Here is a 72,089-nt window from a genome sequence, read left to right as displayed (position 1 = left end):
ACAATGCAGCTGTGATGAGACGAACACTTTCACCAGAATGAACACACTGGAAAAACTAGAAAGACGTAAATAGCAACTGTCCGGATACTACAGTAGAAATAAATTGGAAGCTGATCATAAGATCCAAGTGGGTATTTAGAGTTAGTGTAAATAGAAATACCAAATTAAGCAAATAACATGTAATTTTGAGATGAATTGCTCTATGAGCCAAGCACAAAACTTTGCACTGACTATGCAGTGTATGATAACAGGAGACTAGGGGAGACATTTTAAAACCTAAAATCACATAAGAAATTGCAAACCACAAAAAAGAATATTTTACTAAAAGTCACACATGCAATATGATCATAAACAGAACTGCAGTACGGTTACAGACAACTCTAGCTTAGGAAGAAGGCTTCCATTATCATGTAACCTGAAGGAAAACCAGATCATGCATCCAAGTTTCAGCTATACCAGATCCTGATTGAAGAAAATGTTAAAATCACCCGTATAAGCCTGCCTAAGCACAGGAAAAATGAACGCTTGTCCTAATTTTTGTGTTAGAATGCACTGCTAATTCCTTATTTACTGCTTTGGTTCTGGAGTATGTCCACATAAAATAACTTGCATGGCTGGGGCTAAACCAGTTACTCAAACACACAAAGACAACAAATGGGATGACAATAATGGATTTCTGCTTTATCTGTGATTCATGACAAGGGCTGAGCATGCATCCAGATGGAGAAATTATTCAGAGAAGACGAAAAAGACCCCAGAAAAGGAAACGGAGAACTGTATATCATCTTCATTTAAATAATGAAAGCCATAAGAATTAATAAGTGCAGCAAGCTGTTGGAATAAAATTGAGAAAAGAAACAGAGCTCTGCAAAATTTCCCCCACCAATTGAATATGACATAAATAATCTTAAAACGAACAATGACTTCATTTTTGTTTCGTTCCACACTTCACTGATTGTTGAATTAACGAATGCCTTAAAATAGATTTCTCCATGTGAAGCTGCTTTGAAAAGTAGCACTTGCAAGAAGAATTTTAAGCTAGCAAGGAAATCGCAAGTTTAAAAAAAAATGCAAGCCTTTGCAAAAATGTTTTGTGATAGTCTGCACTTTTGCTAGTAAAGAAAGCCATAATCCTTAAACATGACAAAGTTCAGGCATAAACCTGATTCTGTAAGTGCTATGTAACTCTGTGATGGAAAGGACTGTAGCAGGGAGCTTGTTCATGAAACACAAATGTGGTTTCAGCTATTTTTACTGGATTTCCTTATTTATATCTACAAGACGTTATAAACTAGTTGTTTTACTTTGCTCCACCCGACCTCACATGTATCAAATATCCAGACGTAGAGCCGTAAGGTACAAGACTCATTTTAAATTTGAATATGGGATGGCTGCAATCCCCATAATCCGAATTTAAGACTGAAACATTTCATTTCAGCAGTAGGGCACCCTTCTCCCCATGCGCCCCCCACAAGAGACCTTGTGATTTTTATTTTGTAATTTCATTGTGACTTTTGTGATGTTCCACTGTTTTTCTTAAAAGCATGGCCATGAGAAAAAAAAATTCATGAGAACCCCAGCTTCCATTTAAAAAAAAAAAGCAGGAGGAGGGAATAGTTGAAATAAATCTGCTCCAAAATTCAGGATAATAATATCTAAAACACCTTTATGATTCTTATTAGGTTACAATTTTTTTTTTTTTTTTAATATTTGGGACTGGAAATAGCAGAATAACTTTTGCTGTTGTTGCTGTGCCAGCAAATACATTTATTTCTAATATAATTTTTTCCAGTTACATAACAAAAATAAACAATGACAGCAAAGTGACTTTTCTTCGCCGTCACTCTTTATGCAGCTCTACTTGGGAATCTAAAATAATGGGCTTGTGAAATGCACAAAATAAGTTTGGAGGAGTATAAAGGGCTGATTTAAAAGAAGTGTAAGAAGAACTACGCATTTAAGGTAAATGTGCAATGTTGCATTCACTGAAAATATTTGACCGTGTCCTCAGGTTAGTTACCACTCTTCCTTAATTTATTTATTTATATCAGTTTCAAAATGAAACATTAAGATACCTTATCACCTATCATCAAAATAACTTTTTCTTTTTTACTTGTGATATAGTTTCCTCTTTTTATGTCCAGCTGAAAATCATTTGGTCTGAATTAGAAACTCATTTCAGTTTCAAGGAACCAGATCTTTCTTTTGACAAATTCACTCATCACTGAATTTCTTGGCCGTGTGGGGTGCTAAGTCACACTCCTTCATTTGAATATCTAATCTTTACATTATTACACGCTGCCATTCTGTCATACTTTTTTTTGTTAGATGCCAAAATACCCCAACAAAAAACCCCACCCTAACACCAAATTTCAATCCTGATTACCGTAAAGGCTGAGACAATATATAATTTCACACCCGTTTCTGTAGCTTGGGATGCTGCAATAGATTTAGACCCTTTTTTTGCGCGTGGAAAATGAGCGCTTTGAGGGCCACTGCTCCTTCCCCACTACCCCGTATGCCGCACGAGCTTGCGTTGTGGAGTGCTGACTGCTGGAAAATGGAGGTGTCCTACACGGCTGGGCTGCCGCAGCCCTGCCTTTTTTCCACTAGCCTCCTTTCGCAGGTAGAGACATGGTTCCCCTCTCGCGTGGGGTCCCCACGCCACAAGCCTGTTTCTCTGCCGAGCTGCAGTGGTTGGAGGCTTTGCATCGCAGCAAGCCCAGGCTGACGTCCACGCTGACGTCCACGCGTCCGCGCACACGGTTCCTGGCACAGGTGTCCCCTCACAACCTTGCCGTGAAACCTCGAAGCGCAGGGAAATGCTTCCAGCTCAGGTGCCGCCATCGGGGAACTTCTTCACGGTGAGCAACTCGCGGAGAAGGCCGCTGCAGGGGAGGATGGAGCGTGCTGCGCTAAAGGGAGGGCAGCCGCCATCCTTTCTTGTCAGGCATCAGTGAGTTTCTCTGTTTCCTAATCTGTGCCCTAACGCTCACAGTAGACACAGGAACAATCCCCACCTTTGTTTCTAATCGTAAACTAATGGTCTCTGGGGCACCAACTGCTCCTTCCCCTCCTGCGCTTGGGTACAACTGTCAGGAAAGCGCCACCTGGGAGGGGAAAATGCCGCCTCGCGGGCGGGGGCGGGCAGCGCGGCCTCTCGCGGGCCTCCTGCGCCCCCTGGCGGCGCGGCGGCGGCGGCGCCCCGCGGGGCCACCACCGCCCCGCCGCCGGCAGCCGCTGCCCTGGCCGCCGGCTCCCGGCGCCCAGGCTCTGGCCTCTTGAGGAGGCATAGGGAGGTGGGAGAATAAATAGGGAATGCGAAAAATCGGATAAAAAAGGGAAAAAAAGATTTGGTCTATCCAAAATTTTCCATGTGCCCCAGACCCCATTACCGGTATCCCCCAAATTCCCTTGCTCCTGCCGGCCTCCGCGCTCTGCCCTCAAGCCCCTGCAACAACAGTGTTGTTTCAGTTCTTTCCCCGGGAACCTACGCTGTCACTGCTGAAAAATTTCATTGTACGGCTTTCAGGCAGCAAAACGCATTTTTTTCCTACACAATATGTAACCTACAGTCTGCCTTGAGCATACAGTCTCAGATTTTCTACCAGGTCCTCAGGTGCAAAATCCACATGGTAAGGGAAAGGGTGCTGGTCTGCATCAGCTACCTGTTTATGTTTCTTAAGTTGATTAGGCTTTTCTCTGGTTTGCTTTTACCTCTCAGTTGTTTTGTTTGTTTGTTTTCCACTTACTGGTTGGATGGCATCCAGGCAGTTGTAAACTATAATGTCTTTTTGGATTATGGATGGTAAGATTTATTTTTTTTATACTCTCTTATTCTCAGCAAATATTACAGTTGTCTGTAATAAATGCTATCTGAACACGAGAAAATAATTAGCTCATATCCGCCTGCACTACTTCTAATTTCTTCCCGGCAGACAAAACAAATACACCAGTCCATATCTTAACAAAGAAGTTAGTTAGTTATCTTTAAATACTTTTGGAACATGTACTCAACACCATACCAGGCAGAAAATACACAGCCTGATTTTCATTTACACAAAAGCCAATTTATAATGCTCAGGAAGCCTTGCAAGGCCTAAAGCAGATGTCTGCACCCACTTAAAGCTTTCTTTCCACACCAGAGCTGTGTAACTGGATAGTTGTTCAGGACTTGCTGTTGCTGAACCAGGTAAGTGTGCCACACCTAACACTTGACTCAGGGCAAAACTATGGAGATGGCATGTTTGCATAAAGATGCATGTATTTTCTTTTGTGGCAATAATTTTCATACATTTGCAGACCTTCACTTTGAGTCTCGGAAAGCATGATGACAGTGAGCTATAAAGAGACCTTGTGATTTATTCTCTTGCAGTGGGCTCAACTTTTTGTCCTCTTTTCCTTCCACTGTTTGCATAGATCTAAATTGTGATTAATACAGAAGCCACCCAAATACAAAACCACACCCTACTATTGTAAATTGTGACTGTTGAATTACGTTGAAATTGGCTAAATAATAGTAAAGAATCGTTTGGTATAGTTAGACAAACTCATATACGCATGTACAGAGACTTACTTCTGTAGGTAACTGAGTAAAAATCATGAGCTTAAGGACTTATCTTCATATCGAAATCTTCATGATTTTGGATGCTATATTCAAGTGGACACAATGAGAGAAATGGATTCATCCCCTGAAAGGGACAAATACAGTCTCTGCTGGAGGATCAGAATGTCTCAGCTGGACTCCCTAGTGAAATGGGAATAAATCTCCTTCTAATGGAAACACTGACATCCAGAGCATGTGTTTGCCATAGCCCTGCCATCTCTGAGAAATAAAGACACATGCTTGACTGGTTGTTGAGTTTGAATTTCTCCTTGTTTTTCCAAGCCATATTTGGGGAGCTTTTCAGAAACAGGGGGGCTAAACCCCAGGAAAGAATATTCCAGTTCCATTAGTGTTAAAAATTATGGGGACTATAAGACAAGGATAAGGCATCTTTGCAGAGTAAAGTAGAGAGAGGACAGAAATCTGCCAGTATTTATTGAGGTAAAGCTTACAACAGGAGAACTTGAAGGTGCAGTTGCAATCTTTCTTCTTGTAAGGTGTCTGTTGGTATGAACTCCTTTGCATTCTTTAGCTTTCCTTTCCTTCAAGCACAAGGGGTACAGTTCTTCTCCTTTTTTCAGATGAAAATAGTGACAATAAGGAAGAAGGATGAGAAGCATGCTCTCCATGAGACCTTTGGGATCTGTTTGTGGAAGCTTTGAGGAAGAAGAGCCCTGCACAGTTGGTTCAAGAGAAGAAGGCAGCAAAAATCCATCACACGACAGACAGGCAGACCGACCCACTCTTTAATGTGGGTGAGTGGATATCATTCCATGAGAAAGCAATATTGATTGTGTCCTGAGGTAGAGAATGTAAGTACAAGGAGGCCTTCTCAATCTCTTGAATTAAATGAAAAAAATGAATTATGACAGAGCTTTTATGCACTGCTTCAAAAACGTGAGACCGCAGGGCTTCTGACCTACTATAAGTAGCAGGTCAGGAGATCCAGGTGCTAGGACCAAGTTTCTCTCCAGCATTTAGGTATTTCCTTTCTACCCATAGCATTCCTTTAAAAACATATGAAACACTGAAAATAGCAGAGTCTTTGTTGGAGTTAGGCCTCTGTTGCACTTGCACATTTAAGGTTATTTTCCAACATAACTTTTCCTCCCTCTTTCCTTCTTTGTCTTCTGACTTTTTGTTTTCTTCCTCATATATTGCCTGCTCCTTTCCAGTCTTATTCCACACAGTCCCTATTCCCAACGCTACTAATTAATTATTGTCCCAACTCCCTTCCTTCCTTGTTATCACCTCATTTTAGATCAGCCACTGTACTTACAAAGTAGATCTGTGGCAGACCCATTACTGAAACTCAGATGTCTCTTTAAGACCCAAGCTAGTTTTCAACTGCAAACTCAGTGTTTTCTCTTTCTTCTCCTGCTCCCCCACCTCAAAACAAAAGCCCAAGCAAATGTTACAGGTTTGATCCTGCTCTTCTGCTTCTGGAGTTCTTTTTCTTCTCTTGTTTTTTTTTTTTTTTTTTTTTCAGGTGTTGGCAAAATTTGAAGGTGCTGCCACGCATTTCATTGTAGAAGACTGATAATCTCCGAGTTGCATAGATCCTTCATGATAAACAATCACGGAATGGCAGCTCAGGGTAAAAGTAGCATTTTCCTCGGTATATTAGGAGCTGGGTGGTCCCTAGCCCACAGCTGGGTCAGGGGATACTCGGGATGAAATTTTTTCATACAGATTCTTTGAGGGATTAGCTGGTATATAATAATAAAAAGTAGGGCAGGAAGGGATCTTCAGAGATCATCTCCGTGGCTCAAGCCAAGATCAGTTTATAATTAAACCACCTCTGAAAGATGTTTATCTTTCTTGCTTTTAAGAGCCTCCAACAATGGAGATTCCACAGGTCTTTTAAAGAGTCTGATGCTTAACTATTCTTTCCTTAGAAATTGGCCCTAATGTCTAACCTGACCCGGACTGTAATTTTAGCCCTTTACTCCTTGTCTAGTGCTTCTGTCTCTTCTTGTAGCAACCTTTTGCCTATTTGGAAACTGATATTACATTGCCTCTGATTACTCTTCTCCAGGCTATTTTTCACATCCTCCTTGTGTAGACTTCAAGGGTTTTTTCTGCTGTGTGTATGTGTTTGGTGGAGGGGGAAATCTACTTTGCAACTATGATGGCTGATGAAAAATATGAATGACAGTAAGGGATAAAGGAGATTAGGAAAAATCCCTGTCCTTCAGTGGGTCCGCATCTTTCCTGAAGTGCAGTGCTCACTATCATCAGACACATTCCTTTAACTGAGATCTCACCAGTACTAACTGGAGTCAATAGATGACTTCATGAGTGAGATATGAAACTCCTTTTCACATACTCCAGTGTAACATTTTGGTTTTCCACAGCTGTGCAACACTGTTGACTGATGTCACTATAATGTAAGAGATTTTTTTTTTATCAGTTTACAGTAAAGTAAGACAGTCATAATTTATTTTGCATTCTTTCCTCTGCAACTTTTCTAAAATGCTGGCAATAAGGCTTATAATGACAGCTGAAATGTGGAGGTTCCACGCTGCTTGCAAAATGCACTTCTGCATATGCATACAGCATGTAACCGTGAAGTTACTTTAAACCTGGTACAGGTAGTTTGTGAGTTGTTAGTGGGCAATGAAGCTCTTTCTGTTTGAAAAGTGGGTAGAATTTCTCTAGGTATTGCCTCAGCAGATGGGAAAAAGGAAATCTTTCTAAAGAGAAAACATCTTTTAAAACTTTATTACCTTTTTCTGATGGTCATTCTGCATTTCTCTGCTCCCCTGCGTGATCCCAACAGTGTGTTCTTGCACCTGAAAACAGCACTAAGTATTCACCCCATCCAGCATACCCTTCTGCTCTCTGGCATCCTTTTCTCCTTCCATTAAGTGGTAATTTTAAAAGCATCCTTCCTGTAAAGTATTTCTTCAGAGAAACCCAGGATTACAAGTGGGCCACAGTTTCCTTGCAGTGCAGCCCTGGGGCTCATTCTGCAGCCTCAGCTCTACTCATTATCAGTGAAACTATCTGTGACTTTATGATGTGGCAGTTGCATGGAAAAAATGGCTAGATAAAGACAAGTATGTCTGCTACATTTGAAATATGCCTTCCATGCCCAGCAGTACTGTTTGATTTTTTTAAAAGTATTATTTTATAGATTTTATTATACATATATGCATGCAAACACCCACACTTATATATGTATATGTGTCCACTTGAAAGTACTTTGTTTAGTGAACTCTCCTCATTTTGCTATCAGACTAACGTAAGAAGAAAATGAATATTGTATTATACTCAGGCTTCAGTCCATCATCAATATATACATCGATATATATCATCAATGTAATCTCTCGGGAAGGAAAATCCTCTGAACTCCTACGTGTCATGCTATGGGGAATCATGCTACAAGATCCCCTATGGGGGAAACAAGTTGTAGCACCTTGAGGGGCTGGAGTGGTTGCACCTGCCTCGTGAAACAATAAGCCAGCTGCTGTTCTCTGAGCATAATGAGTTGTTCTGTCAAGATAAAAGATTCAGAATATGAAACAAACAGTATATTTTAAAAAGACATCTGTGTGTCCTAACATAACCCCTTCAGTGCTACCTGCTGCATGCTTCTAAAGAAGTGGGCCAGGCTAGGGATTTGTGTTGGCTATAGAGGCTTCATTTGATTTGAATTCTCTTTGCTAAAATCAAAAGCAAGTAGGATTTTCTAATGGTAGGGATAGGGTGGGCAGAGCAGCCTCTGTCTTGTGTGCAGGTACATGGGGCTTTGGAGTGAGAGAGGGAGTGTCACACAGGGTCTGTGGTTACTTGTGAGAGACGGGTTGGCAGGAGGGCAGGGGTGGTCCCAGGCTCACCTGCAGGACAGTCTGTGGTGCTCCAGGGGACACTCACAGGGGAGCGAAATCACCTACAGTACCCCACACCACTCACCAAGAGAGATGGTGAAGGCAAACACAAACAGGAGAGGAATTCGTAAAGAACGCCTCCATATGTAATAGGTGACTTGTATCTGCAGAGTCGGAATGATCACCAGGAGCAACACAAATCTGCGGCAGATGTATTTACAATTTGTACTTGAAACACAGGCCTGGTTGTTCTTACTTTGCATGTATGTCAGAGCGCTTCCTTATGTGGAATTACTCAACGTTTACAAGTCAGGTGTGATTCAAGCTCTGAATAGATCAGTGGTTTAATTTAAATTAGCAGTGACTCTGACGAAGCAGCCTTATAGTCAGCAAGAAATGACTATGCCCTGGCCAACCTGTTCTCTGTCAAATCAAACAACCCAGATTTGGCCTGCTAGTATAGATGAAAGTGTATTTTGAAACAGAAATGAATGTGTTAATTCTGGAAGAAAAAAAATAATTGCTCTTTTTAGTGAGTATATGAACACTTGGCATATTGGTTTTTTTAAACCAAGATGATGCAGAAGTAAAGATGATGCCGCAGACAGTAGAGGGCACTGTGACCTCAAAAATAAGCTCCAAACTGGGCCACAGTTGTACTTATTTGTCAGCACAGTTGATGGGACGCAGGCAAGCGCGTTATTCCAGCTGAAAGGGGGCCCTATTTGTTTCACAGTAGTTCAAGAGACTAGAGTGGTGATGGGAAAAAGTAAGGGGGGACAGACTGATAGGTAGTGTAAAGCCATGATGCCTACAAATGAACTATATTTCCACATGGAAAATTGAAAGAAAGCGATGAATTCCATCAAGTTGTTTGACACTGTGGCACATCTTAATGTTTTGGGAACACAGCCTTTAAAGCCTGATTTGGGTGCTGTTATTAACAAGGTTTCAGAATGTATAATGAAAGCACACAAACAGGATCATGATGTGAGACAGATTATCGAAAAGTTAAAAAGTTGAGGAAGGAGATGAGGAAGACATAAATTGTTGCTGTTAGTCACCAACAAGGACTTTATAAGGGATTTTTCAAAATTTTTGTGTGTAAAATTTGTATTACCTTTTTAGTTTTGTGTGGGTATAAATTAAAGGGTTTGTAGCCTCTGTGTAATTTTTTTTCCTCTTGAGGTGGTCTCTGGGAAAAAGACAAGAGTTACCAAGAAAGGATGCCCCGCAGCGCTCGAAGCGACCGTGTTATTCACTTCAGTTTGTCACAAAGAATTCACCCTTGCTCAGTCATACACAGGAAGCAAACAACATTCCCCAGCCACAGCTTTGTTTGTCATTTAAGGGGTGTTTGATGTGTAGGACCGTCTTGCCCTTGGTCCGATCTGCCATTTTGCTTCATTTGCCAAAGTTACTTTCTGTCACTGTCTGTGGGTAATTAATCTGCCTCTTCTCTGCCTTCATTAGCCAGGGCAGTAAAGGATATACTGAAATCCCCACTGACATGAATATCAGGGTAAGCAAAGGGTGAAACATAAATAAACTTGCTAACATCTGAACAAGCAAACTTAGACCCTGCCACTGTTTCTGATACAGCTGTCCGTAAGTATTTCACAGTGGCCCACAAGCTTCTCTCACTCTCTTGCCAAAGTAGATTTGCTAGTAAATCTCCAGCAGCGTAGGTTTACTGACTGATATAGCAACGTATTTCAAGAGCCCTACTGTTTCTCACATCTAGCTGCTCTGCCAGTTGTTAACTGAAAAACTACTCTGTGAGCACTTCCAGATCATTTCTCCTCTCATGTTTCTGTTCTAAGTCCATTGCTGGCTTTCCTGTATTTCCACCATACATGGTGTCCATATTCTCAATCTCACATAGAGGGCATCTGCCATGAAATAAGAGTAATAGCTCAGCCCATCTTCCTATGATCCTGTTCTGTTGTTGTCACTTAGCTCCTGCTTGTCGCTGCAAGCTGTTTGCTCCATCTTCTCTGATGCATCTTTTGGCAGCAGCTGCTTAGAGACACACCAGATAAATACTGACTCCGCAAAAAATGAAGCAAAACCATGGTGGCTAGTAAATGAGGTCAGGGTAAGCTGGATCCATCACTTCAGCTTGTAATAGTGAGTTCTATGGTCCTCAGATAACTTGCTCTATAATTTGCTCCTCCAAATAGAAGCATAACGAGATGCAGTTGCTGTGGCTGTGAATCATGGCATCTATGCCAAATTAGCATGACTACTTGCTGTGGCCAAATGCCACGCAGTGAGAACGTGGAGCGTACAGCAAGAGATCCTCATTTTGAAAGCTGTAAGGAGATTATATCGTGCAGAGGAGTTAAAAGTCCTCAGAACGGTGAAGAATTACAGAAACATTCCAGGCCCCAGTTGGGAGGAGATGATCACACTCCATGTTATAAGAAGGGGCATTGGCAAATCTCCCAAATCAGCTGCTCAACAGGGCAAGCGGAGGGCTGTGCTGCTTTGATCGTTCTGTCTGCAGCAAGGAAGGAAGGGTAACTGGAGATATGTTAGACCTATGAGGTTCCCAGCGTAGCTTAATTTTTTTCCTGATATTCATAATATTTCTTGTTCCTTTTTCTTTAACCATTTTTTTCCAGAGCTGCAGGGAAGCATTTAAGGTAGCGTGAAAATGGTACTGGAAACTGAAAACCAAGAAATCAGAAAAAGTCTGGTGGAGAGTAATTGGGTTTTCTGAGTCACTAATGTTCTTCAGTGTTATTCTGGCAGCAGGCAGTTTGAGACTTACAATCATCTTTATAGAAATGAAGGAGGTAATTTCTGTGTCAAAGAAAGAAGGGTCTTCAGGACCTCTCGTTCTAAAAATGCGACTTTTTTTGTTGCCAGGGAAGGCAATCTGGGTAAATTGTTCTCATTTGTTTCTAGTAGAAACAAGCTTTTGCTTGTATGAGAAGTTAGCCCTACAGACATAGATGTTCCAGTTCTATATAGTTTTATACATATATAGTTAAAATGCAACTGAAATTTTAAAAGTGAGAGAAGATAGATGTGAACAGAGATGTGCAAGTAGAGATCGGATTGCTGTATTACTAACTCACCAGGAGCACATTTTTCCCTCTTCAGGATACAGGCAATGCATGTTTAAAGGAGTTAACTCAAGGGGGGATGTTCATATCCTGCAGAAAGAGAGCTGGCCCCCACAAAGCTGTTAAATAGGACAAGATACACACTACAACTTGTTTGCCACTACATTCTGCTGTTTTTTCCTGGCAGATTCCCCCATGTACAAACTCCAAGGGTGATCCTGCTTCTTTACTTCTGCCTTGACAGACTCCTTAGCCTTCTGCACTTCTCTTCAGCCTGACCTTCACAGGAAGAGGTCCCAACTATTTCTGATCTCAAAGTTCTTCCCTTAGGTAAGAATTTGTCTGCTCTGTGACTGAAGCTCAAGCAGGATTAATAATGAGTTAAGTCAGATATGGCCACATGGCATGGAGCTCAAAATGCTCTAACTGCCTGGCTAGTTACCTGAGGCTCTGAGCTGCGCATTGCTGCAGTTATGTTGCTGTCAGCACTTAAAATGGCTAGTTTAACGCTAGGTTGGGTACATGTAATCAGGCAGCAGCCACACAATTGTTTGCTGAAGAGATACTTTCCAGATTATGCCTTCATTGCATGCTAACCTTGGATTAAATAAACCAAGGGAAGGGAGCCTGAAGTTCCATAACTTGCTACAATGCAGTCCTGCTATTATTAAGTCTGCTGCTAAATGTGTGAAAGTGTGGGGGATCAACACAAACTTTGCAGAAGCAAAGCCCTGTGGTAGGTGGCAATGGCAGCCTTGCCACAAACTCTGCAGAATATGCTCCGAGGCAGTGCTACTGGAACAAAGCAGAGCAGTACAAGAAACATTATTATAGATATAAAAAGGGAATTCTCTATGGGCACTCTTACCCAGATTACCTTGGGAGAGAGAAGGGGTTAGTATTGGTAATAAACTGCAAAGTGAAGGTCTCACTTGAGGCAAGAGGAACAGTGGGAGAACTGGCGGCAAGAGACAGTACAGAAGATGAGAATGAGTGGAGGAAAAGCAAGCAAACTCTGGACTATTTGGTGACGAGGTGTGCATGTCCAGTGCCTTGAGGAATGAACACTGCTAGAGAATATGTAGGAACTGCAAAGGCAATGTGTTTTACTGGCGGGGCCTGATACCTGAAGACTCTGAGTTATCTCCGTTGACAGCGTGTCACAGCCACCATCCAACTCAGCATCCTGAGGTTGCTGATATCTGGCAGAGTGATTTGGAAATATGAAGAGACAGCCTAGAGATCATGGAAAATGTGTGGTCAGAGGGATAGGGAAGACCTAGCAGAAACAGGAATGTTGTGTTCCGCGATGTGCTTTGTCCTGGGACAGCAGAAAACTGCAGAGCAGTGTCTTACGGATTTTGCTGTCCCTGGACAAAAGAAGTTAGGCTAAGCTGATTAAGACGATGTCTCTCCTATGGCCTAGTATATATCCTTCAGCACCCTCAAGAGTTGAGAGAAATCACATTCACTTTCAGAGTTATCACATTTCCCCCGCCCCCCCCCCGCTTTTTGTTATAAACAGCAAGGTATGTGCTGGCTTATTGGGATCACTCCTTTCGCTGTGATGTGCAGGATTAGTAATGAGCTACTCTGTATGAAACATGATGTTGGAAATAAACATAGCACTTCTGAAAAAATATGCAGCTCCTGCGATGATATAAACCCAAGGTTTATTTCTTACTACTTGTGTCTCTTACAGATTGAAGCAAGTGTCATTTTATTTTTAGAGGTATACTGCTCTACTGCAGCTCTTTTGAAGTGGCGTCGACGGTTTTCTTTAGCAATTCATAGCTGCTGAATATGGGCACCTTTAAGTTCAAATGTGATGTTCCGTCTTTGCATTGTTGTAACAACTTTTAAAATCTTTGGAGTTGTTTAGTTTAGTAGTACGTGCCTTTGTAATCAGGTTCTATGGGTGGTACCTTTTGAAATGATTTGCCTGAAGAGTTTTAATAAAAGAAAACAGCCTGAAGGTAATTGATTTGCTGCAGGATGGAGCAGGCCTAGTTAATCTCAGTCGTTGAGCCATCCCACAGCAATCGTTTGAACCTTAATAATCTCAGCCCTTCAGGTTCATAAGTGTTCCATGACTCTACTGATTTTGGCAAAAACTGAAAATAGGTTTCAGGAGTTAAAAATCAGCAGAACATATCATATTACTCTTTTTCTATGCCACTTACACGCAGAACTCCTTAACTATCTGGAGCCTTTACATTTCAATCACTCAGCCAGCAACAATAGACTCCTTTAATTACTAAATTTATTACAAGGCTGCACGATTAAAATCAAATATGAAAAAGAGCAGATTGTGGAACTTTTTCTCTTGGAAAGCAAGTGGGAAAATAGTATGGAGTCTTCAAACATTCAAATGGTGTTACTTTCATGTTTTCATTCATATTTACTATATAATAAACACAGATAAATGTTTCTTGAAATGTTAAACTGCTACAGGTAATTCACATTGGAAGAAGGACCTGTGTGCTCAGGAGACTGGCTGTTTTGTGTAACTATATAAGCTGGCCAAATGAAAAATGAAAAATACTACTTCTTCCTTGAGAAGGAAGTACTACTACTTTTTTGAGATCAATGTAACACATGCCCTTTGCAATTATCTCCCCAAAACAGCTGGGGGTAGAAGGACCATTTTCCCTCAACAAGCAAAGAAATGTGAAGCCAAGAGTACCTGTGGACACACAGGCCCTCTGTTAGTCCCACAGACTTGTTTGTTTTATCCAACTGAACCAACTTGTATCTTTATACCCTTATTGCGGTAACAACCTTCCTACTACCACAAAGACAGCGAAGGCCGTCCTCTTCTCATGTGTTCGTTACCTCGGTAGCTGAATCTGGACCAAAATTACCTTCCTGTGCTAATAATATGCCAATTACATATTTATTAAACATCTTTTAAATACTATATTAGTACGGTATTTGCCGCATAAGGCTCAAACCTTGTGTTTCACAGGATAGGATTCATAAAAATAATTAGGAAAAGAGACGAAAATGAAGAATGTGAGTTGTAAACATTTTAGGAAGAGTCACACACCTGTTGTGTTGGAGGAAAGGGGTGGAAAGGCCAGGAAAAATAAGGAAAGAGTTGAGTGGAAAGATGATGCCAAGAAAACCCAAATGGGTAGAAAGCTTGGGAGCACAAACACATAGAGAGAAATGAAGAGTGCACAGGGTCGAAGAAAAGCCTGAAGACAACAACGAAGAGCACCTGGGAAGCAAGGAATACGTGCGGTCAAGGAAGACCTTCCAGGGGAAAAACATAACAAGGGGACAGAGAGGAAAGAGTGAAATGGATCCCTTTGGAGAGGTTGGAGTTAATGAAGAGGTTATACTCTGCTATATTTAACCCATATTATCAAAAAGCAGTAATTAAATGAATAGATCCCTATCATCCTATCAACACTGTCTGACCACTGTTGTGTGCTGAGCAAAAAAAGCACGCGCAGGAGGAGGAAAGATAGTTTCGCTGCAGCTGGGACTCGTCTGACAGTTGTGTCGTACATTCACGACGTACATTCCTGTTCAGAGGAGAGCCGTGCCAGCTGCTAGCGCGGCAGCCACACTCGCTGCTGCTGGGAGGCGCTGAAGATGACCGCTCCAGGGAGCCGTGAGACGACATTTCAGCTCTCGAGGCTCCGCGTAACACAGGGCCTCTGCGCAGCAGGGCCTCGTAACCTCTGCGCCCAGGGAAACGTTTTGGCTGGAGCGGCGCGTCGCTTGTGGCCTTGCCTGGCCGGGAGCCGCCCGGGGCGGCGGGCAGCCCTGCCGGAGCCCGCCGGCCTGCGCCGGGGGCCGCTCGGGTGTTGCCACCTCGCTGGCGCACGGCAAGGCAAACCCGCGTCGGAACGCCAGAACGGGGAGGAGGAGGAGGAGGAGGACGAGGAGGTGTTTTCTGTGGCTGGGAAGTCCCTGGGACACCTTCTGGCAGTTAAAATTTTGGGAATGGGGACGACGACGACGACGACGGCACTCCAGAGAGATCCCCTGCCTTTCTGGGGCGGGCTTGATTTAACCAAGACGACGTTTACAAAGCGAAACGGCTTAGGAACGGGGAAGGGAAAGGCAACGGAGCCGAGCACCGGAGGAGGGGACACGGGGAAAGAAAACAGGACGCGACAGCAGCGCAAGGGCAGGGGCAGGGGCGGCCCCGCCCGCGCGGGGGCCGTCCCTCAGGGGGAGGTGAGCGGGAAGAGCCCCGCTCCCGCCGCCGCCGCCGCCGCCGCCTGCTCGGGGCCCGGGCCCGGGCCCTGCGGCAGGCCGCGGGGCAGGCAGCACGTGCGGCCCGGTGCGGGGGGAGGGAGCCCGGGCTCACCGCTGCCGCCGCCGGCGGCGGGCTCCGGGGCGGTGCGTGCGTGAGCGGCGGGGCGGAGCGGGGGAGGGGGGGCGCTGGCAGCCGTTACCCGCCCCGCCGGGGAGCGCCGCCCCCGCCCCCACGTGGCCAGCCGGGCGGAGCAGGCGGCGGCGGCGGCGGCAGCAGCGGCGGCGCAGCCCGGCGGAGTAGTGACCGGCCGCCCCCTCGCTCCGTTACTACGAGCCCGCCGGCGCCGTCTCCGCCCCGTGGCCTCCGGGCCCTGCCCGGGGGGTGGGGGAACCTCCTCGCTGAGGACCGCCCCCCTCGCCTCCCCTCCGGCGCGGCACACCGGCCCCGGCGGGGACTATGCGGAGATGGTCGTCCCGACCCGAGGCAGGAACAAAGAGTCGCCGCCGCTCAAGCCCGGGCAACAGCAGCACCAGTCGCCCGGCGCCAGCCCCGGGAGCGGCCGCGGGCGCCCGCCGCACTCGCCCGGCAGGCAGGTCCCCGGCGGGGCCCGCGCCATGCGGAAGGGAGGCGGCGGCCGGCGGGGAGCCAGGAGCGACCCCCAGAGACCCTGCAGGGAGGGGCCGGCGGCTGAGGGGGAGCGGGACGTGCTGGGCCGCGGCCCCCTGAGGCTCCTGCGCGTCTGCAGAGACCGGCTGCGAGGTGAGGTGGGGGGTGAGGGGAGGGAGCCGCCCCCCTTCCCCAAATCCTGCCCCTTCCCCGCGCCCTCTGCCCCGCTCGGCCGGGGGGGCAGCCCTTCCGCCCGGGGGAAGCGGGATGGGGCTCGGTCTCGCCTCCCTGCCGCCTTTCCGGGCGCCGGGAGACTTGCCCGGCACGGGCAGCGGGAAGGCGCCCCTGGCACCCGGCGGCTTTTCCCCGCCGCCTGGGGCAGGGGAGCGGCGGGACGTCCTTCCTCGGGAGGGCGGCCCGGGGGCGGCGGGGCGAAGCGCCTCGGCCGGGGAGCGGGCACCCCCCTGGCCTGAGGGCGCCTGCCCGCGCAGGGAGGCGGCGGGCTGTGCCCGGCGCTGCCGGGGCAGCGGCGGGCGGCCGGTTGCTCTCCCGCCCTCCCCGTCCTCCAGCCTGTCACAACACAACGGGAGGAGGCTGAACGAAAAAAGCTGACAAGACCCGCACTGGTATCGGCGGGAATCGGGGGCGAGGAAAAGGGGTTTTTACCGCTTTAGCATCCTTTGCGGGAGAAACGGGACAATGTGCTGTTTGTGTAACTAACTCCTGTTAAAACAGTCCCTCTAGTCGTATTGACTAGCTCTGCTTGGAGTGTTGGTATGACCAGCTTATCCCTTAACACTTTCTTGAAAGGATGGAGGGTTGCTTATTCTTTTAAAGTCTGACTTTCTGTTGGAGCAAATTTGTCAATAACGTGTCTACGAACAAATCCTCTTTTGACAAGTTATTTTGTAAAAGTTAGTTCAGGAATTAAAAACCCGATGATTTGTGTAGTCGCCTTAATAGTCTATCTGTGATGGTTAACGCTTTTATGTGTAGTTACCAACTTGCTGTATGAAATTTCTTTCAGCAGTTTTGAGGACAAGATTTTTTACAGAAAACTAATGCTGCAGAGTTCGAACACGTTTCCTTTTACAGAGGCCATTCTTAACTGATGCTTAAGGTATTTGTTTTCTTTTGACAGTATTTCTTAATTGATGCTTAAGGTATTTGTTTTCTTTTGACAGTATTTGTTGACGACAGAAAGGCCTTCATCGTAAAAGCTGATAGCAAGATATGGCTCACTTTCCTTCTGGGTAAGTAGAAGGAATGTGTCGGGGGAGAATACTGTTCTTTTTTACTTTGCTTTCTCTGGAATTTTAAACTCTGTCAAAAAATATTTGGAAATATGACTTGGAAAAACAAAAAAGCATAGCTTATGTTGAAAAGGGACAGGAAATAACTTCCTACCTGGTAACTTCTGTAAAGCTGTTATTGTAGTTGATGTGGTATCAGAACACTTGTAGGAAAATATTTGTCTGGATATTTGTGGATCTCTCCTATCCAGTCAATAATTTCTAAGGAAAAAAAGAAAAAAACAACTCTTATTAAGTAATGTAATCAACACAGCTTGGTTTAGAAGGATTACAGTTGGAAGAACATACAGCTGTAGGGGGATGTAAATTCAGATGTTACTATCCTTGGGAATATTTTGGAGTAAATGATAATACAGCTAATGGCCAAAGTCTTGGAAAAGGCACCTAAAGTATTTGCAAAATTAAATAAGAAATGTGTTCCTAAAGTTAACAAATGTTAAATAATAGCATATTTGTCAGATGTGCAATTCCATATACTCTTAAAGGTTTTATATTAAAAGACTGTCAGGGTATTCCGAAGATGCTGGTACTATTAATCACACCACCAGTAGTCTTTGTTGCCAAAGGGAGTTTCTTCAGTTTGATGAATTACATTGCAAAGTAGTAGCAGGGAAACAACCTTTAGCTTACAAACTAATTGATGAATAAACTGTTCCTAAATTGCTTTGCTTACTTCTGTTTATTCAGCATTTCCTAGACTAGTAGTTACTTAAATGACATAGAAACATTAAAATGATGGTCAGAATTGAAAAATGCTTTCCTTTGATTGAAATTTGAGAGCAGATTAGGTAGAGAGCTTTATAATTTCTGGAGTTTGAATTTGGCCGTGAAACCCAGATAACCAATTAAATACTGCAGGGAGCTATTTATATTTTTAATAGGAGTAAACCCTTAATAGCAATGTATGTAATAGCATACAGTATTTGCAGTAGTGAAGAATGTACATATACTAAATATGAAATAGTGGGTTTTGGTTAGTTTTAGTGGTATTTGACTTGTTTTGCTTAAGCTGTAAGGTCCAGATTTTAAAAACGGCAGCTCCCACAGGTGGAGCTAGTGTTGTTATAGGGTGTGGATTTTTTTCTCTTAAGAATTCTTTCCAATTTACATGCAACAATAAAGTTGTCAGATTTTCGAGGACATTCTTATACAACACTTTGCCCTATTATGTTCGTTTTTTTTTTTTTTTTTAAATGACCATTGAATTGAGGCCTTATTCTTGAAGACATCCTTTCTAGATTGCACAGAATCTCACAATGAAACATCTTGACTAAGCTGCAGAAGTACTCAACGCTTGCACATTCCTCATTGTTCCCAGTTCTGCTGTATTTCTGCCTAGTCACTTCAGAGATACTTGCAAAGTATTAATCATTTTCTAGTACGTTTCACATCCTGTTGCATTACAGTATCTCAACATTTGTTGTTCTCTTGGTAAATGAGTTCTGTATATTATGGCTTTATTCTTAGGTATTTGATTTCCAGAATTAGAATGCTTTTTATGTGTCATTCATACTGTTTTTCTTAGAACAGAACACAGGCAAAAATAGGAAATCCGAAGAATAAACTGTCAGATTTTACTTAATAGCCCTAGTCTGCAAAAATCTGATCGTATGCTTTGCTTTTAGGGATTATTAGGCTGGGTGAGAAAATGGCATCTGCAAGTTCAAGTACATAGTAGTTGTATAAGTCTTTGTAGTGTTAGGACTCTAGTATTCCTCTCCTGTCCTCTCCTTCATTCCCTCCCCAGTAAGGACATTAATATGATCAAAGGATGGTAATTTAAGAGAGCTGATCTGCGTGTTTTCCATCAGAAACTAGCTTAATGTAAGTCTGGATGCAGTCTGTTGAAAAATGCCTATTTGGACTCATAGTGGCAGTCTATGAATTAAGCGCATTGTCTCTTGAAATGTGAGTAATTACATGAATTGCTGTGTGATTATAAAAGGTCTTCGTTTTATACTTATAATAAAGTGATATTGTGAAGTTTTATAAAAATGTATATGAAATTCTCCAAAATAACTGTGAATGTATTTACACTTACTGCATTAGCTTTAAATAAAACATTTACTGAAGGGAAGAATCAGATTTAAATATATTGTTTTCTTTACGAAATAAGTGGTATGTTTGAGTCGGAAATGTAATTTCCATATTAATAGATAATTTATTTGCAACAATAAAATACTGCATATTTGGCTTATTTAGAACCACATGAATTTGAGATCATGAACAGTACTGGCAGCTAATGTGCATTTCTTTTGACTTCACTGTATATTCTCACCTAACATGTAATTTGTCTTAAAATTGATATTTCTTTTTATAATTGGGGTGTGTGAATATGTGAATGTATTTCAGCATCTAATCTTATTGGGAATCTTACAAACGTTGCTGAGAAATGAAATAATGCTTTGTGCAAATGTGAGACTCTAAGTAATAACTAAGAAAGGTGTGGACTTCTCTGTTTCTTTCCATACAGTTACTGCAAAATGTGTTTGTTTATGGAATGTGGTTTGCTGTGTTGCCAATACAGCTAATGTGCTTACCTGGAATTCCATATCATACCCATATCTGCTTTTCTGAAAAAGGAATTTGCAGGTCTTAATGAGAGCTAACGTAAATGCCTTTAGTATAAAAAAAAAAAAAAAATAATCTGCAGCTCCTGAAACTTTCCTAAGACATTAAATTCCACTTAATGTGAACTATACTGAGCAATCCTTTGGTAAATTTTTTTTCTAGAAAGTGTATGTAAAAATGTAAAGTTTTGAATGAAAGCTCGTGGTATTCATTTTCTAACTTAAATCCCAGCTTCTCTTTGAGAAAACTACTTCAGCGACTGAAGGGGAGCTGAAAAACTCTTAAGGAAGTTTCAGTGTGGTATTGTACAACCTCAACTACTATGTGAAGTATGTATCTTGAAGTAAATGTTAAATTGTACAGGCAGGTAGTTTAGAAATTTTTTTCCCCTTAGGTAATTCTTTTTTTTTTTTTCCTTCTGTCTTACTCAGTTTCACCTCACACATCTTTGTATACAAAACTTTAATATTAAAATTGAAGTTCATAAATGTACTTTGTTGCATTATGACCTGTGGTGACAATGATGATAAATACTGCCAGCAGCAGCACTTCCGGGCTCTGTGTTGGAGGAACGTGTGGTTTGGGAATACATACTAGGGCATGAAGCGTACATTCATTCCACTCCTACTTAAATTTAGGGGTTTTGCAAAGGCGTCTGTCTTTCTCTTGTCCCTGCTGCTTTCCAGAAAGAGACCACCATATGCATGTAACACGCAGTCTGAACGCGTGCCCATTCACTAACTCTCCGACTATATTCTGCGTCAGTGTGCAGGCATTTGACGCGTGTTTTACCTCTGTGCAAGCCACTTGACCCATTCCGTGTCGTCGCAGCGCCGCGGGCCGTGCCCGGGTGCCCGTAGGCTGCAGGAGGTGTGTGCGGATCAGCACCCTGGAGAGGGATGCGGCGCTCGGCACCTGGCTGGCCCTAGCTGGGTCTGGGCCGGGAGGGTGGTTGTCTTCTCCACTTTCTGCTCCGTATGGCCTGTGTGAATAAGAGGGCTCTTCATTAACCATAAAGATTTTCTTGGGTTGAAGGCAACCAGTCTACCTGACCTTTCTATGGCAGCGAGCCACTGTGTGCCTAGAGGGCGACCAAGACGCCTTCAGTCTAGAAGGAGCACCGTGGTTACTCTAAGTGCTTACCCTTTATCCCTCACTCGTGCTGGCTTTGCTTCCATGGTGAGCTCTGGATATGCTGTGAATGCTGTCCAAGCAAAATGGAGTGGCTTCTGCTCTCTGTGGATCTTGTCATGCTCAAGAAGTCAGAGACCTAGCCTGTTGACCCACCACTTTACTGTAATTTGTCTTTTCCCTTTGTCTCTCAAATTATTCCCTTGTTCTGTACCTACGTGACAACAGTGCAGATCGTCTCCGAATGGACAAATGGAATGTTATTACATGGAGAGTCTACCTTTTTTAGCAGTTATGGTCTCAGTTAGATTTGTGTTGGTTGTCACAGTCTGTTTGGATCTCTCAAATTTACGGGACAATGTACTCTGTAAATTAAACTTTATTTTATGAGCTCATTAGGAAAGAAAACAGACATGACAAGGGTTCCGTCTACTTTGTATAGACTAGTCTAACATGGGAATTCACTAATTCATCACTTAAGGCATGAGGTTTCTAACTCACAAGTTCTCTAATTTGCAACTCCTAACTTGTGCACCTATGAGCAAAATAGTTACCAGCTGCTGGTGGGAGTGCTCATCCTTCCTCTTCCATCATGGTGCGGGTGTCCCCTATATCATATCAGTAATCATGAAAGCCTCAGCAGTCCAGCTACTGCTGGATCTGCTTTAAAAACTTTTTGGGTAAGCTGATGTATTTGTACCTTCCAGCTTGGAAGTTTGGTCTATGCCATTTCCATGAATTAGCAAATTCTGAAGAAACTGCCAGACAATCGATATGCAAGGATTATGGCTGCAGGAGACAGCAAGCTGCAGGTGATAATGGCTGCATAATGTCCTTTAGCCCTTTCTGGCCACTGGGTCCTGCCTATGTGTTGCCCTTGCTTTGACCTAACAGTGCTGCTCCTAGCATACATCAGGCCTTAGTATGAGCTGTGTGTTAGCCAAAATCTGAGCAGGAGTTGAGTGAACAGTCATAGTAGGTATCTTAAAATGTTAAAAATATTTATGCTTATTAAAAAAACACTTATAATTCAGTTTTGTTATTGATAGCTGAAATGGGTGTGTTAGATTCTGATGGATCAACCTGAGTGATGCAGGATGTAGGTGGGAACATTGCCTATTGCTGAATGCTATCAGCATAATTTCAGATTTTGAAGGAGCTGGCCATAAAAGTTAATTCAGATGTTCCTATTCTGTTCCTCTGGAGGCTGAGTACCTTCTCTGCACCTCTGAAGTAGTACTGTAATTACTTTAAAGAACATGATTTTGTGTTCAATGATTTAAATATTTGAGTAACGACATCTTTTGTTTCCCTTACAGCTGTTTTTGCAGGAGTCCTACATTGGTAAGGTTAAATTTATTGCTTGAGAGTAGTATGGGTTTTTAAAATAATATATAGGTCAAAAAGTTATTTTTTTAGACAAGCTATTGGGATAATTTATATTTAAGTCTTTCCTCTCAAAACCAAATTGTTGTCTCTAAGATGAATAATTCTGTTGTTGTGAAGCTGATGTGAAAGGTTTCTTAAGCATGTTCAGTGAAGAGTGAAGCCTGCTTTCCAGGTGGAAAATTGTTGCTTAGCTATACAAATTCAGGTGCATTTCCACTAACAGACCTTTTTACCCTCAGTGGGTTTTGAAAGTGCAGGTAAATCCTTTCAGCTTTCTCCTATGTTCTGCTTATTTAGATTCTGCTTTAATTTCTTAGTTTTACGTCACGTGTTCTCTAACCTCTTCAGAGAATTCTGGCCAATGTTGTATTTGTATACAGAAGAATGGCCTTTCAACTACTCTTTGTCAACGTAATCCTTGTGTTTCAGGTTCCATCCTAATCCTCACCCTTCCTTTTTGTAGTATAGACTTGAAATAGAATGGCTTCTATAGTGATTTTCACCAGCTACTTATGCAGAGATAAAAAGTAACAGCTTCTGCCACTCTTTTTGTTTCCAAGCTCAAAAAGAACTATTGATTTTTAGTAGTGTGTTTCTTGCATATTCCTATTCAAAAGCAGAGTCCTGTGCACTACTCTGTTTCTTTCTTTTTCCATTGTTTCTGGAGATGAAGCACCTCTTGGAAATTGCAAGTTTTGCCTCCAAAATAATTTGCATTTTGCCTGGCTTTTTTTTTCCTCCCTGTAGTTGCACCTTTATTTAAATATACTTTTGATGGTAAGTGCATCTATATATAATGGCAGATAACCGCATTGAAATGCAAGTCAGGGAAGATTTTTGTGGAAAAAACATACACTACTTGTATGTGCACCGTTATTTTCACCAGTTTTTAATCTGTGATTCTTTTCATTTGTCAGATATTTGAATTTTCTTTCCTAATGTGTAGACTTGATAGTTTTAATAGCATTAAACTTTTGATCCTTAAGTGTCTGCACTTAAGTTAAAATGTATTAGAGTATTATAACTAATTCCATAATACAAGGTAATAAATGCTCTATGGATTCATATTTTTTCCATTTAAAATAGTCTAAATAGAGGCGAATGTTGGTATACTATATGAGTAAATTAAAATAGCAGTTTGTAAGTAAACTTTGGGTCTTCCTTGAATGTTTTGCCAGCTCTTCCTTGGTATATATGACTTAGTACAGGTTCTAAACCTCTTTATTGAGTTTTAATTATTACTATTTTTTAACAGGTGTCACATAACAACTCTTTTTGAAAATGACCGTCATTTTTCTCACCTGTCAACGCTAGAAAGAGAAATGGCTTTTCGCACGGAAATGGTTAGATTATATTTCAATAAAAATTCAGTGATTGGAAAACTTCTGTCTGTAATCTTGTGATTGTGGGCTTTCCAAAATTTCTTAATACCTTCTGGATAAGTAAATATATTGATATCTTGCAACTAACGTGCATTATGCTTTTACATGCAGCGCATTTATGTGTCTTGCAGCTGATCACTATGAACTTATCTCTTCACAGTTCACTTAAAATATAATTTAAAAATATGATTCTAGAGGACCTAAAATACAAAACTACAAGAACCTTGTAGCATACTTTCAATTATAGTCTTGTTATGCAGCTTTTTTTTTTTTTAAATTTTTTTTTAATTAATGTTTGCATACGTATACAGCTTCTGGCTGCTTTTATTTTGAGAGTTGTGAAATACTATGCTAGTGCATAGTTACCAGCCCAAATGAGAGATTTCTAGATGTCCTATGAAACAAGATGGAAGGAAACCCACATTGCTTGTTTCAGTGGCACTAATAGATGAGATTTGAAAAACTGGATAGTCATTTTGAATCATTTTGTCCTATTTGTTGTATTACAAAATTTGATTTAAAACCAAAGCTTGCATATGATAGTTCATGAAGCAGAAGTGATCTCTTTAATCGTAAATAATGATTCTACTCTCCTGTAGGGTCTTTATTATTCCTACTTCAAGATCATTATCGAGGCACCATCGTTTTGGAATGGAGTATGGGCAATTATGAATGACAGACTAACTGAATATCCCTTAGTGATTAACACCTTACAAAGGTTCAATCTTTACCCAGAGGTGAGCTATGTTTTAAAAATAATACCTTCTGATAAACCTTTGATTTCTTTAGATTTGACTACAGATTTTACTCTGGAAAATGTGGTTGTAAAGATATAGTGACTAGTGAAGTGTTGCTTAAATACGTTATTTTAGTTCCAGATTTAAAATGAGAAAGTTACTTCATACATTGTGATCAATTCTCAGACTTCAAGTATGTCTAATCAAATGTGAATACTCTCTAGATCTTAGCATTTCATGCCCTGAAGTTGCAATCCAATTCTATACTTCTTATCTTCTTTTGGTCTTTTCACTGAAAGCAAGTAAGTTTCTGACATTTCCCGAAGTATACAATATGACATATGAAGTATCGGTATTATGTGACAATCATGTCTGCAGCGATACAGGTACTGAGAGGTTATTTTGGCTTGCATTTTGTGTAGGACAATCTACTAACAAATCATCACAGTTCACTGTGGCCCTAAAATCCATGAATGGTAATAGTTTACTTACATGTTACAGAAGAAATTCCTCTGTAGAAGACTGCTCTTGTTTGTACATACTTGATGTTAGACCTGTTACCTGGTTAGATTACGTTCTACTCTGCTTTTTTGTCACTTGAAAGAACACTTCCTTAAGTATGGAAATGTTTGGTTTTCTCTCTCTTATGGTTTTGCCAGTGTGTCTCAAACATTTTGCAAAGGGAAAACTCCTTTGGTTAATGTGCATTTCTGTAACTCCATGCGTCAGCAATAAATTAGTTTTTGGAGAACCAAGGACTAATAATGGCTGTAATTGCTGGGTGCTAGCATTTATACTCATTCTCCTGCTCTGTCAGAGCAGAGCTGCTTTCAGGAACTATATCTGTAAGGGTTCTCAGCATGCAGGTATTTATACAACTTGCATGTAGTGGTTTCATTTACTTCTTAATTCCTTGCTATGGAAGAACTAAATGCTATACATGAGTGCTTTTTGTTACCCTCTCACTGGTTTTGGGTTTGTTTGTGGGATTTTTTTGAATTTTTTTGTGGTTTTGTTTTGTTTTAACTCCAAAGGGCTGGAGTTCAGTTCTAGAAATGTGACATGAGGAGCATGTGCCTTATTTGAATACTATGAAGTTATTTTCTTTAGCTGAGAAAGATTTATTGACTTTGGCTGTAGTCTGACTTGCAAAAATCAAAGGTAACTGGTCAAATGAACCTGCTCTTAGAGAATCATCAATATCGCCATGAGAGATGACTAAGTAAATTGAATGATGAAATCAAAACAATAGCAATCAGATATAGTGGCTGACAGTCTGTAAGAACGTTGGGTAGATTACTGTGCAAAATGTGTAGGCTTGTCTGTTCATTCAGAGTTTTCTAGGATCTTACTGGCTCATAGAACTTGGTGATAAGGTGTGAATTCATTCATCTTTTCTGTGCCTGTGTGGGCATGCAAAGCAGACAAATAGTCTCCTCTGCTCCTTTCAGTCATTTATTGCTTGATGTCAAGCCTTCCTGTAAATATTTTTTTTTTTTTTTTAAAAAGTGTATTTCTTGAGTACTCTTGTTTCCACATAACACATCTATAAAACTGTCAATAGGTGCAACTTGACATTTGAAGTATGTTCTCCAAATTTATCTAATTTTACTTATGATTATAATGGGGCTGGGTGATGGGAAGATGCTTGTGGATTTATTTGTTGGCAGTGAAATTTTTCCCTCTGATACTCAGTATCCAGTCATGTTTTCTGAAAGTGTTTCATTTCCTGTTTGATATTTTAGGATCTTTCCAGCTCTTTCAGCCCAATAGTGGCATTAAGGCTGAATTTTAATAAAGTTTTTGTTTGTTTACCAGATTTCAAAGTCAATTACATCAAAAATAGCCTTGAAATCCAGTTACTAAACAGGATATTAAACCCATTAAGAAAAGTAGAACAATTCACCTGCAAGTACAGTCGGTACTAGCCATGAAAACTTCAAAAGAAGGAAAAAAAAATGGTAAAGTGAGTCCATAGCAATCACTACATCATCTGTGTAAATTATAAATATAAGCAGTAAAAAAAAAAAAAAAATCTGCGAAAAGCAACAAGTCAGTCTTCGTAGTTGTACAACATTATAATCCCACTAAAGTCTTGATTTTCCAGGTATTTGCTGCATAGTCAGGTTGTTGCAGTAGTTGTGGTGTTGTTTTCATCTGTGATCCCTGATGCAAAATGGCAGAGAGATAATGTGTTCATTTCTGTGGCAGAGAGATAATGTGTTTACTCTCTGGCTGTTTATCGTTACAGAACAGTTGATATTTCTGTGTGTGGCAGTGATGATGAAAATTTGAGTTGGAGTGATGAGTGTTGTGTAGTTGGCGTTAAAGTGCTTACTCAAAGGCAACTAGTAAAAGAGATTGACTTTTCTACATGTTCTTTTATAGCAAAGGACTGGCCCTGCCCACAGAGATCTCCTGAGTCCGAGAGCCAGTCTTTTGTTTTCCAAGTTTTGCATTTACTGCCTCATCTGATATGGGACAGTAGAAATTCCAAAAATGCCATTGTGCTCTAATTGACCTAGCAATTTTGTACTACTGATTTGCTTCCATTTTTATGCCCATGTTAACTGTTTCATGTAAAGTAGCTTTTGGCAAAAAATGTTTGTGTTTTGCATGAAGTACCTAACCTGGTACCTTTTTAGGGAGCATTCATGTGTGGTAACATCTGCAGCAGACACAAGCACGTGTGATATAAAAAGGTTAAGTTGATAAATCAATAAATTTTTTTTGTGCAACATTGGTTCAGCAAGAATGTTTTATGTGCTTAGGGTAATGTCAGCTTTAGGGCTGGTGGTGCAAATATGGCAGCTTAGAGACATCAGTCTAGCATATGCATTCTATTGGCAGTGTACAAACCACATTCAGGTAATAAAAGGAAAGATTCAGATTTGCTTCCCCAGTCCCGTTGTTGCCTTTCTGGAGATAGGGCAAGTGTCTGGTTCATGCACGCACACGTGCGCAGTCAGAAATGCCAGGGCACGGATGTGCAGAAAGCCTCCAGGAATTCAGAATAGTGTACTTTGCATGACACAATATTGAGGCAGGGAGTCTTGGTCTAGAAAGATGTAACTGTGTTTTAAATATATAAGAATTACATTGTGAGAGAGTAAGGGCCACAGGTGAAGTGAGCCATGATGATTGGAGCCCTGGTATTAAAAATTAATGAATTATAGAATCACAGAACAGTTGAGGTTGGGAGGGATATCTGAAGATCATCTAGTCTCAACACTCTGCTCGAAGCAGGGTGAAGTAGAGCAGGTTGCTCAGGGCCATCTCTGGTTTCGCTTTGAATATATCCACCTCTGGGCAACCTGTTCCAGTGTTTGACCACCCTCAAAGTAAAAGTATTTTCCTACATATAAGTGGAATTTCCTGTATTTCAATTGGTGCTCGTCGTCTCTTGTTTTGTCAACCGAAAAGAGTCTGTCTCAGTCATCTTTACTCTATGTCCTTCTTGTCTTGGGCAGCCCAGAACAGGACTTAGCACCGGAGGTATGGTCTTAGCAGTGCTGACTAGAGGGGAAGGGTCGCCTCTCTTGTCCTGGTGACATACAGCCCAGGATACATTTGGCTTTCTTTGCAGCAAGGGTGTATCACTGGCTCAGCTATAGTTTGTCCACCAGGACACTCAGGTCCTTTTCTGCAAAACTGCTTTCTAGCTGATCAGCTCCAGTCTGTACTGGTGCATGGTGTTGCTCTGCCCCAGTGCAGGACTTCGCATTTCCCTTTCATGAGATTCCTGTTGGCCCATTTCTCTAGCCTGTTGAGGTCCCTCTCAATGGCAACACAAGCATCAAGCACTCCTTCCTATTGAGTATCATGTGCAAACTCATTGAGGATGTTCTCTTGTGCCATCATCTAGTCTTAATAAAGACGTAGAACAGAATTGGCACCAGACAAAAAAAACACCCACAGCTGTCCCCTCATCTACCAAGACAGTAATCTCAGAAGGTTATGAAGTTGGGCAGGCATGATTTCCCCTTTGTAAATCCATGCTGACCACTTCCAATCACTTTTTTGTCTTTAGTATGTTTGGAAGTGGTTTCCAGGAGGATTTACTCCATCACGCTCTCAGAGATCAAGGGGTAATTTCCTGTATTTCCTTCTTGTCCTTGAAGGTAGAAGTGACATAAAGAGTTTTATTAATTGTATGGGGAAAGAAAAGAGGGAATCATCCTTCTTGTACCTGTTTTCTGTGACACAGGGCTGAGATAGCTAATACTGCAGTGGTGACACATATTTTCAGTCTGGCAACCCCTGGGTTATAACTTTCAAAGCAGCTCAACTGGAATGGTCACATTACTCATTTATGAACTCTATAATCCTGTCAGGATAGCTTGGTAATGTTAACTAGTGACTTTGCTGTGAGATGAGCCGTCATTTTTCTGTGTGTAAAAAAAACTGATGTTTTTTGTGTCAGGTGTTGAAATTTAATTTGGTTGTTGTTATAAGAACATTACAACCTGTGTATGGAAAATGGAAATGCTGTCTTATATTGCATCTGGAAGCCCTTTCTAATGCATGCTTAAATTTAACCTATCAGAGTTTATCTGAGTAAAAGGCCTAAAGATTTCGTCCATTAATATTCTTGCCAGGTGGAAAAAAATTAATTGGTTTTAATGGATTTAATTTGGCTAACTGTCCTCTGTCAACAAAATCTGGGATTTTAATATCTGATAAACAAAAATAGTTAAATGGGGAACCTTCCAGACAATATTGAAATATATATATATTTTTTTCAAATATTGAAGTTTGATGCATGAAATTATTTCTGTTCTACAGCAGGCATAATTTTAGTCTAGTAATGAACACTTGGTCTATGTTGGATGCCTTTAGGAAATTACGGTCAAAAATGCTAAGTAATTGAGATAAATTCTGAGTTTAAAAAAAATGCTTGGTGAGGGCCAGTTGTCATGAGAGGTTACCAAGAGCCTTGAGCTAATCTCGAAGTTCCTTTTCAGAAACTTCAAATCCTGTTTTCCACCTAGGTGGTCCTTGCCAGCTGGTACCGCATATATACTGCTATTATGGATTTCCTTGGTGCACCAACAAAGACATGTTGGACTGTAAACAGAGGAAAAGGGCTTAGTCCTGTTGAAAGCTGCGAGGGTGAGTTGCATTTTATTCTAGTTTCTTCGTGGAAGCATATAATTGTGGCTTTATGTATTTCAGAAGTAATAAATATTCCTGTGTCTTTATCACTGACATGCTTTCATTTGGCTAAGCCTGTGGTTTTGGCAGGTTCACAACATAAGGGACAATCATGAAAAAAAGATGCTTTTAAGAACACCAGGGGTGAGAATGTGGACTTTGCTTATTAGATAGCTCCTCCTACCTAGGTTGAATTCTTATACTGCACTTCAAAACTTCACAGTTGTAGTCTGAGCCTTCATAATGTTGGATTGTTACAAAGAATAAGATGTCCTAAATGTAATTGGAGGCCACTGTACATGAACTAGTTTTTTGTAGCTTCTGTGGAGTCCCCAATGCATTCCAAGTTCCTACATTTCAAAAACTTACCCTCTGTATTTCCTCCCCTAACGACAACTTGAGGAGAGGGGAGGAAGGGGAAAAAGGTAACCACAAGGCTCCCTTTTGGAGAAATCCTGTATAGTGATTCTGCTGGGAAGAATCCTCTTCCTCTTGTGGCCTCCTATTCAGCATAAGAATGTCAATCTTATACCTTGATTTTGATACCAAAGCTTGGATGCTGCCACTTCTTTCTTTTTTTTTTCCATATTTAAAGTATTGGCTTGTCAAGTAAGTATTGTGCGATAAAAGTGCCTTGCTGAGAAGCGCTTTTGAGATATTCTACAGTTGGTTAAAGCTGAATGATAGATGGTGGCTTGTGAAGTTGTTTCATTTTATCATTTAAAATGTCTTTGTGTAGTGACAACTGAGTATTTTTCCTTTGCACAAAGGCTATAAGAACTTTCTTCAGAGCTTGAATGATTCACTTTCTCTAATTTTGTCAGAAGCAGTGAATAAATGTATAACTTTTCATTTCTGTTTTTTGTAAAAAACAAACCAAACCAACAAAAGCACCAACTATTGAGACTACCATGTTTGGTGAGCATATCATCATCTTACTTTAGAGAACTGTCTTGCTGTATTTTCAGCAATGGTGAATAATCGTTTCTGCATATTAAACTATGAAGTTTTGCTGCCTTCTCTATAATGAATAAGGCTTTTTATGCTGTAGTGCTGAAATGATTAGAGCCAGGAGGGTTTAAACAAATAATGGGAAAGAGAATAGCAACAGAAGTGTGAACGCCAAAGTGTTTGTGAATGAAGAAATTGAAAGACTTGCATTATTGGAAAATCTCTTGGCTTCTAATGAAACAAAGAAAACAAAGAGCATTGTGTGTGATATGTTTAACAATGGATTTACTCCTGCAAGAGATGGGAAGTGAGAGTATAGGGAGTACAAACCTGTTCTAAAAAGATATATGAAGTCAAAACGTGGTCTCTAGAGAATGTTCTTAGTGATACTTATGTCTTCTATGCATTGCAGGCCTTTTCTGTTACTGTTAATGCTTCCCGCTTGGCTTGTTCTGTTCTGACTGCCCCAATGCTCTGTCCACCCCTCCTTTTTTTTTTTTTTTTTTTTCAGAAGTGTAGTCTTTCGATTGAATCTCCACAATAATCTTGGTGACGTTAACTTTTTTTTTGTTGTCTCTTTCTGTAGATATATTAAGGTAGTATGCTGTGTGCTGTATTATACTGATTGTATGGTGGTTTATAAGCAATATGATCTTTGACAACATGTTAACTGTTTGTTTGTTAGGGTTGGGAGACCCTGCTTCCTTTTATGTTGCTGTGATTTTTCTTTTGAATGGATTAATGATGTCACTGTTCTTCATATACGGTACATACCTCAGGTAAGGCCATTGAGACTGAGCTATTTAGTTCGTACTAGCTGTCAGTTTTTATACGAAATTTGAAAAAGTGAATGCTAAAATATTTTTATGGGATACTGCTTATTTGTTTGTACAGTAGTAGTGCTTTTTATTACATATACATTGTTACTAAAAAAATTACTAGAACAGAGAAGCTTTTTGCTTAAAATAAATGATGATGCTGGAAAAAGTTGTGGAAAATTTCAGTGAAGTGATATCTCATTGATACCACCAGGTTGTGGATAAAAATAAATGCTGTACAGGTTTTAAACGGCTTTTGACAGGTTTCTGCTCTTGAAATTAACAGTGTAACTGATTTTTAAACAAAGTTTGAATGACAGTATACTTCTAACCGAGACTGGAGTTTTCCCAATGTTTTGCCTCAAGTCATATTGCACGTCTTTCAATTTTAACTTAACTGAGAAGGCAAAATATTTTTTAAGATAATGCATTCTTTTGGAGATACGTATACGCTTCCCCTTTTCTATGAATTTCTGTTTTCCGTATCTGTCCTTAAATTTCGGGAACTGTAATATACATTCATACAAAAATAGATTCCACATTCAGCAGAAAAACAGAAGTGGAAATATTTTTCTGTTTACCTCTATTTTCATTTGTCAGTTTTGCAAAAAAGCAAAAGGCTGCTACATTTTCCTCTGAGAGATGTGATTGTTTTTCTCCCTCATTCTCTGGCTTCGCTGTCTTGTGGTGTTTTTTCCTGCTCTCTCTGAAGCATGTGCTGATAGTTCAAGTAAAGAACAGTGCAGGGCAGAAGCTGACAGTGAAGAGAGGAAGTTGCCTAGTGCAACTATTAGGTCTTTGGGGGTAAAGGGTATATGTTTGTATTCCTTAACATAGGAAATTAATGTTTCATGTTTTGAGGAAGTAGATAAACTGAGTATTCGTATCATTAACTTGTCATTTTTCTCTTAAGGGAGGTATATGGAAACCCACTTTTTTTTTATATTAATGTCATTGAAAAATCAGTAAGGTCTTAATTTCTCAGTACTTTTGTTAGACTTAGGCTGTGTTGAATGTAAATAGCTATCAAGTATTAACAGTAATTTAGTTTTTAATATAAACGATCTGCAATGTAGATAGTGAAGATGGCTAAAATATAAATGCAGTTCTTTCAAGGTGTAAGCCATTAGCTATCTGGGGTTATGAAAAAGAACAAGTGACCACGAAGTTTCCTGCAGGTACGATTTTGATCTTATTTATTTATTTATTCATTTATTGTGAAGAATATTCATAGTTTGATACCAGATCTAGATGACTGCTTAGTCATTATAGCTGTTCCAAGGTTCCTCTTAGGCAAAGCAAGCCAGAATGTTTAGTCTTTTCCATAAGATGTGAAAAAGAAAAGAACTGAATCTGGAGAAACGCAGTTCTACTACACTGAAGTAGGTAATCTTATGAATTGGCCTAAGTCTCCTTCATAAAGCTGATTTCTTTCTGCTATGCATTTTGAAAGGGTTTGTCATAGCCTGACTCATTTGATGGTGGGAAACCATCTTCTAATATTTTCTCTGTCTTTTCATTCCTGAATTTGTTAGCAGTAATCATCTCAAGCTTACATAATTGTTTTTTCTAGGTTTTTTGTCTGCCTCTATGTTAATAGAATGTGTAATCTTTTTATTTCAGCCTTTAGTTGCTTTTAGTCTCTTTGCAACTTCGACTAGTGATGGAAGGTGATAGGATAGTGGAAGACCACTTTCTTATTATTATTTCCCAAGCTAGCCTGTGTTCTCACATATGTGCTCGCCGTACTCTATAATGAGCTTGTTCAAAGCGTTAAGCTGGCAGAAAGCTAGTTGCTTTTGTAGGACTAGTTTTTTGTTATAGGACTAGTTTTTGCTGTTTAGCTCCCTTAACAAATGTCCCCACAAGGTCAAAAGATTGCCAGACATAGTATGTCCCTTCCCCTAGCACTCTGTGTATCGTCTCTGGTTATGCAAATGCACTTGGGAATCTTCTTATACGATGCAAGTTAGTCTCGAGCTCTGGAGCATTCTCTATTAAGATAACTGAAGCAATATGGCAAGAACTCATGCCATTTTTTAGGGTTTTTTAATGGACAAAGGAATGGCATTTGGATGATAAGTACTTCATGCAATTGTAAGATTCTGTCTCCCCCCAGCCTTCCCTGCCTCTCTGTTCTTGTAGTCAAGGGGCAGAATACTGAAGCTGATTGCCAAATACTGCGTCTTGAGGAACTACCAGTAAATTTCCCGTATCTCCTTATGACGGTGTTTTGTCAGTATTTTGTTTCTTGCATGTTAATCAACAATGAATTCCAGCATTTCCCCAGATGACCTTAAGCTTCAGCTTATTGTACCCAGGGAGTCAAAAGACTAGTTCTTTCATTATTCCAGAGCTGACTCTACCAGACAAAGTGTAACTCTTCGGGTCATCTGCAGTTCTTTAAAAATTACTAATTATTTATTAAATTTAGTTTATTCTGTATTAAACATTGGGGAAGTAGGTTCCAACTGAAGGGCATGTACTTTACCAATTGTAGTATGGTGTGGGAGTTTCAGTGGAAAGAGTTATCCTTCATCTTTTATATTGGCATAGAAAAGCTTAACTACTGTATCTCCTACATGATGGCATTGCACTGTTAGAAGATAACCAGTCTAACTCAACACTATACATAACCCACTGTGAAACAGGCTCTGTTCACTTCCTTTTCTGGAAAAGATACTGACAAAGTGCATTTTCCTATTCTGCGCTACAGATTTCTGATCTTTTCTCCTGTAGTAAACTAGTGATCCTTTATAGAGGCTGATAGCTCTAGAGCATTCAAAACACAATTAAGACCTTTGTATTCTAGACTTTAAGGTTTTACCACAATGTTAACCTTTAGCATAGACCTTGAATTTTGTTTCTGGTTTTGGGTGGGTTTTTTGCAAATTTTTAGTTTACTTTGTTTCTAAGACTAACATTTTTTAATATTAAGCATATTCTTTTAGTCATTTTGTGTTTCAGTGTTGATGCTTTTAGAATTTGGAATGAAAGGTTGAGTTTTGGGTGCAAGAATGCACAATTCCTGGAGGTTGTTTTAGCACTCAGCTGGTATCTTTAATCCTTAGATTTTGTACCCAGAACTCACTGATTCTGTTTGACTTGTATATTAGTGATGGGTGAAGGATCTGAGAGGATCTGAGGTTTGTTTGTTTGTTTTCTTTAAAGAATCTTCACAGCTGACTGGTACTTTTGTTTAGTAGCAAAAACGGTATATTCTGTCATTCATAGTAGTAGTGCACTTGTGTGCACAAAAACGTTCTTTGCTTTATATAACAGGACATGAGTAATTACAAATCTAGTCAAACAAATAGGAACCTTATCTGTTGCTGTTTTGAGATGGGATAAATCTAAGTAATATCTTTGGTTTTAGTGTTGACTCGATGGTGCTAATTATTCATCAGGTGAATTTGATGGGTTTAGAAATGTATAAAAATCCTTATGTCAAGAGCTTAAAAAAACTTTCTTATGTTAACATCACAGTATTTCACATAAGAATTAAATTGTATCTTGCATTGACCATGTAATGAGTTAATTTCTAAATATGTTTTTTGAACGTGCTTGATTTGATTACCCTAACATAGTCTTAGATTCAGACCAAAATTCCCTGTTGGGTGACTGACGGTGCAAATTCTAAAGTTTTCTGCTCAACACCTTAGGGAAGAAATAATCCATTTATATTGCCTGGTGTTTAAAAAAAAAAATAAAAAATTTGGCACTTTTCAAGACCAAGCTCTGCGTATGGCAGATAAAGCACCAGATGTAATGATCTAAACCACAGTTTGTGAGGAGTGGAATAGCCGTTTTCCAAGTTACTTACGTTAAAATTGGTGTTCTGCAGAAAAGGGCTGATATATGAAGAGTGGTCTGCTCTAAAATAAACATTAGCTGACTTAACTTGTATTTTAACATTGTATGTACACTGTAGATTGCTTTCCCTTGATGCTTGAAAGCATTCCCCCCCCAATAAACTTAGCTGTACATAAGTGCCGTTTCACATTTTTTAAGCAGCTTTGACCATTATGAGATTCTGTTGTACCTATTTTTCTTGTTCTTTTCACAGTGGGAGCCGTCTGGGAGGCCTTGTTACCGTGATGTGTTTCTTTTTCAACCATGGAGAGGTAGGTTTCCCTCCCCAGCCACTGCCCCCCACCCCCTTTTTTTTTTTTTTTAGGTTTAAGCTAATTCTCATTTCATTAAAGATAGTCATATTGCTTATCTATTAGGGGATGAATTTAAAAGGAATAAGACATTACTGAAAGCAAAATAGGCTATGACTCGAAAATGTATAGCACAGTCCAATGTGTCTCCTTAGATGTTAATAAAAAGAGTAGTTCAGAAAGGAAATATATTGTAAAGTGGTGCTGAGATTGAAGTCTTAGTAGCACAATGACTTCGAGTTTCAAAACATCAAAATATTCTGGTTTTGTGTCCATTCCAGACATAACTGGGCTACATGTACCATACGAACAAGCTTCAGAAATGGAGTAGGTTTTCTTTAAATTGCTATGTATTTTACTGGAAATTCATGAATACATACACCAAAAAAAAAAGGGAAAGAAACCTCTGTAGTACTGATACGGTACAGCCAGGATAAACAGAATTTAGAAACTGTATGTGTTTATAGAGAATTCCAATGCTAAACTTCTTTAGTAAGCTGCATTACAAAAAAAAAAAAAACAAAACAAAAAAAAAAAAACAAAAAACCAAAAAAAACAACCACAACCTGTCACTTAAAACATCTCCCTGTGTCCCCAGCTAATGCTGTTCATGTCATTGTTTCATATTTTGGAAGAAAACTCATGGCTTTTATTCTGATACCCTCGGGCAGTGTTTCTGGGTTTTTTTATGTTCATTTTATGTATATAAATTTATATAAATATTTGTTTTATTTTACTTAAAATGCAGCCGTACTGTAAAAATTTTCTAGATGGAAACTAGCTACCTTATGATTTTGTTAAGGGTTAAAGTTAAGTTTTATTTTCTTATTTTACTGAGCTGAACTTGATAGAAAACTGAGTAGTGAGAATATGTAGTTGCACATAACAGAATCAAAGATGCTTCTATTCATAGTGAGCTTTGACAGTTTTCTTATACAACAAAAACCTGTGTGATGAAATAGCTATTTTATTTCTAAGTTTCATTTGAAATGTTTTTCTCTAAATATCCTCTGTGAAGAATTTTTACCCATGGATGTTAACTGCCTGGTCCAGACCGGGTAGGCGTTACAGAGTTTCTGAACTTTTTTTTGGTACTATTAGAGGGTAAATACAAAGTTTTGTGTGGGTTTCCATTCTTCTTAATGGCATTCTGAAGTGAAGTGAACGTTTTATCCCTTGCTAGGAAATACTAATAGTACAGACTGTTTTGCCATGTGGCTGAAGGTGATAAAGTGTAACTTCAGAAAGGAACAAGTTGAAAACTTCAAAGGTAGTGGTAGCAATCATGAAAAGAAACATCTATTTCACTGTGGCACAGGCAGTTCTCCTATCCATAGGAGACTGTAGGAGAGCTCAGCTCTCTCTATGGATGGCTTGACTTGGGGGAAAAACACAGATAATGTGTGTGTTTTGGAGAACGACATGAAATTTGCATTTGTACTGTACCTAACGAAAGAGCAGTTCGATACTGTTGCGTATATAGAGTTATGGTAATATATGTAGTTACACATATGTAGGTGGTCTAGCTTCACTGTGCATACTGTTGAATCACATGCAAGGGGTGTATATGCACGTGTGTGTATATAAAAAAATTATTTAACTCTTCGATATGCCTTTGATTCTGTGGAAATCATCTTGCATGTGGTTCAACAGTATGTACAGTGGACCTAGACTAGTTGCTAAAAATTTGTTTTTGTTTTCTGGAAGGATAGGACTGAGCTGCATAAGTAAGCATGATCTGCAAGTCTTGGTATCTCAGATCTAGTGCTGTGTAAAAGTGATTAGCCTTCTGGCACTGAGCTGATGATCCTAAGGCAGTATGTTTTTATTTGTGCTGTGCTTGTGCTACTGTGTTTTAATAATTTCAAGCTTAGACAGATCTGATTTATTTATACCTGCAGCAAAGTTAGTTTACAGTCTTGATAAATCATCCACAGATGATTGAGTTTAGTATTACATTCCAAATATAGAAAAATAGCACGGGCTACATTAGTCAATCCACTTTTAAGGTAATGGTGCCTTTTTATGGTTGTATATGCTCATCATTTCTTTCCTGTCTTTATCTCCTCCGGTATCAAAAGATTTGGTAAATCAAATATTGCTGTAGTCTTGAAAAATAATCCAAAAGACTACACTGCTTTAGAATAATCATGATTATATTTATTGCTAATAAAAGTAATTTTAACTAATCACATCTGTGCAGTTAGCTGAAGACAACACATTAGTGTATATGTATTTATGAAAGGTTTCTTTTAGTGGTAATCAGGTGGCAGCTTTTACTGAGAGTGCTTTTAGACAGCAAGGACTGATTAATGTGACAGGCTTCTGTACTTCGCATTTGTTTTACACTATTTCTATACATTTATTTGACACTTAATATATTGGTGAAATAGCAAGACCATAAGCAAGGAATTGTATAATGTTTATTCTAGTGACTTCTTTGGTAAAACAGTCTTTTAAAAAATGGTTTTAAGATTATAGGAAGCGAAGGAGGAGGAACATCCTGGCATCAACATCCTATAAGCTTTCATAAATTCATTATGGTCCGTGTTAAGATGAACTACCTTTTTGTCCTGTAGTTGTAAAGAACCTGCTTCTAAATTTTAGTGCAAATCTATTGATAGCCATTTTAAGCCCATTTGTTTGTATGTTAAAGTTGTCCTGTAAAGTTGTAATTATGTCTTTGATGGTTAGTGCCATCTGCAAGCATTTTTTTATAGAGTATACAATGTATATAAACATTGGAGATGACAGTTATAGCCGAGCCATTTGGCATGAACCCTAAGAAAGTAATAAAAAAGCTATTCAGTTGACTTCTTTGTATTATGGTTTGTTTTATTAGGGTTAAAGAGTGAAGTATCTAAGGTAGTATAAGCTCTGTAAGAGCTTAATTTCATGTGTTTAATTTTACTGGCCTGTTTTGGAGGGCAGCTTTAGATTTTATACTTTCTGTCCTGTTGCTAGTAGAAATGTGAAAAGTTTATAACCTAGAGAACTCTAGCATAATGAAGAGTATGTTGGTTTATCCTTCAGATCCTCTCCCCACACACTGTCTAAGTGTGGCAAGTCAGTGCTTGAATTTGAGAATGGTTTTAGTTACTTGAATGAGTTGTCAATTTCAGCAGTAGCAGGGACAAGCAGCTGCTGTCCTGGCTTTTTTCTTGGATGTTCTCTAGCTGCCACATTTAATTTTGGAAAAGCAGTGATCTATTTTAATTAAACAGCACATCATAGACCTCAAGTCTGGAAGCTGCTTCCTTTTTCCTCCTCTTTTCTGCTTCCTGGCTTGTTTTTTTTAAGTTTGTGACTAAAATCTCACGTAGCTTGGGTTTTGCTTTATTGAAGTATCTGTGGTCATTCATTGTGAAATAGAAATGCATTGTTTTATGGAAATGTAGCAGCAAATGTTATCATCTAACTCAGTTCTTATTTTTAGTGCACTCGCGTCATGTGGACTCCACCTCTTCGTGAAAGTTTCTCATACCCTTTCCTTGTGCTTCAGATGTTACTTTTGACCTATATTCTCAGGTACCTCTCAATTTATACTTAACTCTTTACAAGGATTTAAAAAATTGAATGTCACAGGACATTTATTTAAATGCATTTATTTAAATATCTATTTAAGTGTCTCTGTGCTGTAGCAATGATATCATTAACATAAAAACTTTCCTGTGGCTGTTACATTGCAGACGCTGCACCAGTAGAACTGCAGTCATATTACTCACTTACTAAAAGGAAAAACTTTGCAACTTGAAGACATGATTAAAATAAAAATCAGAATTACTGTGTTGGCAAATACGTATCTAAACTAAAAAAATCAGAATTTTTGGTTGATGTCACTTCCTACCCATGAGAAACAAGCTGATACTCCATCAATTGGTTTTGTCCCTCTTGGAAGTGGTATGTTGGTTGCACTTAGAATAAGCCTATGCTATGCAACAGAGGATGCTATAGGCACCCATAAGCTAGTATGTTCTTGCATTTTTCTATGACTAATTAACTAGTCTAATTAACTAGTTCAATGATTTAGAGCAATCTAATTACATTAACGCAGGGATGCTCTTGAGTGCATTAGCCCTGCTTTTCAGTGGTTGTTTCTGGCTTGCAACATGATTGCGTTACTGTCTTGCCTCTGTTTTGAAAAATAAGCATGATCGTTAATACTTGAGGGCTTTTCCATCAACTCCATTGCATCAGATTTGCAGTGTATTTATAATCTAGATGAACTTTGTACTTGTAACCCTAATTTTTCCTTTATTAGGTCATACTGATTTGTACTTATTGATGATTAAACCAAAAATATTTTGTCCTCGTCACTGACTTGTGGTTTTTAGGTGAGGAAAAGATACATGCTGTCTAGAAAAATATTTTGAGGAATAGTTTGCAGAGTCATTGCTAGATTTCATACTAGAAAGACACGTGTTCATTTAGTGCTAAATCGTGAGGTCAAACAAAAAATGAGGAAATTACACTTGAAGTTAGGGTGATCAGAGCACATATATTCTGTACCTATAATTATGACACTTCTTGATTAGATAGATTCACTCCTGTTCTTCAAATCTTGGTACGTAACATAGTGCTTGGGCTTGCTTACCGATGAGAAGTAGATATTTAATTTAAGCATTTCAGAGCGAGGTTCCAAAAAGGGGATAAAACATTTTAACTTCCTGTTTCTCAGTTATAATTCCTGCTTCAAGAGCAGCTCTGTTTTATGTATAGCAGTGTTCCAATGAAATATAGAAACTATCTTTTGAAACAGAGCCTAGAACTTAAATTCTCCATTATTTGTATCACATTTGTATAATACATTACTTAATACATTAGACTCATGCTCAGCATGACTTCCAATAGAAGTTGATCTTGAGGCTTTGCAAAAGAAGCTGAAGAAAATTTTACGGAATTTGGTGAGACTGCTGTAATCTGTTGGATTTGGGTTTTACAGCAGAATATTTATGGTGTCTTCATCTGTTGGAGGCCACTTAGTGAAATTTGAAGCATGACATGTTTCCGAAGTGAACACAAAGCTAACACAGGATTAAAGAAATAACACTTATAGCAGGACATAGAGAATGGGCTGTTTTCCATTAAAGATGAGTTTCATGTATTTGTCATTGTCTCCTGCCCTGAAACCTCACTCAGAATTGCTAGCAGAAAGTTGCAGAAAGTAAATATGGAAGAAATGTGAGAGAGAGAGGAGTGAAATCACTTTCAAATGCGGACTGTTCTGAGAATAATTGTGATCCCAGCTGAAATGGTCAGGTTGTGACCTGACTGTAGAGTTGTTACAAGAAGGTGGACCACTGCAAGTGACATAGTTTGGCCTGCTATATTGCATGCTGCCAGGAGAAGACTGGTTTGGTAATGAGTGACTCATCAAATAGTTACAAAATATTAAGCATCAGAACTGTTGTTTTTGGAAGCTGATAGAAAATGGATATTAGATTTACTTGAGCAGTGTGTGATTTGTAGTTGATCAACATTGCCAGCTAACTTCCGAGGTAACTTTGTTTTTATTGCATTCTCTATTGTACTTTTCAATAATATGCAAACACCTGTGTAATTTTACTTACTGATGCCTATTCTGTCTCTTTTTCCCAAGGATTCCGAATATTAATACAGGAAGCTTGATTGCACTGTGTGTTTCTAATATCTTTTTCATGCTTCCCTGGCAGTTTGCTCAGTTTGTTCTTCTAACACAGGTAAGACCATATTCACCTCTAAATAGCCTCTTTGTCTTTTTTAGGCAAATTGACTACTTTGTATAGACAGCCACTGAATTCACAACTATACCAATGCTTTCCTTTTAGCCAGATTTCAGTCTTGCTCTCAGGAAGGATTCACACCATTTATTCCATCAATACTTTTCTAGTCTTAAATTTAAGAGTTGACCATTTACACCACTCAGTCCTCTGTTTCCAGGACTAAAAAATTTACTTTTTTCTTAAAAACAGCCTCCAGCCTAAGATCAGTACATTAGAACAAGTGCAGAACAAGAAAAAACTTGGTATATTGAAGGACAAAAATTAAAAAGGCATTGACCTTGCATCTCTTTGGGCTATTCCAAAATTTTAAATGGAGCAATGTTTGCATGGCATGTAATATCTGGCATGATTTTGCATGATTTCCTGCTTAATTTTGATGAGCCTGTGTGTAGTGGCATAATCTTACTGTCTGAGAGTTCAGACAGTTGAGGTAATTTTAGGTAGTGTTGAAATATAGTAAATGCTAATGTGAGCAATAGGATACTGTCATACAGCATACTTTTTTAGTGTTTAAACTGATTGAAATGTAGCCTGTTGATTGAAATCCATCTGTGTCTCCATACCTTTTCACTTGTCTGTCCTACTTGAAGCAGATGTTGCTCGGTTTGAGTTGATAGTCTTAAACAATCAATATATGCTGTGGTATGCAAATTTTCTAACTGCAGAAGAGGAAGCCATTAAATTCTGTAAAGTACTGTGAGAAGCTCATTGCTATAACCTGTTTAAGACGCTGGGCCTGAAATTTGAAGTTACAGGTTAAAGTCATAATTTCATTAATTTCCCATGTGACTTTTAGCAAGCTGCCTCATTATTGAATCTCGTTTTCCTCAGCAGCAAATTATGGATGTTCCTATACTTTGCTGAAAAGTTAAGGTTAAATAATGTTAATGAATGATTTTTTGGGTTTGTTTTGTTTTAAAAATCTAAGGGTGAAAGATGATGTGTTAGTGCTGTGTTTTGATAACTTGCATTTTTATAAAGCTGAATACTTATTTCTTAAATATTCAAATATGTTTGATAATTGTTATTCAGAGCACCACAATAGGTTTTTTGAAACAAATCATTATGGATTGGCTTAGTATTTATTTAAAAGAGCAATAAAAGTTAGTTTATGATTGTTTAAATAATCACTTTTTTGTATGAATGTGTATTCTGCTAGAAAGAATAAACCACTGCAAATTGTTTTAACTTATCTTTCACTTTTGATTCTAGATAGCTTCATTATTTGCTGTGTGTATTATGGGTTATATTGACTCCTGCAAATTACAGAAGATACTCTCTGCTCATATGGTAATACTTTTTTTAAAAAACTTAAATCCCCTCAAACAGGTCAGAGCATCAAAAGAAGCCATTTGTCTGAAGTGTTTTCCTTAGTTGCAAGATGGTTGAAAAGATGCAATAATAAGGGAGGGAGGGGCCTGGATTTGAATATTTGATCTTATGTATGTTTATATCACAGTGTCAGAAACTAGAATCCCTTTGGCGCACAGGAATTTTTGAACTCCAGAAAAATTATCAACCTAAAAGATTTGTAGAAGTATTTGCCTCTCCTTTCTGTCTCTACACATTCCATGGACTTGAAGATACTGTCTAAAACAACAGACTAGAAAACATACCAAGTAACAGAGCATAAGCAATAAAAAGTTGTAAAGGCAGCATTCATCTCATGCCATAGGTTAGTAGAAACAAAAGAATGAGATGTTAGTAAGTCAAAACTTACTCTTAGTAAGCCTTTATCGCGGAAGGAGAAGAACCCCAAGTAAAACTGGGTTTTTAAGGCTACTGTAGTCTTGACCATGCAGAGATGTTGTGGTTGAACTGTTTGGGGAGATAAAAGGAGGACAAAGGAACTAGTCTGAGGAAAAACTGTTGTTTCAAAAATGTTTGAGAAAGTCAACAAAGGAAGGAGACAATAAATAAAAGGCATCTAAGTTTCTGTGTAATAGATCTGATTTTCATTTTTAAAGTTAAGATAATGATCAAATTTTGCTACCAGGAGTTTTGTTCTTTAAAGCGAGATTACAGTTTTAAATATACAGGAAGATGTAAACAACTTTTTTGAAGAAGTACAGTTGCCTTTAAAAATATATTTTTTCTAAAATTGTGCTATGCAAACTCAGTGGGCAAAAAGAGAATGATTACCACAGGAAAGAAGCTTTGGGCTAAATTATATTTCATATGTTTTCAAACATATTTTGAAATACTGTAAATGGTAAATTAAAGGCAGTAAGTTCTATTCAACTCATTTCTGATATAAATGTGGGACACCAAATGCTTGTTCCTAATCAGATTTACTAGGAAAATTTGCAAATAAGAATCTTGGTTTAGTAATTTTTTTGATAGAAGCAGGATGAATTACTTAAGCCTTTTGGCTTATGTCAATAGCTATATCATAATTTTGGTGCCAAAGTGTCATAAAAAGCCTATTTTCAGATCGATAAGCAATCATGTTACATTACAGAGAAACCTTAATGAGACTGGGTAAACTGCCAGTCTTTGTTTTGTGGTATTTTCAATTTTTGCTCCCCCCCACCATTCTGTGGAAAATGAAAGTCTAACTGGGGGGGCAGAGTACAAAAGTCTGCATATTTTACAAATAACTACATTATTTTTCTTTATTCCTGTGTATAAAAGAAGGCAGAGATTGATCATTGATTTTGCTCTCCAAGTTAGAAAATATAATTCAGCTTGCTTTCTATTAAAAAGAAAGCACAGTAGGAGGTGAGGATGGCAAATAAAAGTTGTATTTCAGCCTTGACTTTCAACCTCATGTAGTTAAGCGCGCATAACCAAACAGTCAGAGTTCTGCTTTCTTGACTGTGGTGATGATTATATTTTAAATATATGCTTCTCAGTTTGGAAGAAAGAAGACAACAGACATTTTATGTTCACACTTCTGTGTTTGTCCAGAATTCTGAAAGATAATAAACAGGATGGAAAAATAATACAGTAATTTGAAAAAAATGAATATGTTAGGAATAACTTCAAAAATGTAGCTGGTATATCGTGTAAGATGAGTTAGTCCTATGATCAAGTGTTTTTGTCTATAAGTACTTTTAAAATGTAAATTAACATAATAATCTACACTTGGCTACCTGTTGCCATTAAGCTCTTATAATCAGTGTTTTCAGAACAATTCTGTAAGCTGAGTATCAAGCTTGCACTTGCTGTGAAGTAGGTTTCTTTAAATTTAAAGCTGTTGATACAAAGTAATTTCTATACTTGGGCAATTCTTTCCTTTTCTATTTTAAATTTAATTATTTTTATTTTCTTCTTTCAGGTATCTCTTGTAGTGTGTTTTATTCTGATGTTTGGTAATTCAATGTTATTGACATCATATTATGCTGCATCTTTAGTAGTTATCTGGGTAAGTTGTTTAAGAAAAAAATCATATGACATGCTAAGACTGTAATGGTGTACTGTTATGTATGTGTTGATGTAAAATGTGAAACTACTGCATTACAAGATAGTTGAGAAATCTTTCACATGACAAACAGAATTAGACCTTAAAGATGTTTAGAGAATGGGTAAATACTAATTTAAAAAATCATGGTTTTACACCAAGACCTCTTCATAAGAGAAATTGAGTTAAGGCTCACTTCTCTTGTTTTTGTAGCTCTCTTCTTTTTACAAAAATATAAAATTTACCACATATGTATTTTTGACCAGAATAATCGTAAAACAAGAACATGAGCAAGGAGTTTGTTTTAAATGCTTCTTTATTGATTGTGAAACTGCAAATGCAGAACAAAGACTAAAACATATATAACATTGGGTTTTGGACTATTTGAAACTGCTGAGTCGTACTGCCATGTTAGTGAAATTATTCACTGAAGATACATCATCTTATCATTTACTGTCTTAATTTTTCCTTAAATAGGAAAACCAACCCCCAGCGTCTTTCAGTTTCATACATAAGATTGTGTGAACAGATCTAGTTTAGCATACTACAAATCATCTCCATTTCTGATTGTTTTTGCCTCTCCTAGAAGCTTGGGGTGAGCTCAGTGATTTTTTTTTTTTTTCTTTTTTTATATTTTGTCCATTGGCAAAACAGTGGTAATGTCTCACGCTAAGAATAAGCTGCCTTGGCTACAGGTATTTGCTGTAGTATAGTTTGCTTGTTATAAACCCACTCTAGTTTCTTGTAGCAGCTTTTGTAACTGTATAGTAAGTACAGGTACATTGAATTTCTTGCTTATTTTCTGCTTTGGAAAAATATTTATTGTTTGTCTATTATTTGGGTGCTTATAGTAGTCTCAGTCTTAGTGTCACATACGGACTGGGTTTCTGAAAGCTTTTAAATTCATTCTCAGTTTTTCTTAATTACTTTGTTCATCAAATTAGCTTAAAGTGAGCCGTCCTTTTGTCACAAAATGAGAAACATAATGTGAGACAGAAAAATATCAGTAACTTCTCCCGCCCCCCATATTCTGTTGCCTTGTTTGAAAATTGTTTATACTATGCTGCCAGTAATTTATTTATTGCTGCCAGTAATTTATTTATTGCTTCAGGTGTGTCTTGTCATTCGTGGAAGCAGACATAATTCAGTTTCCCATTGGCTTTGATTTAAAGAAGCTTAGAACTGGATAATACAGAATCTTACTTGTTAGGAAGAAGAGTAGTCTTCCATTAATTGCATATAAACTGCACTAAGAGTTTTTATGTTGGCATGTTTTGGCAGTGCAGGGTGAAATCGCCATATTCTACATTCATTCATATTTCAGGTTGTATTAATAATGGAGGGTTTTTTAATAAATAGCTGTGTGGTACAATAGGCGCTTACCAAAACAAAAAAACCCCTCATCCAGGGTACTGGAATATCTTCTTGTTACTATATGTTACCTGAAAATGTACATTCATTTTATTATTAGGGAATTCTTGAATTGAGTCCAAAAGTCTTGAAAAGCGGCAGAAGAGAAGTCTATCTATGGGTAAGGAATTTCCTATATTTTGAATTTCAGAAAAGAAGTATGACTTCTTTTTTTTTGTTTTAATGAAATAGAGAAATAAGTTCTGGTTTAGTTTCTAATAGTTGAAAATCAAGAAATATAGCTGAGCTACTCTCTTTAAGTAAATTGTCCATATTCCCAGAAATTAATCTTAAATTACTGAAGGAAGAAAAGGGGCATAAACATACATTTATATCAGAAAATTGAAATAGCCTTCAAATGGCAACACATTTCATTTTAAATTACCAACTTAAACATGTTTACAACACCTAAGATCTGTATGAAAATCCCTTTAAAATAAAGGACAATTTAGAAAAGGCAAGTAAAAGGCTAACAGTGCTTGCAGAAATGGAGATTAAGATACTACATTAGATATTCTCCTATATAATTTTTTAGGATGTTTTTTATAACAGCAAGCAACTTAAAATTACATAACGAAGTAAAGGAAGCAAGTTGGAGTAAAACACTGTAAGGTGTTTGGGTGGGGTTTGAGGGCAGTAGAAGTCATGTCCAGACATGGAGGACACGCCCAAAACTAGGACAAATAAAATACAACACGGTAGAAAACATGTGAAGCACCTTGCTGCTTAAGACATAACATTACCTTGTAAAACACCTGAAGTGGGAGCCTACCGAGACTATGCCTGGCTTAAGACCAGCATTCTTGTTAAATGAAGAGTAACCTGTTAGCAAAACTGGATGAAATTCATACAGTTATTATAAAGGAATTAGAATATAAAGGAATTAAAAAATATATTTATAACAAACTACAGTGTATGTATAACCTGCCAATGTAGTTAGCTGTGGTACCAGGGGAAATGGAGTGTAGGCAAATCTCATGTCAGTTTTTAAAAAGGAGACCCAAGGCATTTGTGGAACTGCAGGCCAATAAGTCTAACTTTTGTAAAAGAATGAAAACTTCAACAGTGATGAAGTTGTTAAAGCTATATGTATAGGCGGTATAATGAGATAGGTCTGATACAGCCTGTGTGAAAGGAAGGCATGCCTTGCAAATGTATTTGACTTCTTTGAAGGATGTAGATAAGGGTGTGTGGGTGAATGCAATGCACTTGAAACCTTTTGGGGAAGATATCTAACTGGAACTATAAAAGAAAGTAAGCTCCATGGGATAAGGTGTAAATGTTAGAAGGTAAGAAACAAAGGGTGGGATTAAATGCTAAGTTTTCAAAAGAAGACCACCACCACCCTTAAGTATGTGTGTAAAATAATTGATCCTAAATAAGTCCTTGCCACTCAGCAGAGAATTCTTGGTATTCTAATGAAAAGTTCTCTGAACACATCAATTCATTACTGAGCAGGCATCAAAAAGGAAAATAGATGGAAGTCATGGAGAAGGAACTGTAGAGAAAGCAGAAAATATTTTTTTTTTATTTTGTAAACTCATATTTGGTGTCCTAAATATTGCATGCAGTATCAGTCAGTGCGTCTTACTTAAAAAAAAAAAAAAAAAAAAAAAAAAAAAGATAGAATGCTGTCCCCCAAAATGTACTACCATCAAATTTAAGTAGACAGAGTATGAAGATGATTATTAATGTAGAATTGCTAAATAGCTGAGATTTTACAATCGGTTAGAATTCTACATCTTGTAAAATAAAGATCAGTATGACAAAGCCAGTGAATAGAAGTAGGATATAATTATTGTTTATTTAGTGCCCCTTATGCTAGCAGCAATAAGCTTATAAGAGAGAAGAAAGATACTGTGGAAGCAAAAAAAAAAAAAAGAGGCATTCAGAAAAGGACTAGGTACCTCCTAGGTATTTAGGTTCATTTACAGCTATTAAATGGGATGATTGAATGCAACCCATTGTCACATAACAACCCTGGTTACATTAGGGTAAAGATCAGTTTGTATTTTGTTGTTATATTATCTCTGAAAGCATCTGCTGCTGGTCCCAGATACAAGATACTGAGCCAGGTTGTCCTGTTCAGTTGATCCAATTTTATAAAGAGTAAAATAGATTAAGCTAGATTGCCAAGAATTTAGTCTTTCTGGTACCTCCTCTGCTACAACCTTGTATTCAGCGGTACAGCCATAATGTAAATCAGTTGCACAAAATTATTTCAGCAGTAATAGAAAATACAAAAAACCTTAAAACACCCCAGTGTACTGAAATGTAGGAAGTGTAATTGGTTAGAAATTACTGTACTCATTGGTGATAACATAGGAGAGTTTGTAACTAGTAGCTAAATTTAATAGACCTTTTAAAAAAGAAAAGGTTTCTTTAAAAGTTTGTAGAGACATGTTTATTTCATTCCAAATATATTTTTTTAAGGTCATTGAAGGATGTGCCTGGTTATTTGGGACAGTCGCCTTGAAATACCTAACTTCTTTAGTGTTTGGAATAGCTGATGATGTAAGTTCTCTTATCTGAGTATCTGGTTGGTGTCTTTCAAAAATTTTTTATTTCTCAATATTTTGATTTTGGCATCTTCTGGTATACTTTCCTGATATTCCAAGATCTGTTTTGCAGAAATGAGAAGGGGATTGCCTATTTGCTTTCTCATTCATTATGTATTATCACTTTGAGGTGTTACTACCATGGTTTGTGAAAAGACAAATGTTTTTTCTATTGAATCAGTAAATGCTCTGTGTGTTTGTTTTTAAATGTGGATTTATAGATCTTTGTTTATTTTTTGGATATCTTCTACCTACATCTTTTCTTTATTTACTCAATATCTTAGTTTATTCTCCTCTGAAGCTAATGTTTAACACAGCTTTCAAATGCTTGTTGTAACTAGGACTCCTCGCTTCACTTCAACCCCTTTATTGTCAGATTCTACTGTTAAAAGCCTATCTGCAGATATGCATCAAGGGGCAAAAGATGGGAAGCTCATATCTTAAAATATGAGTATGCAAAACTATACTCTTGTTGAACCCAGTTGCAATGGTAACACCCTTTTTCTGCTGCTTTCTGCTTTTTATTTAACACAGTCCAATCTGTGTTACACTCAAAGATGGCATTTAATATACCAGAATAGATTTTTGGTGCTCTTATAACAATATTGTAATAATAATTGGAATAAACTTCTGTTCTAATTAAAAATATTTCTCATGTACATTTAAGCTGCTTTGTTGTGGAAAACAGGACAGTTTTTGCTTACTACAGCTTTTTTTTCTGTATATCCTACCAGGCTCATATAGGAAATATATTAAAATCTAAATTTATTGGCTACAAGGATTTTGATACATTAATGTATACCTGTGCTGCAGAGTTTGACTTCATGGAAAAAGAGGTAATTTGATCAAAATAGATTATTATGGAAGAGGGAACTTTTTGTTTTATCTTAATTTATAACTTAAAGCGTCTGAGAGCCATAACCTCCTACTGCCATCATCAGTTCAAGTGCTTACTCGTGAAGTTAGAGACATTAATGAACTTAAGCTAAATTTAACTGGTTTTATTGCTTTTAAATGAACTAAAAACAAAACAATGTTTTGATTTTGGATCTAATAAATGTGCTTGCTTGAATGAAAGAAATGCTTACTCAGGGATAAATGAAAGGTTACAGTTTTGCGAACTTAAGATTTTATGTGGCTGTCAGTAACTGGTTTTGAGTATGTGGAAAATTTACTGAGAGCTGCAAAGGTCTTGTGTGGTAGATTTAGACTACAGAAGAGCATCAAAGCTTCTTAATGTGGTGTTAGTAGACTTCTTTTAGTTCATCAGTATCTAGATATGCATTTAAAACATTTATAGGCTACTCAACCCATAGTACTCAAATTCAGATAAGATACAATCTACTTTTAGTCTTTGGGTGGCTTGCCAAAGAACTTGGATTAATGTACTAATGATGCTAGTATTGTGACCTCTAGTGTGATTGCTGGGTGGAGTTTAAATTTGAGTTTCTTCAAGCTTGCTTTGTTCTTATTGAATGTTTAAATTTACATTTTACTCGAGGAAGAAAACTTCATATTGTTTTCTTTAAAATGACCATTGAAGTAATTATAGGTGAATGAAAAGCAATTAATGCAGTTTATTTCCATTGTAGACTCCAGTAAGATACACAAAGACTCTGCTATTACCAGTTGTTCTGGTGGTTTTGGGGCTAATCATCAAAAGGGTAAGTGATTGATTTAGTGAATCACCTTTGCCTTGAATTTACTTTTTAGGTTTATTGAAGGGATCACTATTTATTTTGAGATGGGAAGAAGTTAGTGTGGTGGGTTAACCTTGGCTGGCAGCCAGGTGCCCTCCAAGCTGTGCTGTCATTCCCTGCCCTCAGCAGGACAGGGGAAAAGAAGAGTTGAAAAATCTCATGGATCAAGGTAAGGACAGGGAGATCACTCACTGATTTACTGTCCTGAGCAAAACAGACTTGAATTGGGGAAGACTAATTTAATTTATTGTCAATTAAAAATAGAGTAGGATTGTGAGAAACAAAACCAAAACTAAAAACATCTTCCCCTTATCCCCACCCCCTTCTTTCCAGGCTCAATGGGTCCCTCCCACAGGCTGCAGTTCTTTAAGAACTGCTCCAGCATGGGTCTTTTCCATGGGGTACAGTCCTTCGGGGTCACAGGAAACCTGCTCCTGTGTGGGCTCCTTTCCACAAGCTGCAGTTCCTGCCAGGAGTTTGCTCCTGTGTGAGCTCTCCATGGGTTGCAGCTTCCTTCGTGGCATGTCCACCTGCTCTGGCACGGGGTCCTCCACAGGCTGCAGGTGGATATCTGCTCCACCATGGTCCTCCATGGGCTCTAGGGGGAAAACCTGCATCACCATGGTCTTCTCAACAAGCTGCGGGGGAATCTCTGCTCTGCCTTCTGGAGCACCTCCTCTCCCTCTTTCACTGACCTTGGTGTCTTCAGAGTTGTTTCTGTCCCATTTTTCTCATTGCCCTCTCTTAAAGCTGCTGCACAGTGTCTTTTACCTTTTCTTAAACATGTTATCAACAGAGGCTCAACCATGTATCGCTGATGCGCTCAGCTTTGGCCAGTGGTAGATCTGTTTTGGAGCTGGCTGGAATTGGCTGTGACTGACAGGGGGGCAGCCCCTGGTCTCTTCTCACAAGAAGCCACCCCTGCAGCCCCCCTGCTACCAAAACCTTGCCATGTAAACCCAGTACAGTTAGATAAAATAGAGGTTTTTAAAAATATTTGCTTAAAATTCTGTATTCTCCTTGCATGGATTTTTGCAAAGGTCCAGTCCTGAGTCAGTGGTAAAACTTGCTTTGATGTTAAGTGCCAAAAAAATTTCTGTCACTTAGCTGATGAGTACTATAACTAAAGTTTATAACTGTTTTTGTAAATTTGATTATGTATAATTTGTGTAAAAACAACTTAGAGTTTACACAGGAACAGATGGGATAACTGCTAACTGCCTGGCTAATTAAACATCCTCAGAAAGAATTTTTAGCTAAAACATTGCATGTCTTAATCTTAGCATTATCTCAAAATGAGATTACCCAGGTGTAATTTAATTTAGCAAATGTTGAAAATGCTTTAGAATGCTTTTGGACGTTTACTCATACTTTTTGTTGGCTCTTGTTTTCTTCAGGCAATTAAATATCTTATGTGGGCCTTATCTCAGGCAGGCCAAAATGAAAGGTAAATTTTGTCTTCTTTTTTAATGTAAAACTGAATTTTCTGCTGGAATTTTATTTGTTTTGCTATATGCTAAATATTTCAGAATTCTACATTATGTTGGTCCTTTTTGAAGGGTAAATTATGTACAGTTCAGTAACTGAATGGCTTGGATATACTATATGTGGTATTTTTATAGGATGTCTAAAACTAAGTTTAGCTGCTGAACTTAGTTTTAGACATCTTAACCCTCTTACCCCAAAATTTTCTATTTCATCGTCTTTTTTTCTGCTCTGTTCCTAAACCAATATTTATTTATGTACTTATTCGCTTTTCTCCTATAAATAGTGAATGCAAATTCTTTCTTCCCCATTAATTTTTTTCCAGGTTATAAAGATACCTGAGTTTCATCTTTAGGAAGGGATCCCAACTGTATTAATTTTATTTTCTAAATATCTGTAATACATGCTCTGCCTGTCACAGCCATTTGGCATCACTCGTTGATGCTGTGCTCAAGAGCAGTCAATTTGTCCAATTGAATGTTGTCATTTCCCTGACGTATCTTTTGGCTTCCAGTTTTTTTGGGGGTTTTTTGTGGTTTTGTTTTGTTTTTTTTAATTTATCGCTAATCATTTCAGTGATCTCTGCTATCCATAGTCTAATGGCCATTATCAAAATTTCAACAGATGTGAGCAGGATGCAGCATGTTGCCTTCACAGATGTTTTTGGAGAGGAACAAGTATACGTGATTCTGACTCTTTTCATATTTGTATTGCCTTTTGAGAATCCAAAACCAATCTATGTAGTACCTGAGTAAATGACTGACTCTTTTTTTGGTACCAGTGTTCTGCCTTTCTTACATTACTGAAGTAATAGGGATTGAGGAGGATAGGTACTGATTCGCTATATATTTCAAAGCTTGTTATAGAGGGGAAAACAGTCTCTGCAGGTACTGACTCATGCTTACTGGATTAGTTGTCTAGAGCCACTATAGATGAGTTCAAAGTAAAACCAGTGCTTCTGTAGTACCTAAACAAATAATGGGATTTTCTGTTTTTTATTTAGAGAGGATCGCTTTAACCATGGTGAGGTAAGATTCTGTTTCTGTGCAATTTTATTTGTATGTTAATGTGAGTACTCAGTATTGAAATACAGGTTGCAATGGTCTGATCCTGATACACGGTTTGTTTTAAGGTGAGTATTTGTATCTTTTATTCCCTTGTCTTAAATTGGGTCTGGTACGTCACCAGAATAACTCTGGAACATTGAACAAAAAAATATACTAGCTAATGGCGGGGTGGCAGTGCAAGAGAGGATTCTTTTAGGCTTTTCCTGTAGCAGTACAGAAAGATGCTGAAATTATGCTGGACCTTCCATTTTCCCCATATAGACTGAGGAGATTGGTTCCTTTACTGGGGCTTCATGTGTCAGATAATGTTAAAGTTCTGATTTGAAATATGACATAATGAAAATAATTCTACATGTAGTTCTTTTAATAAAATTATGCAAAGAATACAATTGAATGGCACCTTTGTTATGTGGTTTCTTTACTTGCAATTAAGTCAACAAGGACAGTGCAAAACTTTCTTAACAGCAGTTTATTTGTGGTTTGTGCTATGAGATGAATCTCATGCTGTTCAAAATATGATAATCAATTAAGCACCGATTGCAAATATGCCTCTATGATTTACCACAGCACTTCCAAAAGTAGCATAGATTCAACATTAGGAGTGGTGAGTGATATCTCTGCTTTTTAACCTTTTTTGAGAATACCAAAGCAAGCTGCCTGTGGTTGTGTGAGTACCAAGGAATGATTTTATTTGCTTCTTTCCTTTCATACTTAGGTATTTTAGGTCTTGAATAGTAAGGTCTCCTCACTTCTATAAAGAAGTTATACAAGAAATTTTACGTATGTTCTTGCCTGTTTATGTTTCAGGATCATTTGCATAGCTAGCCATTTCTCCAGCTTCTTTTGGTTTATTGTTAATATTTATCCTTCCTGTTGTTCCATACCTTAGCATACTAAATACACTTGAGAAAAAAGATAACAGAAAGTCCTTATCGCTATCTGAAATGTGAAGATCTTTACTTTGACTTTAACTCTTTTTCAGACAAGCTTGTCATTTACACAGTGCTGAAAATGAAGTTGTATGTTTAAGATACAAATGAAATGTATGCAAATATGCTTTTTTGTGTGGTGGGTTTGTTTTGTTTTGTTTTGTTTTTTTGCAGCTGGTATACCATGCATTGCAGCTGTTGGCATACAGTGTCCTAGCAATTTTAATCATGAGACTAAAACTGTTTTTGACACCACATCTGTGTGTTATGGCTTCCTTGGTGTGTTCAAAACAGGTAAGGTCTTTTTTTAATCCTGTGTCTATGTCAGTACTTACAGTATTACCGAGATATTTGTCCTAAAGCAAATTTCTGAGTAATTGCTGAATCTGAGTGTACTAGTTAAAAATAAACCAGATTGTATTGCCTGTCAAAAAATATGGTTACACAAGTTCCATTCTTCCCTCTCCCCAGATAAAGCAAATGTCGTTTTATGCGACTTGCCCAATTGCATTGTTACATGAGTTAATATGCTGTGTATTGAGCTTGAGCATAGAGAGACATGCACTGGATTTTACTGTATTTACACATTTCTATGCCATTGCAAGTTTTTTATTGACTATTAATCTAATCCAAACAGTGTTTGACTTTGTTTACACTGTGTTTTCACAGCTCTTTAGAGCTTATTGCCTTGCATGCTTTTTGCATATTAATTCTTTCCAGAAGTATAGTTTTGAAGTCTTGCATGTTGAAAACATTTCGGCCTTAAAAATCAAAAGTCATATGCCTAATTCGGATTTAATTTTCCTACCTTGAAATCATCCATAACATGAAGTGTTACTAGATATTCTCCAGATATAAAAGATCTTAGAATTGGCTTTCCATGTTTCCGTATCTCTGTTTTGGAGAAGTGAACTTGATTGAATCTGTATCTAAAGAGCTGTTTTAGAAGCTTTGCAATTGCAGCAAAAGTAGGGTAAGCGGTCCTTTTTCTGGGAAGCAGACAGGGAGGTAGATGGAAAACTGGCTGAACGACTGGGCCTAGAGAAGGGTGATCAGTGGTACAAAGTCTGATGGAAGGCCAGTAACTAGCAGTGTACCCCAGGGGTCAGTACTGGGTCCAGTCTTATTCAATGTCTTTGTTAATGGTCTGGATGATGGGATAGAGTGTACCCTCAGCAAGTTTGCTGGTGGTACAAAACTGGGAGGAGTGGCTGGTATACCAGATGGGTGTGCTGCCATCCAGAGGGACCTCAACAGGCTGGAGAAATGGGCTGACAGGAACCTCATGCAGTTCAACAACGGGAAGTGCCCAAGTCCTGCACCTGGGCAGGAACAACCCCAGGCACCAGTACATGCTGGGGGCTGACCAGCTGGAAACCTGCTTTGCAGAAAAGGACCTAGGGTTCTGGTGGACACTAAGTTGAACATGAGCCAGCAATATACCCTTGCTGCAAAGAAGGCCAACGGTATCCTGGGCTGCGTTAGGAGGAATGTTGCCAGTGGGTTGAGTGAGGTGATTCTTCCCCTCTATTCAGCACTGGTGAGGCCACAGCCGAGTGCTGGGTCCAGTTCTGAGCTCCCCTCTACAAGAGAGACACGGACATACTGGAGACAGTCCAGCAAAGGGCCATGAGGGTGATTAGGGACTGGAGCATATCTCCTGTGAGGAAAGGCTGAGAGAGCTGGGACTGTTCAGTCTGGAGAAGAGAAGGCTCAGGGGGATCTTACCAATGTGTACAAATACCTGAAGGGAGAGAGTAAAGAGGACAGAGCCAGACTCTTTTCAGTGGTGCCCAGTGACAGGACAAAAGACAATGGGTGCACACTGAAACACAGGAGGTTCCTTCTGAATATGAGGAAACACTTTTTCACTGTGAGGGTGACCAAGTGCTGGCACAGGTTTCCTAGGGAGGTTGTGGAGTCTCCATCCTTGGAGATATTCAGAAGCCATCTGGGCACAGTCCTGGGCAACTGGCTCTAGGTGGCCCTGCTCGAGCAGGGGGGCTGGACCAGATGACCTTCATAGGACCTTTCCAACAACAACCATGCTGTGATTTTGTTGAAAGTGTTATTTACATCATATAAATTAAGTACCCCACATTGAGAGAGTGAAAGATTATGATTAATAGTGAGCTGGGCTTACTAACAAGAAAACAAATTGGGAAGATGAAATGGGGAACTCGTGAAAGTGTCTATATGGAGAACATCACCATGAGGATGAGTGGGAGAAAGAATCCAGTGCTAGGAACTGTTGCGGACATAATACAGAATCATAGAATCCTAGAATTGTCAAGGTTGGAAAAGACCCTTAAGATCATCGAGTCCAACCGTTAACCTAACACTGCCAAGTCCATCTATACCATGTCCTCAAGCACAGTATCTATCCATCTTTTAAATACCTCCAGGGATGGAGACTCAACCACTTCCCTGGGCAGCCTGTTCCAATGCTTGACCACCCTTTCGGTGAAGAAGTTTTTCCTAATGTCTAACCTAAACCTCCCCTGGCGCAGCTTGAGGCCGTTTCCTCTCGTCCTATCACTCGTTACTAGGGAGAAGAGACCGACCCCCACCTCGCTACAACCTCCTTTCAGGTAGATGTAGAGAGCAATAAGGTCTCCCCTCAGCCTCCTCTTCTCCAGACTGAACAACCCCAGTTCCCTCAGCTGTTCCTCAAGACTTGTCCTCCAGACCCTTCACCAGCTTCGTTGCCCTTCTTTGGACACGCTGCAGCACCTCGATATCCTTCGTGTAGTGAGGGGCCCAAAACTGAACATAGTACTCGAGGTGTGGCCTCACCAGTGCCGAGTACAGGGGCACTATCACCTCCCTGGTCCTGCTGGCCACACTATTCTTTATACAGGCCAGGATGCCATTGGCCCTCTTGGCCACCTGAGCACACTGCTGGCTCATGTTCAGGCGGCCGTCAACCAACACCCCCAGGTCCTTTTCCTCCAGGCAGCTCTCCAGCCACTCCTCCCCCAGCCTGTAGCGTTGCATGGGGTTGTTGTGACCCAAGTGCAGGACCTAGAACTGAGCCTTGTTGAACCTCATACAGTTGGCCTCAGCCCATTGATCCAGCCTGTCAAGATCCCTCTGTAGAGCCTTCCTACCCTCCAGCAGATCACTACTGCATAACTTGGTGTCATCTGCAAACTTACTGAGGGTGCATACGATCCCCTCTTCCAGATTATTGATAAAGATGTTAAACAGAGCTGGCCCCAATACTGAGCCCTGGGGAACACCACTTGTGACCGGCTGCTAACTGGATTTAACTCCATTCACCACCACTCTCTGGGCTCAGCCGTCCAGCCAGTTTTTAACCCAGCGCAGAGTGCACTTATCCAAGCTGTGAGCAGCCAGCTTCTCCAGGAGAATGCTGTGGGAGACTGTGTCAAAGGCCTTACTAAAGTCCAAGTAGACAACATCCACAGCCTTCCCCTCATCCACTAAGCAGGTCACCTTGTGATAGAAGGAGACCAGGTTAGTGAAGCAGGACCTCCCTTTCATAAACCCATGCTGGCTGAGCCTGATCCCCCAGCTGTCCCACACGTGCTGCGTAATGGCACTCAAGATGATCTGCTCCATGACCTTTCCCGGCACCAAGGTCAGGCTGACAGGCCTGTAGTTTTCCGGATCCTCGTTCCAACCCTTCTTGTAGAGGGGCGTCACATTTGCTAGCTTCCAGTCATCTGGGACCTCCCCGGCTGGCCAGGACTGCTGATAAATGATGGAGAGTGGCTTGGCCAGCTCCTCTGCCAGCTCCCTCATTATCCTTGGGTGGATCCCATCTGGCCCCATGGGCTTGTGAGCATCCAGGTGGAGGAGCAAGTTGGTGACTGCCACCTCTTCAACAACTGGGGCTTCACTCTGCATCCTATCTCCATCTCCCAGCTCAGGGGCCTGAAAAACCCGAGGATGACCAGTCTGACTATTAAAGACTGAGGCAAAGAAGGCATTAAGTACCTCTGCCTTCTCCTCATCCTTCGTGGCAAGGTTACCTTCTGCATCCAACAAAGGAGGGAGATTCTCCCTGGCCCTCCTTTTGTCACTGACATATTTATAAAAACATTTTTTGTTATCTTTAACGGCGGTGGCCAGTTTAAGTTCTAGCTGTGCCTTCGCCTTTCTGATCTTCTCCCTGCATAACCTCACAACATCCTTGTAGTCCCCTTCAGTCACCTACCCCTTCTTCCAAAGGCGGTAAGCTCTCCTTTTTTCCCTGAGTTCCAGCCAAAGCTCTCTGTTCAGCGAGGCCGGTCTTCTCCCCTGCCCGTTCAACTTGCGGCACACAGGGACGGCCTGCTCCTGCGCCTTTGAGATTTCCTCCTTGAATAACGTCCAGCCTTCCTGGACTCCTTTGCCCTTCAGGACTGCCTCCCAAGGGACTCTGTTAACCAGACTCCTGAACAGCCCAAAGTCTGCCCTTCTAAAGTTCAGGGTAGTGGTCTTGCTGACCCCCTTCCTTACTTCTCCTAGAATTGAAAACTCTATCATTTCATGGTGGCTGAGCCCAGGACAGCCTCCGACCACCACATCACCCACCAGGCCCTCTCTGTTCGTGAACAGCAGGTCCAGCGGGGCACCTCTCCTGGTTGTCTCGCTTGCCAGCTGTGTCAGGAAGTTATCTCCCACACACTCCAGGAACCTCCGAGACTGCTTTCTCTCTGCTGTGTTGTATTTCCAGCAGATATCTGCTAAGTTGAAGTCTCCCACGAGAACAACGGCTAGAGATTGTGAGACTTCAGCCAACCGCTTGTAGAATGCTTTGTCTGTTTCCTCATCCTGGTTGGGTGGTCTGTAACAGACTCCCACCAGGATATCTGCCTTATTAGCCTTCCCTCAGATCTTTACCCATAAGCACTCAACCTTATCATTACTGTTGTTAAGCTCTAGACAGTCAAAACACTCCCTAACATACAGGGCTACCCTTCCTCCTCCTTCCTAGCCTGTCCCTTCTAAAGAGCTTGTAGCCATCCATTGCAGCACTCCAGTTATGTGAGTCATCACATCATGTGAGAAGGAAAAGAGAAAAATGTTTCATAGAGTAGGGAATCTAGCAATGGCTGGGGTAGAAAATTAGGATTTTAGTAAGATACCTGAGTCGTTGCTGTTCTTGAAAATTGAAGAAATAACAAGAATAATGTCACAAAGTTCAGTACTCAAAATCTGGAGTGCCAGAACTGACGATGTATTTACAACCTTTTTCTGGCTGCCTTGTGCATGTGCAGTATGATAGAGACTATAATGCCCAATACACACTGTTTTTCCCACAATATCTGTGACTGGAGCCTGTCCTAAAGGTGAATTAGGGTTGTATGGTGAAGGCAATTACTGGCTGTGAAACATCTGACACCTGTGTAATACAACCAGAAGGTGAGTGAACGAGACAGAATTATGCAAAGAGGAGAAAGTTGTCCCATGTTAAGGCAGCTGAACAAATGATTGTTTCCCAGAAAACTGGATTGCTTCCCTCGTGTCCTTTCAGGGAAGGACAGTTCTTGATAATGCCAGACAGGCTACACAGTATCAGTTTGCTTAAATGGTGTGCTCATCACTTCCTTGATGCCTGTTTTGATACTTGGCATAGGTAAAAGTGCTGAGTGTTTGCCAACATCAAATTAATCTGTACAGTGAACATATAAAAAGCTAAAAACATGTCAAAAACTCTTCAAAAAATAACTTTATTTAGCCACCTTGTAACTGAGTATTGGGACTTAAGAGACATTTACTTTTCCTCTGCACTTTTGCTATTCTGTAAGGTTCACAGGTGTTCTTACGGCTCTTAGTTGTTCTTGAAGTATTGGTGTCCTCTTAGGTGGTCTGGTTTTTTAAGTAATAGCAGTTACAGTGTGGTTAAATTTTTCTAAATGAGCTCTCACGAGATGTTTCTGAGTAATTTGAAATGAAGTTGCTTTTCAAAAGACAGAAAAGCAAAAAGAAAAAAGTCTGATTTCTTCTAACATACAATTTCTAGATAACAATTACAATATAAATTAATTCTGTCCAAAGTTAATTTGTTCTTAATTCTTCTTGTTTTAACTGTGTGTTCCTAGAAGAAAATTGATGGGCTTTTCTGCCCTGTCATTATTGAAAAATTTTTGTAGAATTTTCTAGTGAAGCTTAGAACTAAAAGTATTTCTATGTTTTGTGCCGCAGGAAAAGGCCTCTCAGCCTTCTGAGATCTGAAAAACAATAAAATCTGATCTGCTTTTTATTGCTGTATGGAGAGAAAAAAAACCTCTGAAAGATAGGAAAAAGTACCTAGGAATGAGCTGCTAAGAATGGTTTCTGTTAATATGTAGCCTCATTTGCATTTTTCCATATAGTATGTTAGCTGCTACATGTCATATTAGTAAAAGTTTTCAGCTGGTGATCTTTTTATTTCTTTTTTTAAAGCACCTCAGTAATGGCACTACAGTAATTCATCCTGGATTTTTGTGGGTTTTGTTTTAGTACTGCAACTAAGGTCATCAGGCCAGTTGATGAAAACTGGTGCTTTTGGTAATCATTGCATTTTGGATCTTAGAGGGTGCCACATGTTATCACTGTGTAAATATTGGAAGAAGAACAGGTTCAGAGTATTTTATCAATATTTTCTTTTCTTCTGCTTCCAACTGCGTTTTGGCCCTTTCGTTGTTCTGCTGTTTCCTATGGTTGTAGAGTCAGAGTAAGCTTCCGGGAAGCTACAAATGTGTATGATAATCTATTCTGGGAGCTGCTCCTGTTGGACCAGATGGCGCAGGTCCAGTGACTTTTTCGTCCTCCTTTGCAGCATCATGGAGGCATAGTTGGCTTGAAAGAAATAGGTCTCGAATGCTAGGGAAGTTAAGGCTTTAGATTTTTGCAGTTTGGACAGTTGTTCTGTGCAGAAGATGATAAATGACCAGCTGCCCCATATAACAGGGCCTGTGATTATCCTGGCCCTGGCTCGGGCCTTAGGATAAGGACATACCTGTGTTAAAGAGTACTCAAGTTTAGGTGAACAATCTAAGTAAAAAAAAAAAAAAATTCCCTTCTCTTGCTATCAGCAAAGGCTCTTTCACCTGTTCAGCATGTTCCCTAGGTTAGTGCTGATTGATACCTGTAAAAGACAAGCCAGATTCTCTCTGATCTGACTGATGTATGCTTTCTTTAGTAGGGAGCTGCTGGTAATCTTCCAGGTAATACATGATGGGCTTCGGCCTGAGAGAGAAACACTGGCCTGTAAGGCTGTTGAGCTGCTATCGATCAGACCACTTCTAAGACAGCTCTGACTTAAGCAAGCAAAGGGATGATAAGACTCCTTATTTTTTCTTAGGCTCAGGAAAATATCAAGTGGTTTTTAGTGAGCTTTTTCTGTCCTACTGGCTGCTGAGCAGGAGTAGTAGTTTGAGGTTGAAAAATCTGACCGTATGTGCAATATTGATTCAGAAGAATTGCTGTGACGGAGATGAGCAGGGGAAGATGGGACTTGTGACCAAACTATTGATTAATGCCTGGTACACTTATCGTTATGTAAAGTTTTAGATGTTTGCATAAAGGATAAGTTGATGAGTAGCAACTTGTCTTTACAGATGCAAGAAAAATTTAAGCAAATTTAGCATATGTAATTATCTCGTCATAACTGAGGTCAGCACTATCCTTTCCTCTAGCAGACCATGAAGTTTACCTGCAGTGATATGTTAGAATAATTAATTTATTTTGAGGCTATAGATAGATAACATGTTAATCAGCTGCCTTTCAAAATATGTCCTTTTATTAGTGAACAGTCAGCCTGAGATGGACATTTGTAACACAAACCAAAACCAAACAAATAGGCAAAAGACATGCTAGAATTATTCTGCGCATAGAAAAGGAATTTTGTATGTTGTGTTCTTTCAGCCCATTGCATGAATCTGTGTACTTTCCATTACCTCAAGGTTGCAGCTTGTGGTACCTGATGGGCAATAAAAATGATAACTGTTTACATCCACACATTTCCTCTTTCTGTTAGGAGGAATTATACTATCCTGAGTGGAAATTTTGAAAGGAAAGAAAAATAGCTGGAGAAAGACTTAACATATTCTTTTGACAATAACAAATAAAAAACCTTGAATTGGTATAAAAAACTCATGAGCAACAGCATCCCGTAAAAGAACTGCTTCTCTTGCAATGCATATATGTTTGACCATTCTAGGCTCTTTCTGTAAACAAAATAGTGGTGAATTTACATACTTTGAACATTAATGAGTTTTTATAAAAGCATGATAGGAATGCCTTTTTCTTTCATTTGAAAAGCCATGGAATTCAATAAAGAATTCCAACGTTCTAACACGTTCTTGAAGTGAGATTTTTGCGACTGTTGGTAAAAGGAGGTTTGCTCATGTAGAGCAGCATACAAATGAATTTATGTCACTTCATCCTTTGAGACCTACACAGTGGTCAGGCATGTTTGGTATATTAAGTTTCCCCGGATAGTATTGCTGTACTTGCTAGAGTGTTTAGCAAGTCTTTGAGGATGAGAGTAGAGTACACTGTATTTTTGGAGAGGTAGCTTGAGAGTTTTAATAATGTAATGTAGTTTACAGTCAGTTTATAACAAAGATGACGTACACTACCTAATTGGTCTAGTCAGCCTAGTGGGAGATTTTACTGTGAAACTTCATCATTTCATGCTTTAATTAAAAAAATAGATAAAGGTACTCAGAATGAAATGTATTTATTTAGTGCAGGTGTGATATTTTTGAAATGTGAAGCCTTACTTCTAATTAACAATAGCTTAAAAAAAAAAAGTAATTGATACTTTATCTTATTTAAGGTTTAGGTCAGATATGGATGAGATAAAGTGTTCTTGCTCAAACTAAACTTGAACACAGCAAATTTGGTACTTCTTTCTTCCTAACTACCCATTTCACATATTTATGAGTATTTGCTTAGAGCCTCCAGCAAACAACTTTTAGGACAAAATGTGAGGGCCATCTTTTTCAGTCAAGAAAGGGAAGAGTAGGATCTAAAAACACATTAACCTTATATCCCCAAAGTCTGCCTTTCTGATATGTTTTCAGAAGTTTGCAGTACAAGCTCTAATTCATATACTACAGCTAGAAACTCTTAATGTAAATAGGAGATAAAATACTGAAAAAGTGCAGTTAGCATTATTGAATCATCTTTACTTGCAGAATTTGACATTTGAACTACAACTTTAAAAGCTGCATTAATGTAAAATTTTTTTTGAAGAAGAATAATTTCAAATATAATGCCCTACATTCAGAAAACATGAATACTTCTTATGAGGTCTCACTGAAGTTTAGCAGAGAAGTTTCATATTGTAATATATGTTAGGTTCCTTACCGAGAAATAAAAATGAATTGTGCTGCATACAACATTACGGAATTGTTGTCTAGAAATTAATCAATTCTTGCATTTCAGTTGTTTGGATGGCTCTTCTGTAAAATCCAGCCCAAAACATTGGTCTTTGCTATTTTAGCATTGATGGCAATAGAGGGATCAGCAAACCTTCAAACTCAGTGGAACATCATGGGAGAATTTAGCAATTTGCCACAGGAGGAACTCTTAGAGTGGATAAAAGTCAGTACCAGACAAGGTAAACTATTTAATAATGTATGATGTTCCGCATTTACTGTGAGATGTAACTATAGAATTTGGTATGAATGACTGCAGAGGTATTACTACTATCTGTGGCTTTGCCATGCGACTGTGCTACAGCCATGGTTTAGTCACATATACTTGTCCATATAGAAGCTATTTCAAATGAAGAAACGCCAAAAGCTTGCTTCGTTAGACTCCAGGCTACCAGTCTGGAGGTTCTAGCCACTGGTGTAGTATTTCTACAACAAAAGGGTTTTTGCAAAGTTCAGTTAAAACAGGTTTTTGCTTACATGACACTGTCCCTGTATGTGGGTCCATGATCATCATTTTGCTAGAAGAGAATTCAAAGTGGATGTGGTGTGGTTGCTCCTGTCCTTTTATTAAGTGAGTAAAAGTGTTAGAAAACTAGCTGGAAACAAAGTAGTTACCTGTTTAGCAGGAAAATACTTTCAAGCTGAAGTGGACAGAGATTTTATTGTTCATTTAACAATGGTGTAAGAAGTGACAAAAAAAAGTGTTGTCATGATGAATAAGTGATTCTACCCGTTCAAGAAAAATAAGATGTATTAAATCTCCGTTCTTAGATGTTTAGTTATCTAATTACTTATATTGAGTTCAAGGTTTTAAAAAAACAAACAAACAAACAAACAAAAAACCAAACAAAAAAAACCCCAACAAACCATAAAGCATCATTTTGTGCATCTCCTGTTGGTGCAGTGTAAGGCCTTCTCAAGGACAGTACCCTTTCTTCATTACACCTTATGTTTTTCTACAGGATTACTGTTTAGATATTTGAAGATTGCTTCTCTGGTTTTACTGCTTTATTCTTTATTTCCAACATGCCTTTCATTCTGTATTTCAGATGCAGTTTTTGCAGGAGCGATGCCTACAATGGCAAGTGTTAAATTGTCTACACTTCGTCCTATTGTAAATCATCCTCACTATGAAGATGCAGGATTAAGGTGAATTTTGAAGCTGAGGATTGATTTTTTTATTTGCTGTTAATTCTCTTAATGTTGGTAATATACAGTAGGAATGGCGTCACATTATATTGTAAAATTTGTTAAAACCCCGTAGAACTTGATTTGTTATTTTAGTCAGATGGAAAACACGTGCAGTATTTCTTCACGATTTGTGTTCATCAGAAAGGATATACTGTAAGATAGATATGGCTTCAAAATTATATCCAAAAAAAACAGAATATAATTATGGAATTGAAATTTACATGTACTATTATATCCTTTCTTCATTCTAGTTACTCCTAGCATTGTAGACAGGCTTGATTTTTTTTCTAAAGATAGCCAGTTTCGTTATTCCTATTAGCTTTCTGTGATTGGTTGTAATTTTTTTCATGATAATATATCTAATTATTGAAATCCTAAGACTAGTTGAAACTGAAATTTTGTAATGGAATTACTGAGTTTTGTACTTTGTTATTTTCAAAATCAGGATATTTTTCTAAATTGAGATGGATTGATAAGGTCATGAATTTCTTTTTTTTAATTTTGTAGCATCATTTTTTGGTAATTTGGTAAAACTGGTTAAAAACAACACAACAAGAAAACAACAAGATAGCGAGGGATAAAGGAGAAAAGGAGTGAATTCATTTTACATGCCTTATGTCCTTAGTTCTGTGTCTGGCATTAACTGGCTTTAACTTTTGGTCAGCCCTGAATTGGTCAGCCAGTTGGACTAGATGATCATTGTAGGTCCCTTCCAACTGAAGCGGAATGTTCTGTTCTGTTCTATTCTATTCTAATTACAAAAATATGGGACAGGGCATGTTCAGGGAAATAAGCTAGAAATGATACAGTATCAGAAAATGAACAGGAGTTAACAATGTCAATGCTTTGCACAATCAAAGGAGGATAGTACTGGGTAATATAAACAGGATCATGGTTTACAAGCGATGATTTTGCTTGATTCAGCGTAGGCAGACATCAAATCTTGCACTCTGCATTTAAAAAAGTCCGAACAAGGGCAATGAGTATGACCTTTTGTGGAGAGACTGGGCAGATGATTTCTTCTGATCACCTCCGGTCCGAGCAAGGTCATTTCTAGCCTTGAATATTATATGGTGAATGCATTGCTTTGACATCTTCACATTTTCTGTTCACAGTAACCATGGATCTTGTTATGAAGTTGTCTCCTGCTACAGAAAAATCGAAGTGCTCTATACATTTTTCTTGGAATCATTATATTTGTGAAGAAATAATAACATTAAAGCAACTGACATTTGTACTTTAAACTTTGTTTTAGCCTAGTTGTCTTGTGAAATAAAAAGCCTTCCTGCCCAGTCTAAAGTTAAAGCTTATATTTTCATGCTTTGTTGCTAGCTAACTTTTCTATTTCTCTTTTTACAGGGCCAGAACTAAAGTAGTGTATTCCATGTACAGTCGAAAACCTGCAAAAGAAGTAAAAAGAGAATTGATAAAGCTAGGAGTGAATTACTATATTCTGGAAGAGTCATTGTGTGTAAGCAGAAAAAAGTGAGTAATCTCTCTCTCACAAGAATGATATGCCGCTCAAATATGTAGTCTAAGATTCATATCAAGTAGTAGTTTTGAAATGTTGATCTGTGCTTTATTAAGTGTCCAAAATAGATTTTTGTCCAGTGTCTCTAGATATTAATAAGTATAATTAACTTTACCCACGTTAGCAACCTTGTGGTCTTTGTGTGCATCTGAAAACCTGTGTTGTGTGTATTTTTAAATTTCACTGTAAAATACAGAAGAGATCCACAAAGGAAACAAGTCATTATTCTGTGGTGGCAAGAACAGATGCGTGTGTATAATGAAAGCCTAGTAAGAATGAAAGGTGCAGAGTAAAAGATAGTTTGAGCACCAGAATGTTATGGCCATTGCTGGTCACTGAAGATTTTGTCACATTTAAGCTGCCCTTAAGAAAAGCTATGCTCCTTTTTTTTGATCCCCCCCCTTTTTTTTCATTTTCTCTTTTTGGCCTTTAAAACATGATTTGTTTCTGGATTTTTGATTTTATTTTCTTTGCATTTAGAATAAAATGAAATGAATCTGTTCTATTTCTTTGCTATTATCTTTGATAAATCAGGAAATTCTCAGTAATTCTAACTTTGAAAGATAATTGTACAGGGAATTGCTGTTGGTTATGTACCTTAATAAAAAAGCAAGGAGTTATTACTTTTTTTTTTTTAAAGGTGTTTTATTTCCTGAGTTTTCTTTAGAAATGTTAGGAGTGTGAACATTACTTTCCATGTTATAGGAAGTTTTAAGGGTCCCTGGTAATGTTCATTGTATAATTTAAGTTGTTTTATATGTTTCCTCCTCCAAATTAGTTGTTATTAATTCTGTAACCACAAAAGCAGACAAATTTTACACATTCTCAATACTATTTTTAAAATTACTACTATATTTATTGATTTTGTAATCTGATAAGAATTTCTAATACGAAGACAAACAAAAAGAAGTGGCACAATCAAGCAATCAAGATGGCACAATCAAGTATTCATAGGGGGGTTATAAAACTGAGTTCAGCAAACTATGTTTTTTGATGGCATTTCTTCATTTCTCTTTTTGTATTCATATGTTTTCTAGGCCTGGTTGCAGTATGCCTGAAATTTGGGATGTCGAAGATCCTGCTAATAGCGGCAAAATTCCTTTATGTACCCTTATGAGCAAGGATTCCAGGCCATATTTCATCACAGTATTTGAAAACAGCAATTACAGAGTTTTGAAGATTCCAAAGGAATAACATTTCGATGCAAAGAACCATCAGTCTTTCAACTTTTTAAACTATAACTATAAGAATTCTAAATCAGAAATACCTTTTCTACTAGACTTAAAATGGAAAAATGTGTATTTTATTTTTTACCATTTTAAGTGAATTCTGATTATAGAAATATCTTAAACCTAACAGTTTGGATTTCTATTTCAGGGTCAGTCCCTTGAGATTTGCTATGCAAATGATTATATGTTTGCACATTTTATTTAACACTGATCCAAAAAGAGTTAAAAGTAGCTATGGAAAGTAACTCCATTCTCAAAACCAATGATATTGTGAAATGGGACTGTCAGAATGTCTTAGCAAAGCAAGTTTGTTTAAAGCTTTGGTGCTAGCAGCTAGGAACAAAGGAATGGTGCTATAGCATCTGGCATGACATTTCTCATGTCACTTTCATTACCCATCACCCCTCTGGACAAGGTGATACTAGAAATTCTCTTAAAAGTCACATAGTTTCACTAGTCATGTCAGAGAGAGATACGTTTTTTCTTTGAGAGGATTAAGAACATTTGTCATTTTGGATCGCTTAACACATGCTTTTAAGCTTGCTTTTGAAATGGAAAAGTTTGTAGACAGACTTGAAACTTCATTATTTAGGTGCATGTTCTTGGAATCTTATTGATATTAAAAAAGAAGACTAATAATGGTAATATTTGCGGTGAGCAATAGTTTAGCTTCTCAGTGTCCAAGGATTTTTAGCATTCTTATTCATTCAGAATAAGCTGGCATAATATACGTGAAATTTTTAAGGGAAAATGCTTTATTCAGGAAAAATCTGTCATAGCCTTAGAAAGATACTAAAATAAATCCTTCACTGCCTTAACTAGACCTTCAGCGCCTAACTTGGTAAGAAATTACTTTCAAAATTTATGCCCTATTTTCTTTCCCCATGTATTAGATCCTGCCTGCATTTTATCATCAGCATTAAAGAAAAATGAAATTTAACCTAATTGTGATATGGGTGTAGTCAGTTGTGTGGGTATAATTGCTCCAATAATATTAGACTGGTTCTGCAGTTTTTCTGTCATCTTGGTGTCACACCAACATTACCAGTGATAAAGAATTTAGAGAATTCACTTTCCCAGATACCCAGTGCAAGGACACCCTTTAGTCGTTTAACTGACTTGACAAAATTTTTGTATGTTTATTGCCATTGGGAAGTATCACAGTAATTGTGATTCTATAGTATAAGACTTCTAAAGTCTAATGTTTCTCTGTATATCATTCATGTTTTGGTTTTGGTTTGACTTGTTTTGTTTTTGGGTTTTTTTTTGGTTGGTTGGTTGGTTTTTTTGTTCAGACATCAGTCTATTGATGTGACTGGTCTTTTTTAGCCCTGATAGCATCTAGCAATACTAGATGCGGTAGGAATAGCATCCATCATGCCTATAACAGTATCAATTAAATGGGAATCTATGATAAAGTAGTAGTGTAACAACTGATCAGTATTCTAAGACTTCTTATTTTTTTAAAATCTGTTTTATTGAGAGGGTGAGGGAGAATGGCTGAAAATGCATTAGCTTTTTAACTTTTACAGAATAGATTTTGGAAAAATTTCTATAAGGAAACTATCACAAAAAGGGCTTTTGGGAAGTCGCTTTTTAAAATGTTAATTGAATTCAAGGAAGCAGGAAAAAAAACTTTATATAAACATTGTGACTAGTGTTACAGCACAAAAAGGTACTGTATTTTTATGAAGTTTATGCCAACTGGTGACATGTACTTATGTGGTTAAATAAAAAAGAAAAAGATGGAAATTGTTCTTATGTTTCTGATGGATTTTACATTTCTGCTCTTACGTCTATTAAACTGAAGTTTAATACAGTTGCCACAGCAGATATGACTGAAGCTGAACCCTCAACTAAACAAGGCAAGGAAGTGCTTCAGATAATTGAATCAAACTCACACACCTCTTTCCAGCCTCCGTTTTGTTTGGAATATCAGTGCAGGAATACGTGAAAAGACAGTGAGAAGATGTCAAATACCTATCTACACGCAAGGTGGACTTGGAAGGCAGTTCAAAATCATTCTCTTTTTGTTCTAAGTTTCTAAACTCAGGTAATCAAGAGTGAAGCCCAAATACCGGTAGAATGAAGAAACTTTTGAAAGTTAAGGTTCAAAGATGTACTTTAGTAAAAATGTTCCCCATTTGATGAGGAGGCTGTTGTTACTGAGTAGATGGCCGGACCCTGTTTGTAAATTTTCAGCTTATGTTATGTCCCTCTCTTTGAACCGGTCTTAAACCCAAATAAATATTGTCATCTAATGTTCAGGTGATAAAAATCTAGCAATGGAAAAATATGAAGTAAAATATGCAGTATATGATTGTGGGGAAGAAACATGGGAATTCATGAATCGGGTGTATCATGTTATGAATTTCTTGTCATCTCAGTAATTTGTTCTCAATTCCAAAGGAGAAAATTTGGGTTTAAATATAGAACATTTTACACGTAGGAGCACCGTATTGATATTATGCTTATCACTGCAACTTGAACCAGAAAATGGAAGTTTGAGGTTTCTTAGCTCTCACTGAAGTTGTTTTCCCCTTTGCAAGGTCCTAATCAATAAATCTGTAACTCAAGTAAGTTCATTTTTAAATATGCGCTGGCCTAGATGTACTTTAGACACAGGACTGGAATACTTCAGTACCTGGAAACAGTTTCTGTTACATTCTGGTAATACTGGATCACATAGGTTTATCTGTTGGAATCTGAAATATTGCTAGCTTTGACTGCAGTAAATTTCTTCATTACAAGGGGCACAATTACAATTCAGTATCAAACTTTTGATAACATGCAAACTGTAATATTTAGTATGGAGACCAAATGAGGCACCCTGGTGAAACAAAGATGCTAAGTCTTATTCAGTACTGCCTTGCACTTCGCCATTCTCATCTACCATTTAAAAAAATGGCTTTGCTTTTGCCTTTTTTTGCAATTCAGCTTAAACAGTGAAACCAAATCACTTGGCATCTCTTGGATTTTTCTGATTAAGATATTGAATTCCATAAGCTAGGACTCACTCGAAGATAAGTAAAGAAAACTCCTTCAGCAAAAGCAAATATGTAAGGAAGAGTATAAACACAGCATTGTCAGAAATCAGCATTGCTGAAAGCAATTACAAAATGCTAATTGTGGCTTGGGACCTGTGTTTTCAGGTTGCATTGTTGCGTGGTTTCTATAGAACCATAGGATCATTTAGGTTGGAAAAGACCTTTGAAATCATTGAGTCCACCGTGTAACGCTGTTGTAACAACCTATAAACGCTGTTGTTTCACCTAAGTTAAGTAATGTGAAGGCCTGCAGTAAAACAAAATTATATTTTTAAACCCAAAAGAATAAGGTGCTCCTGAGTTGTTGCAGCAGCTGGACAAAGGAATCCTAACTGATAGTAGTGCTTTTCTATGTAAGCTTTATTGTTGTACTATGAGGAAAGAGTAGGGTGGCAGGTGTGGTGTGAAAGGAAGACTTTCCTGTTTGAATATTAATAGAGTTTAAATGTTAGGGAATAATTTTACTCTGAGTGAAATTAAGACTGGGGACATAAAATGGCATGCAGAACTTCTCAATCTGAGAACTGGTCAGCTGTGCGTGAATCACCTGGGGAGTGAAACCTCTCAGTGCTATGGTAAAACAGATTCTCAGCTGTAGCTCTGTGACACGAACACTTCTATTTCAGTACAAAATCAAACATTACGATAAACTATCTGTGGCAGAGCTTTAAGCTGACTTGTTGGGTTGGAGCAGAGAAATAGAAGGATTTACAGGGTTAGGCAGAATCCCCTTCCTTCTCAGCAAATTGGCTTGTTTCTGATCTTGTGCTGTAATTCTCCATTAGTGATGAAATACATACAATCTATGAAATTGTCAGTTGCTTGACTGGATTCATCATGTAGTAGTTCAACAACTTCATTCCTGTTACAGCATGTAAACATTTATTGCCAATAGATGATGAGATAATAGATATATACAGAGTGAGTGTATGATACTGGTTTCATATCTGGCTGAGAACTGGGAGCAGGATAGCCTGCATTTCAGCAGCTATCGATGATATCGTAAGATACCGAACTGATGCTAGCTGAGCCTTTGCAGGAATGTCAGGTCAACTTCCCTGGACTTTGGATCGGGCATTACAGCTACTTGGCTTAAGGACCTCCCCCGCCACGTCAGAAGTGCACAGGAATTCATTTCTTGTAAAATTTCTCATTTTCCTGTTGCCTGAGAAGATACTGATTGATAACTGTGTAAAATGACTGCCGATGAGGGATCCCTGTGGCCAGTCTTCTACCCCGTCAAGATTGTCGATGTATAAATTGATTCCCGAGTGCAAGCAGCACTTGTTTTGCCTCTTTGGCAGGAAGGATGAGATCTAGCTTTTACGCTGAAGAATATGGAAATGCTTATTGGATCTCATGTAAGGATAATACTGAGCCTGAAAGAGGACAACTTCTAAAGGGAAAACTTCTGTCCTTTTGATGTTCATCTGGAAGGAAACAAGTCACTTGA

The 72,089-nt window shown here is 38.8% G+C and overlaps 1 protein-coding gene across 4 annotated transcripts; it reads left to right on the top strand.

The window, feature by feature from the left end:
• Positions 1–15,985: 15,985 nt before the first annotated feature.
• DPY19L1 (dpy-19 like C-mannosyltransferase 1) lies at positions 15,986–69,351 on the top strand. Of its 4 annotated transcripts, XM_082316967.1 has the most exons (23): positions 15,986–16,488; positions 17,520–17,588; positions 22,670–22,694; positions 23,995–24,082; positions 24,721–24,858; positions 29,850–29,970; positions 31,649–31,742; positions 35,848–35,905; positions 39,381–39,472; positions 41,544–41,643; positions 42,919–42,996; positions 44,987–45,073; positions 46,581–46,640; positions 48,953–49,033; positions 49,812–49,913; positions 50,670–50,741; positions 52,175–52,224; positions 53,266–53,290; positions 54,433–54,552; positions 63,646–63,820; positions 64,688–64,787; positions 66,189–66,314; positions 67,398–69,351. In XM_082316967.1, the coding sequence occupies exons 1-23, from the start codon at positions 16,194–16,196 to the stop codon at positions 67,552–67,554; spliced, it is 2,313 nt and encodes a 770-aa protein (XP_082173093.1). In that variant the 5' UTR covers positions 15,986–16,193; the 3' UTR covers positions 67,555–69,351. The 4 variants fall into 4 exon arrangements, with proteins under 4 accessions (XP_082173093.1, XP_082173094.1, XP_082173095.1 ...); XM_082316968.1 differs by lacking the exon at positions 22,670–22,694 and having other exon boundaries at positions 16,352–16,488; XM_082316969.1 differs by lacking the exons at positions 15,986–16,488; positions 17,520–17,588 and adding an exon at positions 20,464–20,548.
• Positions 69,352–72,089: the final 2,738 nt, after the last annotated feature.

This window comes from Platalea leucorodia (assembly GCF_965183815.1).
Source record: "Platalea leucorodia genome assembly, chromosome: 1".
Classification (NCBI taxonomy): Eukaryota; Metazoa; Chordata; class Aves; order Pelecaniformes; family Threskiornithidae; genus Platalea; species Platalea leucorodia.
Note: the sequence above shows the minus strand (reverse complement) of the source record. Positions and strands in the feature narration are given on the sequence as shown.

Excerpts from the sequence above, each read along its gene's own strand:
- DPY19L1 (XM_082316967.1), top strand. The coding sequence starts at position 16,194 with ATGGTCGTCCCGACCCGAGGCAGGAACAAAGAGTCGCCGCCGCTCAAG. Across the intron at positions 22,695-23,994 it reads TTTGCAGGAGTCCTACATTG|GTGTCACATAACAACTCTTT; the intron begins GTAAGGTTAAAT and ends ATTTTTTAACAG. Across the intron at positions 66,315-67,397 it reads TTGTGTGTAAGCAGAAAAAA|GCCTGGTTGCAGTATGCCTG; the intron begins GTGAGTAATCTC and ends TATGTTTTCTAG.